Consider the following 60,948-nt stretch of genomic DNA (forward strand, 5'->3'; position numbering starts at 1 on the left):
GTTGGCCCAAGCACGGTACGGGATAACGGGCCGTGCCGGCACGGCCCACATGTTGGCGTGTCGTGCCAGGCCTGGGCAGCTACAGTACTGCCGTGTTCGGGCCGGCCCGGCTTGGCATGGCCCATTTGGCCAGGTATAGTCATGTATTGGGTCCAACGAAAAAATTAGTGGGCCTAAAATTACCCCCTCCCCTCCAAACGAAACTTAAAAGTGATTTACCCTATCTGAGGAATACATGTGTTTGTCATGTACTAGATCTAGGATACGAGAGAACTAATATTAGACATGCGTAAATATTAGAAATAGATTTGAGAGCATGTTGGAGATATGTTTTTTGGTTTATTTCCTAAAATTTAATTTTAGGGATCAATTCTAGACATGTTATAAAAATGTTGAAACAAAAAGATTCATGTCCTCTCTAAACATGCAAGTGACATGTGGGCCTCACGTGCTCTAGTCCTATATGTCAATGACGCATTCTGCATATGAAGTACAACAGATGATCTCATTTCGTAACGAAGTGATCCTAAAAATATATCACTACTAATAATAAAGTTATAAGTAAAAGTCCCCTTTTTGGATGTCTGAGATTATCTGCTGGGTGAGTGAAACATTGTGATCATATATAGAAATGCAAAGCCGTAGTTTGGCTGGAAATTAGGGCTTTCTAGAGTACTACAAAGCTAACATTTTTGGTCACATGCCTGCATTAACTCCTGGTATCACACGTAAACTGATCACCGTCCAACCCCAGGACGGTGTCCTCGAAAAGCGTACAGCTCAGCCAACCAAATGACATGAAGCCTATCCGGATCAATCGATCAATGCATGCATGTGTGCTCAACATGCATCAGTAATCCAAGAAGAGAAAAAGAAGAGGATGAATCTTGTCTCCTATTTCATCATCAATGGATTCTTTACAGTGTCGCAACGAATCTACGAGGGTTACATGTGTTGTTCATATCCTCTCTGTAAAAAAGAGAAGTTCTTTTTCTTTTCATTTTTGAGGTGTGATATGATCGAATCAGAGAAGAGCTTAGCTACTAAGTAGCAGCAAAGAATAACCAATCAAGATTTGGGCTCTGTGGTCTTCTTCCTCCTCGTGATCCGGATGTAGCAGAAGACGGCGGCGAAGATGGCCGCTGCCAGGCCGCCCAATATGACCTTGCCGCCGGCGAACTTCCGGTCGAACGGGCTGTGGTTGCGGTGGTGAGAGCCCAGCGGCGACTCCGCGAAGCCCGACTCCAGAAGTGAATACACATGTAGCAGATGGCCACCAGCAGCAGCAGCAGCTGAAGAAGACGACGACGAGGGAGCATCTGCGATGCTCGCCGGCTCGCCGCCGCCGCCGCCGCCGGGGAAGACAGGAAACGGTCGCCCCATGACGGCAGTCATGGCGAGCTGGCTCGAGACCAAGCAGAACAGCAGTAAGCGAGGCATGTTCAGGAGCTCAGAGAGAGAGCGAGGATGCGCAGGAGAAGATGGATGGATGCTAGCTGTGACTGTGAGGAGCTCCCACACGAGGAGTGAGCTGGTGATTGATGTGGAGAAGACGATGCCAGTGAGGGCTTCCTTATATAGAGCTGGCCCTGTGCTGATTCTGCAGTTCAGTTTGCTCACTAGCTCAATACTATAATCAAAGTGATATAGATTATAAAAAAAAAAAAACAAGAGTGTGTGCTGTTGAGCAAATGCTGCATGCACCCACTCTTTATGGATCTTGATTTCTTGAGAATTGTCAGTCTCAGCATGGCTGGTGGCTCCAAGAATATGATTGGGAGCTGGTGGCCTTCAGGAATCAATTGGGCCTGAACTGAAATTAAGAGAGGCACTGAGCAAGTGACATCTGGATGGATGGAACTCTAGGAGGAGAAGACTCAATTCAGCAATCAGCAGGCAGCTACAGCTGTGTCCAGGCCTACAGTGAGGGCGATAGCTAGGTAAAACCTTGGAAAGAGGAGCAGGACGCCTGGAGGTGCAGGGACCTTGTGTTCTGTTCTAACAGTTTGGTTTCAGGGCAGGTTCTTGGAAGGTGAAATGGAACTCTCAACTTGACGACCTTGAGATGGATGACATTTTTTTTTTAACAAAAAAGGACTTGTTGTAGATCAGGAAGGGAGAAATTTTCTTGGGAGAAGTGGCTTAAGTATTTCTTGATCTCCTTGAGAGGTCAGCATTTCTTGATTCAATACAAAAGTAGACTAAAAAGGAAGCAACTTAGTTTTCAGTTAAAAGAAAGTAGCTTAACCAGAGGAAACATGAATTTGTTTTTTTTTCTCTGGAATTAGTTACTGCAGACTAAATTCATTTTAGAAAATGTTCAGTACAAGGCATGCTTTGGTTCTGAAAACAACGCAGAAAAATGGAACGAAAAGTGACTGCAATGGAATTACACCCTCACAGGTCACAATTCATTCTCTGAGAAGCTGCAAAACCTGGCTTAATTCTTCTCACTTCTGAAAAAGGTGATTTATCCAGAAGAAAATATATGATTGAAACACCAGAGAACAGATTTCCAGTGAACAAAAAACTAACGAATTCCCTGTCCCCTATACTAGTTAGTCCGTGCAGTTGACCTAGGATCATGTGAGATGCTTCCTTGTTAATTGCAGCTTCGTGTCACTGCATGTGTGCAAGAATCACCAGACAGAGTTTAAACAAACGCCCATTTTTTTAATGTGTGCTTCATATAATACACCGTGTCAGTGTCATGCTGGAAGCGAACAGCGGAGGGCAGATATAGCAGGAGATGAGCTGCTCTGGGGCGCCGTTGCTGAATTCGCTGCCTCATTTGGTTTTCTGAAAGATGCCATTCTGCCTGTTCTAGGAACATAGGGATAGGAGCTGGAAGCTTCTGAGTTCTGACCTGAATTTGCTTTGTCTGGAGACTGCACATCAAAAGTAGCACGAATCACTCTGTTCTACTAATCTCCTTTTCTTATCTCGTCCTTGAGTTGTATGTCTGAAAGTGACCAGATTCAGTTTATCATTCCTATTTTCTAAGTCTTGTTATCATTTCTTGAACAAAAATGACACAGATGCCTAGAAGTACTAACTAAAAGATTTTACATTGGAAGTTCTTAAACCAAAATGACGTATGCAAAGGATTTAATAAGTAAAAGGTTTTAGATTGTCAGTTCTTCAACCAAAATGGCATGTGCCTAGAAGTACTACGTAAAGGTTTTAGATTGTCAGTTCTTCAACCAAAATGACATATGCCTAAAAGTACTAAGTAAAAGGTTTTAGATTGTCATGAACAAGACTTTTCTTTTTACAGAATTTAAGGAGATACCAAGGGACACCATAACTTTTAGCATAAAATTTGAAACTTGTAAAACCACTCATCCCAAACAAGTGTACTACATCATTTACTAAAAACCAAGTGTACTACATATGTGGAAAAGGGCACTGCACACATTTAAAAACTAACATGTAATAGATCTATTACATTTTTTCATGAATTATGACAAAAACTGAAAACTTCAAGCAGAAAACCATCTCAAGCCTAAAGTCTGAACCGTGCATGTGATGCAAACTTTGCCAATCCAGCTATTCCCTTTCTTAGATTCAAGCAAGAATCTAAGGAGTTTCCCCCCTCCAGGAACTGGAAGAAATTAAGGCCAAATCAGCAAATTCCAGAGTTAGCTGTAATCAGCCGGGTCGGCTAACACGAATGGAGGGTCAATCATACCAAGAATCATTGAAGACAAGATGAAGCTTCCCTCGATGGTGTATAATGCAAGCATGCCCATGCTCTGAACCGACCAATTCATGGCAACCAACCCCCTCGTGCACCCAGAAATGCAGAGATCTTCAGATACAATGTCCAAATTCTATTATATCACACCACCAAACGTGCCGGTTGCTATCTGAACCACTGGAACAGTGAACGTGAGTTGTCCTTCGTTTTCAGGATCAATGATACACAGGCACAGGAGTACACAGGACATGAAAGCAAGTTCAATAGTATAGCCAACTACTAGCTCCAATTCATCTATAGTCAATCTAATAGTCAATTCATACAAGAGTTACTTACAAAACATTAGTACATGGTCTCATATGTCATACACACACTGTATCTTGGAGTTCATGTGCAGTTAGCTATAAATTAGTAGCTCACCTCTCTTTTCTCTCCCCTCTTTATCTCTTTAAAATATGCTTATAGCCTGCTATTGTACCTGCTCTGGACTTTATTAGCAGTAGATAGCACAGTGATTGGGTTTTCTGTTGAGATCATTATTAGAAGCAGATCTTGTCAGGACCATTCTATCGTTTCGTATTTCGTTATCATTGCTGTTGCCTCTAGCTGATTGTTTTTTAGAGTAATATACTAACTGTTTTTCTGTTCCTGCTCCAAGAGATTCCTTGGTGATGCTGACTCAAGAGTCCAGACATTGGCAGGCATTTTATTTTCCATGAAATGTTTTACAGGGGGATGTGTTGAGCTGTTGACAATAAGCTTAGATGCACTCTGCTCGTATCAAGTACATTTGATTCAGATGGATGTACTTGTACTGTACTTTTAACATGTGGCTGCTGTGAATTCATGTGCTCAACTTGGAGTTAATATTCAGGTGAAGTTCCAACTTCCATTGTCAACTGTAAGGCCTGTGTCCAACATTACATACTCTACTTCCATCTAAAGTCCAAATCTTTGATCGACTTGGATATCCATCTCCCCATGCTGAGTGATAAATAGCTTTTAGGCTTCGTTCTTTTGAGCATATGACGATCTTCTTATTTTTATGAAAGCAGTTTAATTGTAAAGACGATGAAATTAATTACTACAAAATTAAAAGTCATACTTTAGAAATATAAGAGGATGGACTTGTATATAGATACTTTTTTGCAAAAAAAAAAGAAAAAACCACACCATTTATCAGTTCAAAAAGCATACACGCAAAATAGAAAAAATAAACTAAGAAAAATCTAAAGAAAGGACAGAAAAAAAACTAAGAAAAATCTGAAGAAAGGACACAGGGAACTCAAATATAGGCTCAAAGTTTAAGAACCTTCCGAAAGGGCAGGGGCAGGCCACCATGGGGAGTCAGAGCTGGTTAATAGCTGTTGCAATGAGCTTGGCGACGATGACTTGTGAATTGTGATAGCCCTCGATTGTGAGCTGGCTAATATCTGTTTCCTCCAATGAACCGTGCCGTTGGTGCGTGGCGATGATCCAACTCATAAAGTTATCTTCGTGTGTGAGTTTTGTTAACCATGCAGTTTTATAGTTTTATGGTCCGGTTTCACTCATAAATACAATTCAATTCTCCTTTGTTCTATAGTGAATTGCACGAGTAGCATGCAAACAAGAGTTGACAATTCTGGAGCATTGTTAACATAGCATGTAGACAGATAAGTAACGATCCGGGTAGCATGGCAAATAAGAGATCACAATTCTGGATCGCTGTTAACAGAGCATATAGAGAGTACGGCCGTACAAAAGCTGGAGATGGATCCATGTTTGATAAAGCAAATATAAGTTGTACTACAAATCATGTGTACCAATTGTCAAACTTCTTAGTATATACCAAGTTGCATCTGTTTTTAACATTAGTGGTGCTGATCTTTTGATCTCGATTTCTGAAGACGCTGCTTATCGTATCAGAGCAGGTGCAATAGCAGGCTATAAACCAACTATAAATATATTTTAAAAAGATTAGAAGGGAGAGAGAAGGTAGGTGAACTACTAATTTGTAGCCAGCTGCACACGGGCTCTAAAATAAAATGTGTATATGACATGTGGGACCATGTATCAATGTTTTGTAGGTAACTATTGTATGAACTGGCTATTAGATTGACTATAGATGAATTGGAGCTAATAGTTGGCTATACTATTTAGGCGGCTAGGCCTAGTCTTGTTGAAGCCTTTTCTTGATCCATTATTCCATTTGCATCACTTCTATCCTCTTAATCCCAAGGCATTCAACCTTCAAAGCCCACTCGGTCATAATGAGAGATTACAACTTACATGACACACAGAAGATAGCATGAATCTCATACTCATGATGAGCAGGTTGCTCAAGTGGTTAGGGAAGGAATAGCATGAATGTGGCCAATGTCCTACTCTAACAACCTAATCATACACATTTCCCTTTCAGATAAGAAACAAGGACCCAATGAAAAAGCTTTTTTATGCTACTTTTCAAAATATTCTGGATTACAGATAAACAAAGTGGCAGTTGTGAATAAAAGGCCCGTTGTCTTAAGAGACTTCCTGAACAACAAAATTTCTATAACCGTAGACAATACAGCTAACAGAACGGTCTATAAATTTCTCTAACCATAGACAATAGCAAACAGAATGATCTATTTGTCTGTGCCATACACATGTATTACCTCTCTTCAGCATGAGTGCATGACCGTCCATAACATATCTTTCACCTGACAGATTTCCACTCCAAACATCAAATTCTGGAGAGCATTCTGGATATGCAGGTAATCAAATATCTGTGGAGGAACCAGCAGATCTGAATAAATTTCAACAGATCTTAAACATCAGCGCAGGCCAAATATTTCTTCTGGGGGATCATAGATATGCCTTTCTGGGAACAACTCTTCAAAATCTTGCTTCACTCTGTTCCTTAAAAGTGGGTGTGGTAAAAGACCCTTCAATAATACCCTGAAAGGTAATTCTTCAGGAGGATCAGGTGACTTCTTCATTTCCTCATAAATGTTCATTGCATCTGATGGGGAACCATATCTCAGGAATCCTCTTATGACTTCAGCATAGGTCTGTGCATCAGGGAACAGGTTCTCATCTCTCATGTTCCCCCAGATTACCATTGCTTCATCCATCTTCTTACACTTGGCTAGAGCAACAATCAAGTCCTTGTACATGAAGACATCTGGCTTATACCAGTCCTCCTTTTGTATTATCCTAAACATCTGCAAGGCAAAGAAAGAGGCCAGTCTAACATAAGCAAACATGACAAAAAATCATTTCCAGATCTTGATCTGAATATAACAAGATGATTCAGTGCGCACATTAGTATGATCACAAATACACAATCATTTTAGGTGTTATGGTAATTTTTTTTCCTTTGAAATAGATCCATTGCTACTGAGCTTGTACTAGTTCAGCAATTTGTGCTGATATAAAGTGCACCCTTTGTATGCCATTATGTTTCCTAAAAACTTCCACTAAATACCACAGCTATTGCCGTTAAGTAGACATATTAGCAGCGCCATTGGTTGTGTCAAGAGTTCTTTTGCAACAGCAAAATACCCTGCCTATCAGTCCCCCATCTATCTATCTTGATCTCCCATTTTCTCCATAGAGAAAAGGGACACTACTAATGTAGTGAAGTTCCACATTTTAGAGCAAATCTAACGACAATTACATATTCGACAAAGAAACAAAATGCACCCCTTGCTATGATGCACAAACAGAGTAGCAGAAATCATAAATTCACCCTTCTCAGAAGGCAAACAAACATTTTAATAACTTTCACCGAACACATGATGTGCGGCATATGCCTCCACCAATTAGCCCCCAAAAAAATCACCTCATCAAACTAATGTTGGAATTTACCTCCTATGCCATCCCCAACCCATTCATCAAAAGCTCTAGGTCTCTACCAACCTCAAACAAATAGCAAACATTTCACTAAAGTTTCCATATGGCGGCAACATAATTTGAGTTTCCAGACCAAAAGTACACATCTAATTCTTTTCACGGCACATAATTCATCCACCCCAAGCAGGCAAGGGGGGCATTATCGGCTAAACGCTAAAGCCAATCGATTGCAAGCTAGCAAGGAGAGGGGAGCAGAAAATGCCTGACCTTGACTGCCAGATCGACCTCCTCCTGGCGCTCCAGCTCCCCGAGCACGGCGAGCTTGTCGGCCTTGAGCAGCCGCGCCACGTGGCGCCTCACGAACTCCGCAAGCCTCTCCTCGTCCCCCTTGAACCGCTTCAGGCCCTGGATCGCGAACAGGGCCTCCTTCCCGATCAGCTTCTTGCTCCGCCACAGCGGGCCGCGCGGCCGCCCGTCGTGGAACGCGCGCCGCCACTCGCCTCCTCCGGGGTAAGGCGGCGGCGGCGGCGGCCACACCGAGGGCCTCGTCAGGAGCCCATGGGTCGACGAGGAGCAGGACGAGGGGGGGATAGGGAGGACCCTGGAGGAGCGGAGGAGGAGGAGGTGTAGGTGGAGGCGGCGGGGCCCGAGGAGAGGCCGAGAGGCCGCGGCCATGGCGGGGGCAAAGGCAAGCAAAACCCTCCTCTGGTCGGCTCTGTTTGCGGGTTGTTTGGTTGGGTTTATTTCCGTTTCCTTGTGTTGGGAGTTTCGGTCGGTTTGGGCGACCAGGGCTTGTTCATTTCGTTGTTAGTTTTAATTCCAATAATTTTTTTGGTAAAATTACCGTATTTTGTTGTTGTCAAAATCCGCTAATATTAGGGGGTTATTGTTTGTTTTTTTAAAAAAAGTCAAACGGCATATTTATAAACGAAAAATAATGAATAATATTTTTATATACGTGTTTTTATAGTGATCTAAAAGAAAATATTAAAAATAAACTATGATTAACCCTAAATTTAAGCTTAAAGATTCAAATTTGGCTTATAAAAATAATAAGCAAAAAGATCAGGATGTTAAATTTTGCTAGAACATGGAATCATGGAAGAAACATGAGGTGGGACCGCGGGCCCATGTTTATTTTTCATATAAATATAAAGAATCACTAAATTCATAGGAATTTCAAAAGAAATAGTAGTAGATCAGCAAAACAATGGGGGACTAGAGTTGAGAAGAAACCATGGAACTGAAAGAGGCAAGTGCTTCAGAAGTGAATCCTCTACCTCTAGCCACTTCATTTATAAATATTAGCATGTGGGTCTATCTTAATATAGATTCATATGTCAGTAATCCACATGACTGGAGAATCCTAATGGAAGCACTTCTTATTGTATATATGTTAGAAATTTATCGTTTCTATGTTCCGATAAGTTATTTGGTTGTATTTCCTGGGCAATAACAAAAGGAATATTTAAAGCCTATATATACAATTTTTTCCATTCGCGCCAAGTAGAGGGATAGCATGAAATAAAACTCGGAATTCAGTTTGGTGAATATGTGCGCTTCCTTCCATGTAGAAATGGTAGGTCCACAAACTGTATACAAGAGAAATATTTAGTGTAACCTTATATCCAACACAAACTTGCAAACCAACATTCGATAAAAAGAAATAGACATGAAATTTGTCCATGTTGCATAGATAAAAAATTTATAGAAAACACTCCACATGTTCGTCATGATGATGGCCTCATTCCTCAAGTACGAAGGACTCCTATATGAGCATGGAGGGCGATGAAGATAACAATGAGGATATCCCAACAGCAACAAGGTTGCCACTGCCGACAAAACAGAGTTAGGGATGAAGCGTTGTGGTTGCATCCACCACCAAACAACCGCCACCTTAAGTATCAATGTCGTGATGTTACCTTTGTGTTGGACATGGAGGACAACGATGAAGAGGATAGCGGGAAGCACATAAGGAGACAACAATAGTACGTGATAGTGATATTTGGTGATATGGTGCCAAGCGATGGGCAGATGTGTGGCTAATGGAAGCGAGGTAAATGGATAGATTGGCATGGAACGAAGAAAAACACATTTCGGTGGCAAATTCCAAAAGATGTGAGGATTAGATGGTAAATCTCTTCTTATCTAGTGTTTAGGTTGTCTTTGAGAACAATAACTAGTTCTTGTTTTTCTTCATATAAAAGTAAGATTTGTCCTAGAGAGTCTTTGTTAAAAAAATCTCTAGAAGGTTGTTGGTGAGAAACACTTCAGGTTCAGAATTTACGTCTAGCACCCTAACCTTTTCACTTCTGCTTATGTGTATAAACTAAAATTTAAATTTTTAACCTTAAATCTAAAGTTGATTGGGATTTTTTTCACCAAAGTTTTTTTTTAGCATTGGCTTTTAAATCGCTAAGGATATGTATATAAAAGTTCAAATTAGATTTATTTGCAAATATACCATCTGATGGTCATCCCCTAGGTGTGCTGTGCAAATACCATCGCATCAAACCACCTGAATTACAATTAGTTCTCCATGTTTAGAAAATAACTTGACAATATAGAGTGATCACTGTCTCAATTTCTAGTATTGCAGGGAAGATTGCATCCACACCTATTGGCCCTACAGTTGCATGACTACCAGAAAGAAATCAGTGCGTGAGGTAAGAAAATAGTTTCAGAGATATCAGATCCTGCTGCATCATCTGCTCAGCTACACAATATGCTCCTGCTAGGTTGCTAGAGCCATGGCCTCCAACGATCCGAATAACTTCCACCGTTTATGAGTACTCGCATGATCCTGGCTGCATGCAGTTCTCTGACCCAACCACCTCTAGCCCTGCAAATATTGAGAGAGAGGGAGAGGGAGAGAGAGAGGCCCTGGGGAAGAGAATGTTCATTCCAATTAGGCCTTGTTTTAGTCCCAAAAATTTTCCAAAAACATCACATCGAATCTTTAAGCACTTAAATAGAGCATTAAATATAGATAAATATAAAAACTAATTGCACAGTTACAGGAAAAAATGTGAGACGAATTTTTTGAGCCTAATTAGTCCATGATTAGCCATAAGTACTATAGTAACCCACATATGCTAATGACGGATTAATTGGGCTCAAAAGATTCGTCTTGCGGTCTTGTTTTTTTATTCGTGTCCAAAAACCTTTTTCATATCCGGTCAAACGTTCGATGTGACCTTTTACCAAAATTTTTGACAACTAAACAAGGCCTTAGTCTTTGAAAAAAAAAAAAGAGGTTCAGAGTCTTTTTTTTAGTACTGTACTAGAATTTAAGCACATCATGTCTCAGTACGATTGATATCTTTAGTTGTTCTTGGTGATCCAAACAATCCAATGACTTAACAATATCAGTCACTGCAATTCTGCATCTTTCTTTTCTAAAAATGCTATTCAGTTCAGTTAGGAAAATACACTTCAATCCCCGGAAAGATAAGAATAATTTACAACAATGCCTTTAACCCCCTTGTCCTACGCCTAACCTAGCACTTCATCCTTTATTGTTCACTTATAAGCATATAAAATTAAAATTTAAAGCTAAATTATAAGGTTGGTTTTAGAATTTTTTTCATCTTAGTTTATTACTGGAATTTGCTTTAAGTCAGTAAGGGCAAATATATAAAATTTTTATCTATAATTTTTTTTGTTATTACTGACAAGTTGCTTCACTTGTAATAAGTATTACTTTGTTCCATTTATAATATTTTCTAGTCCTCCCTAAATTTTATGCATACAAATAAATCTAGACACATATATAAACATATTTATTTATCTATGAATGGATATGGATATGACCAAAAATTCGTATAATATGAAACATATGGAATATAAGCGAATTAATGAGGTGCTAGTGGTTTCCTTTTTCTTTCTATCGCTATCATTTTCTTTTCTGCTTTTCCATTCCCTTTTCATAACTTTCGCGAAAAGAAGAGTCTCAAGGCAGTTTGTAACATGATGGCTCGACACTTAGTTCTTCGTCTGCTACTTGTTCTGGTTGCCACACAGGCCTATACTCCTCGTTTGGTTGTCACCCCTCCCTCCCTCCACTATAGTTGGAGCCGTGGGATTGGTGAGGGCTTCATCCGCTCTCTTGCGTCCTAGTATGCTCTACTCATCAACATACCCGATCTACTTGATGGGCGGATATGCTACCTAGGACGACAACGGTCTTAGAGACGTCAGTTGGCAAGATCACATGAAGATTTGATAGAGATATATGAGCAACTAACTCTAGGACTAGTATTCTCCTTTTGTTCGTAAGACCATTGTCTAATCCATAGTAAGTTCTACCATTTCTTTAAGGCACTCTATTTTTCTCGCTTGCTACCAACGCGGACTGATGATTAGAGCTTACAAAACCGACCAAACTTGGTCCGGGTTAAGAAAATCTAGACCTTTTGACTAGATTGATAAGACAAGGTGCTCATTTTTTTTATGAAATTCAGATACATATAAATTTTAATCTTTAAAGAAAATTTGTCTAGATTTCATTAAATTTTGTTTGTTTATGAACAGTTTTTATGAAACAACTAGTAAGCAGTTTTGATTCGATATATATCAGGTATGTGAACCCCACAGGTGGTGATGTGGCCACTGTCCACCTGTCCACCTTGGAACCAGATGGCAAAGGCCAAGCAAGCTGCAATGACTAGGATTTGCAGTATCTCGATTATCGCCATGATAATTGACCATATCGCTAGGGCACAATAACGATAAACCGTGATTTGGTTTGGTAAATATTGCGGGAATTCAAACTTTTTAAATATTTTGGAGAAACCCCTCCAAAAAAGTCATGGTGATGTATCTTGATAATCATGACATATTGCTTGCTTTTACACAACAACCACGCGTCCCTATAGCAAAAAAATGTTCTTTTTTTTATATACTGGTCTCATGTTTGATCTAGCAGCAAGAATGAATCTTGCTTTTAGCGATCATGATGAGTTTTGGTACACCTCTATATGCTTTAGGTAGCATTATCGAAACAAAGACAAATTTTAAAGTTAGTGTGGTACTGAGGTCTCTGATACGAGTGATGGATTATCTTTTTTGGATCATTATTTAGGTTGTGGATAGCACTCATAGTTCCTCTATTTCTCAAGGACCCTTTTCAAAGATGGAATGGCCTAACCCAATAAAGGAAGGTTAACGTACGCGGTGCCAAATGATGTGATTATTGTCTTAGATACCGCGGTTAATGTTTCCAGAAAAACACGACGATAATCGCTACCTACCATGCAATAATCAATCTATATAGCACAGTTTAACACCAAAACCACACCACCGATTTTATTTTAAAAAATTAAAATAAAATTTATACATTTTTTGTAATTATCACGATCATCACCGATAATCCAGAAACCACCGGCGCAGAGATTCGGTGAAACCCAGGCAAGGACAGGAGGACAGGCAAGGACAGGAGGACAGGCAAGTGAGTTCGCGGAGCTCCCCGGCTTCACTCTCAGCAGCGTCAATGAGTCAAACGGCGCAACCACCGGGGGAGGCATCCACTTCCCATCAATCAGGTGCCGCCCCCAACCAACCAACTCCCCGGGAAGGAAACCAACAGAGAGCATCTCTCTCGCCTCGCCTCGCCTCCCCTTGCGTTCGAGCCCTTCCTTGCATTGCTTTCTCCATGAGATTCCCTGGACTCCTCCTCCTCCACCTCCTGGACCTCCCCCATCCTTATAAGCCACCGCAAGCGCAGCCCCGGAAGGAACAGGAAGGCGCGAGACCGTTTCTTGGGTGTGGGTAGCTGTGGCGCTGGTGGTGCGGTGAGCCTTGTCGTTCGGTGGGAGGCAAGAAGGGGCGGCGGCGGTGCAGCGATGCCGCGCCGCGCGAGGGCGACACGCGGCGGCGGCGAGGATGGGGAGGAGGTGAAGGTCGAGGAGGACTTCGTCGACTCGGTTCTGAACTTCGGCGCGGGTGGCTGGGGCGAGGAGGGCGACGACGGGGAGGAGCAGCAGGCGGCGGCGGCGGCGCCGGCGGCGGGGAAGGAGTTCAAGTCCAAGAACCTGGTGGCCGAGCGGAAGAGGAGGGGCAGGCTCAACGGCAACATCTTCGCGCTCAGGGCGGTCGTGCCCAAGATCACCAAGGCAAATGCTCACCGAGTTCTTGCATCGATCCCACAACCTCCAACAATCATACATGAAATCGCTTATAATTTTCCCAACAATCTTTTGATTCTCTGAAACAAATTCATTTCTGACAAAAATCGTGATTGCTTCGTCAGTGAGGAATTAAAAAAATGGACATCATTTTTTCCTGCTGTTCCAGATGAGCAAGGAGGCTACCTTGTCGGACGCGATCGAACACATCAAGAATCTTCAGAACGAGGTTCTCGAGCTGCAGCGCCAGCTCGCCGACTCGCCGGGTGAGGCGTGGGAGAAGCAAGGCAGCGCGTCGTGCTCTGAATCCTTCGTCCCCGCCGAGAACACCCATTACCAGGTACCAGCCACAGCCACTGCTATGGAGTATGTTCTCCATCAGAGTAGTTCAGAGAGCAGTGCCGTTTAGAAACCCACCGTGCATAAATGTAACTCAAATTTTGATAAACCAATGCCATAATCTGGAAAATATGACCAATCAAATTTAAACTATGATTTTTTTATGAGAGGGGGAGAAACACATTCTGCCCACTACTAGGCAAATCTCTGGAAAATTTAACTTTTTGACGTTCTTACGGGTGAGTGGCAATCACAACACTTGCGAGAGGGACTAAACCCTACTGGTAAAGAGTGGCAAAAGTTAAAAGCCCAGCAAATCTCCGGTAATCAAATCAAGTGATTTTGGCTCATCAGATTTGGCACCAAAGGAAGAAAAAGAGAGTGCTGCACTATTACAATTTCTTCGAATACAAAGCATATAGATGTTTTACATGTCTTGACCAAAAAACTAATGTTACATTGGTCATAATCTTCACTGTAAGAGCTTGAGCTGCCATAGTAAAATATGTCTAACAAAATCTGCCCCATTCCCAGCTACGCTGCAAAACTAACCACCTGCTAGTAGTAGTTCATCGTTTCTCAACACCATCTTGATTTTTAGTCACAAACAAGCCATCCACCCAAATGTGTGCTGTGATAAAAGGAGCCATCACAATTTACCTTAGAGCCGGTTTAGATCTATTTGAAATAACAAATGGCAAATGACAAAAGTTTTAGTGACAAAAATTTTGGCATTATATTTTTGCAACTTGGTGTTTAGAGGCATGCAAAAGTTGCCATTTTTTTGGTAAAAGTGAGAGGTGGTCCGCATCCCTATGCGCTTTTCGACGAAATTTGCTACTCTAGACTGCCAAATGCCAAATGCAAAGTTGCCCTTTTCTTACCCTAGTGTTTAGATCCATTTTGCCAAAAAGTTCTCCAAAATGACAAAAAACTTTTGCCACCGCATCCCTATGCGCTTTTTTGACGAAATTTGCTACTCTAGACTGCCAAATGACAAATGCAAAGTTGTTCTTTTCTTACCCTAGTGTTCAAATCCATTTTGCCAAAAAGTGCTCCAAAATGACAAAACTTTTACCATTTTAAAGGATCTAAACAGGGCCTTAGAATATCTTGCTCTTGGGACGCCATTTTCCCTGCACATGAAGCTGCAGGTCCTTGCTCAGCTTCTAAAATTACATGCAAAAGTACAAGGTGCTTTGAGATATATCTGACCTGCTTCTTTCACTTTCACCTGCATTAGTTTTCTCTAGACGACCACCATTGCCAAATAAAAGCACATAGTAGCAATTTCTTGTTCTCCATCATCTTCCATACATGCTCGAGTACCTTTCGGAAGATATCAAAAATACATTGAGCAAGATAGTGTGATTTAAGATTACCAATACTTGTCAAACCCATGTTTACTTTCTTTCTAGTAAAAGTTTCCAAAAGTGCTTGATTTATATCAGCGGGGAATTTGCAATTTTGAGATCATCAAGGTTTGAACATGCAGCGGAAGAAAACAAACTGTTGTATGCGTTAGTAATAAAGGACTGCAGATTTCTTCCTTCACTATCTCTCCATCATCTCCCTTCAGCTGTTTGATATAGTTTTTTCCTCTTTCTTTCTAAGGCAAAACGAAGGCTAATCTTCTCAAACGTTTGATGAATTTTTGGTATGGTAGGCTAATCTTCATATTCATTGATCAACAAGTAGACGTGCCATGCATTTTTGTGAGATTTTTCAACTCCTATCCAGAAAGAGCTTAATCTCAGAAATGCCTTAAGCTAACAAAGTTTTAAAAGGCTAAATAACTTAAATCAGTGGATACCAATTCATCACTGTTTTTTCTGCCAAAATTCTGCTCTGATATATGATTCCTCAAAGGCTCAACATGCTGTATGTGTAAACAGGGTCAGGTGGAATTGATTTCTCTGGGGCCATGCAAGTATAACTTGAAGATCTTCTGGACCAAGAGGGCAGGCCTCTTCACCAAGGTGCTGGAAGCACTCTGCAGCTACAAAGTGCAAGTGCTCAGCCTGAACACCATATCATTCTACGGCTATGCAGAGAGTTTCTTCACCATCGAGGTAAATTCAATAAGCCATATGCACAAAAGGTTCTTGCTGCGACACAAGATTGTAGATTTCACTGAACTTTTATACCCATTCTTGTTAGTTTAGTCTTATTGATAAGTTGCACATTCACTCTCTCTCTCTATATATATGCAGGTGAATGGTGAGCAGGATGTTGTGATTGTGGAGCTGAGGAACCTTCTTTCCAGCATTGTGGAGGTTCCAAGCATCTGAGACGCTCTGACTACAATAAACTCACAGAGCTCGTATTAGAGTGCACACATATGTTTCTCATATCTGGAAGAAATAATTCCAGTAGCAGGGTCTCTGTGTAGGGAGAATACAACGGTACATGTCTGACTGAATGACTGACTGATAAAACATAAGAAAGAAAAGGACTGAATGGTGTGCTGAATTTGAACAGAGCGGCACAATGAACTTGCCGTTTCTGAACCGCGTCTCTGTTCATTGCATCTTCTTGACGAAATGGATGTTTGATTCGCTGTTATTTTCAGTTAGGCTCTTGAACTTGCCCCTGGTGAAGTGTTGATTTAATACAGGTTATCGTTCTACCGGGTGGTTAATAAATTATTAATCGGATTAAAAGTTCGTTAATGCTTGGATCTGTAACATTCAGCAAAGACGACTTCATGCACTGTAAATTGCGAAGATTTTAACCGAACTCACATCCTGATCCTAGGCTGCTTTTTTCTCTATACAAAATATTAGAGATGAAAGATTATTTGATTTTTGACAGTTATTTAATGGTATAGATAATAAAATTAGTATTACAAAGTTAAAAAAATAATTTAGCAAGTTGAGTATATATAGGCCACGTTATAGAAAATAGTTAAGAAAACATGCAGAAAAAACAATAAATAATCCGGATAAATGACTGCAGTCTAGTCGAGAGCGAAAGGAGAGAAAGAATGAGCCACCTCGCATGAAACAGGAGAGGCATCGTCCAGTACATCCCGCCGCAGACGCTCCGCTGGAGGGCCGGACAGACTGCTTCCTAGGCAGGGATGAAAATGCTACGGATAGTTTTCGAGTTTGGGACTGTTTTCGAGCTTATATAGTTTCGGTTCGGATTTTTTTGATTCGGATTTAAATTCGGATTTTTTTATCGGATACGGATTCGGATATAATAGCGCTTTTATTCGTCGGGTAGCGGAAACGGTCGGAAACTATTTGAGATTTTTTTCTGGATACCCGTAACATATATACTAGCCCACAAACCAAAGTTCATTAAAGACCAATAGCCACCAGTTAACCCTAAAAGCCCAATAGCCCATTACGTGCTTGCTGTACGGTGTACCAAAATTCATTATGTGCTTGCTGTACTACGGCCGAGAGCGAGAGGGCAAGACTGAGACCGAGTCACAAGAGGCAGAGGGCGAGAGACTGAGAGCCGAGAAGAGGGCACGCCGTGCCGCCCTTGTCCTTGCCGGCGGCACGCCGCGCCGCCGCCCCTGCCCCTACTGGCTGCCACCGTCGCCTGTCCCCAGGACCCTAGGCGTCGTCGACGTCCTCGCCGCCCTTGCCGCCGCTGCCCATCGTCTACCCGCCCCTACCATCGGCGTCGACTCGCCCCTGTCGTGGTCGATCGTCGCCAGCCGTCTCCACCTCCCCTTCTCTGCCGGCGGCGGCGACTCACCCCTGCCGTCGTCGATCCTCGCCAGCCGGGTGGATCCCCTTCTCTGCCAGTGGATCCCCTCTCCTTGCGCATGTGATTGAAATGCGGTTATGTACTGAGGCAGTGACGTGGATGGTTTTTCATAATGTGCTGTATTGGAAGTGAATTGTACAATCATTTTTCTAGATAAATAATAAGATATATCTTTTCGTTGATTTTAGAAGTTTGGTTTGAGGGATTTTTATAATTTAGTAATCATTCATTACCGTATTCGCTCCATTTCGTATCGGTTCCGTATCACAATATTCGATTCTCCATCGGTGGCGGGCCACCGCGACGAAGAGGTCAGGAGAAGACAAACAAACGAGCAAGGAAAGAGACGCTTTGAGATTCGGGCGGCTAGGTGGCAGGCAGGAGCAGCGGAGCACGACTCCTCCACGTGGCCGTGTAGCGTGGGACCCACCCACCGCCACAAGGACTCGGCCACTCGTCTCTCTCCCTCTCTCTCATCTCTAATTGTTTTTGCCTCCCGTCTCTCTCAGATCTCTTCTCTCTCTTCCTCTTCCTCTTCTCCTCGCTTCCCCGTCGCCGCGAACCTCCCGATCCCTCCTCCGCTCGCCCATCGCGCCAGGTGAGCCACCGCCCCCCGCGATCCCCTGCTGCCCCTCCCCTCCTACTCGCCCGAATCGCTCCCTGTCGCTCCCGTGCGCGCCCGATCCCTGCGGTTTTATTTTTTTTCTTTCTCGCGTGGGGGATTCTGCGGGCTTCGATCGGATCCGCGGGCTGAGGGCACCCGGCGGCGGTTTGATCTGATCCGTGAGTGAAATTTGTCTGCTCTTGCAGGTGGGCTCGCGGCGATGGATCACGCGGAGCTGACCACCGAGCAGGTGAGTGCTTCGGATTTTGCCTGCCCTCGCGGATTTAGCTTTGCGCTGCTGATAACCTGTTTTACTGTTGAATTGTCGATGCTTGTAAGCTTACATGCGTTAGCGTTTATGATTTGGTACCTGCGTGCATTATAGTAGATTATAGGTATCATTGCGCCATATAAGGGACTCCCTTTGCGATCAATCAGTGCAAACCAGTGTGGTATTCGAGTGGAAGTAGATGTGGCTGTGCTTGGAAGTGAGCATATTTTTCATATATGTGTCTTGTAACTGAGCAGAGCTCATGCCAGGAAATTTCGACGGAAGTAAATTATGGTGTAGTGGTATTTTGAAGATGATGAGCTTTTTCCCCTGTCACTTCCATGCCTGGTATTGTGTTGCACTTTAGACTGGCATTTGAGTCATGCTTTTGTCCAAATAGGCGAATACAACTGTAAGCACTGTGATTTGATCACGTGTAGTTATGTCCAACCTAAACTCTTGTGATCTTTTTGTTTAGCTAAAGATAAAAGGGTAGACTGTTTCATTTTGGTCGGCGTATTCCAGGATGGAATCAGCGATCATCCTGTTAAGGATGGTTAACTAGACTACCAAGCTTGTATAGTATAGTATTGGGTCAATTATATCATCATATCTGACACTGTCCTTCATTAGAGATTGGACAGAGTTTTGTTCTGCTTCCACAGAGATATGCATTTGGTCCATGGATGCCTCCAAATCTTATTAATGTGCCACACTAACATGCAAAGTTTGCTTTTATTGGATGGAATAGCAGACATCAAATCGGGATTACTTTCCATACTGTAATATTGTTCTTTTACCTGTTGGACAAAATCCTCCTTTTTCCTCGTGCCACAAATAAATCCTGGCTCTAGGCTAGGCAACAGTGAACCTGTTGATACGTGTCATATCATATATATTTACACATAATATGTTTTATGGATTTTAGTGTTAGCCTGTTAGGCACTGAACTATAGATGCTATCTTATTTGTGTCATTCAAATTCATGTGAAAAGTATAAACTTTTAACATTGCCTTGCCCCAAAACCTGTCTTGTTCCTTGTGAGATAGGCCTGCTTCCATGAAAACTTCTCGAGCACAGAAGACTTTTTATCTGCATTACATTTTATGGTGGAATACTTGATTTATACTGATATGGATTCTGGGTTTGCATTTCAAGGTTCTCAAGAGGGATATTCCATGGGAGTCATACATGGCAAATAAGCTGATTTCTGGGACATGTCTTCAGCTTTTGCGACGTTATGATCACAAACCAGAAAGCCAACGAGGTCCTTTGCTTGATGAGGTTAGTGCCATTGTCATGATGTCATCATTAATTATTTCTCTGGGTAAATGATTTTAAGCACCATTATGCGATTTTTTCTTAAGAAATTTCAATATTTAGTTCTTACTGTGATCTGAAATGTTTTAACTGGTCGAGTTTAGATCTTAATGTCACAACTGGTCTCTTTTTCCTACTCTTGTATATGTCTTTACGGACACTGGTTTTCTTTGTTTCTCATTGTGTAAATTAAATAGGTTTGAAATCATGTGACATGGTGGGTCCATGTTACGTCATAAAATTCTTTTAACTAGTTTCCATGGCCATCTGCACCATGTATTAAAGAAGGTGTGCAGGGATCCAAAGATGGGATGCACCAGAAATGTCCATTCATGGCTGTCCATAGTTCTCCAGTTGTTCTGTTTTGTGCACTTCTGTTTGGCTAATTTGGTGATTTGCATTGGCAACTGTTCCTTTGACATAATGTCTGCTGGAAATTCTTTTAGGATGGGCCATCCTATGTTCGTGTGTTTCTGAATATCTTGCGGAACATCTCCAAGGAAGAGACTGTTGAATATGTACTTGCCCTGATTGATGAGATGCTTGCAGGTGGGAAGCTAGTTATTGGCAACATGGCTAAACAAAGCTCTTATGATGAGTTACATCTGTTAAATAATTATCTTTGTTTTCAGCAAATCCTAAACGAGCAGCACTGTTCTATGATAAATCTCTCTCTGGTGAAGACATCTACGATCCTTTCCTAAGTTAAGTATTCTTTCTATAATTTATGTTCGTCTATTATTAGTTGCCATAATTCAATCTTATCTGTAATCTAATGCGTTATAAAGATAAAAATAAACCAACATAGGACGTGGCAGATTTCTTGTACATTTTGAAAAGGCATTATCATGAGAAGAAGACATTGAACAATTATTGAATTGGTCTAGCCTACAGTAGGATAGGATCATTGTATGGTGGCTATAAAAACAAAGAGATGAAAAGTTGATTATATAATTGTTGTTGTTATCAACATTTGGCATAGTTCCAGATAGTTACTTGGATGCGTTCTCCCCATTGTGCTGTTATCCTAGATGGGTATGATTTGAGAATGCCAGATATTTCCTCCTAACCTCAGTTATCTCACATTTATACGCAAACTTATGCCATCCAAGATCTTAGCATTCAATCCTTGGCAACTAAACCATGATATCAACTAAGCACATGATTTTTCACCATCTTAATTGGGATGGCTCATCCAGTTTAACTGCTCACAATCTTTGCATTTTTGTCCTTATATAATTTGATCTCTGGCTGTTATACGTGGCTAACAAAATTATCATTTTTCAGATTGCTCTTGAAAGGTAACTGGTTCGTGCAAGAAAAAAGTTGTAAAATATTGACCCAAATAATAAGGTATGTTATGTCCATATCCTCTTGTTTGTGGTCTTGTTCTGGATAATCTAATTTTGCTGTGATTATAGTGCACGCCCCAAGATTCAGAATGGCATAATTCCAAATGGAGAGGCTTCAAATTCAAAGAGCAAGCTAACATCTACTCAAGATGTGTTAAGAGGTTTGGTTGATTGGCTCTGTTCTCAGGTCAGAACCTGCGAAATGGCCTAATGTATTCTACCCTTTCATATGCTATTCTATGTAACTAGTGTTCAAGAGTTCTGAACTTTGAGATTGCTTTGTTTTGCAGCTGAGGAATCCTACCCACCCAAACTGTTCTGTTCCAACTGCTATGCATTGCCTTGCCACTTTGCTGAGAGAGCAATATGTTAGAGCTTTATTTGTTCAGGCAGACGGTGTAAAACTGCTCATTCCTTTAATTTCTCCAGCTTCCACGCAACAGTCAATCCAGGTAAATGTTGAGTCCTGTAACAGTATGTAATGGAATCAGGCGAAATATTATGCCAGTAACAAACGCTGGCCTCTTCTGTGCCCAATCGCTCATGTTCTTTTCCTTGATAGGATGCATACAACACTTAGCCTTCCTTTTCAACACTGATGAAGTGATGAACCGCTTTAAGAAAAAAGATATTAACCATTTTTCAGATGTCTCATTTAACAAGATAGTACACCAGAGAAAACAAACATCACAGTTCTCTTATATTTACTTTGTGAACTAATTTTCTCAACCTCCTGCTTACCCTTGTGTCATTTGCAGCTTCTCTACGAAACTTCCCTCTGCATCTGGCTTTTATCCTTTTATGATGCAGCAGTTGATTATTTATCTACTACAAGGGTCATGCCAAGACTTGTAGAGGTTGTGAAAGGTTCTACAAAAGAGAAGGTGAGGTTTGAAGTATTGTCGTTTTATCATGTTGTCACAACTTCTCTGTATCAGAAATACCAATTAAATTATGCTTTTCCGAAAATAATTGTAGGTTGTCAGAGTTGTTATCATGTCTATCCGTAACTTACTAGCAAAGGGTGCATTTGCTGCCCAAATGATTGATCTCGGATTGCCGCACATAGTACAAAATTTGAAAGCTCAAGCATGGACTGATGAGGTGAGGAGCTTGCCAAGCCTTCTGAATTTTCATTTTTGCATTGACAGAACATAATTCATGAGATCTTTATATCTGAAGCTTAGTTTGAAGCAAATCTTTTTTGAAATGCAAGCATATCCTTAAAAAGTCTCCTATCTGAAATAAATACCCTTTAGAAGTCCAGAATAATAAATGTTGTTTTTATAACTTTACTTCAAACTGTAAGCTGCAGCGCTTCTATATTTGTGGCATCTTGCAATATTACCAAGTACATGAATTTGCAGTACCTTTATCCGATAAATTTGGGGGTTACTTCCTTAGCATATTAGCACTTTGTATGAGTATGACTGAAGAAATTATGTTTAGTTTTTTTGAAACATATTTTAACATGCTTTATGTGTGTGTCTATATATATATATATATATATATATATATATATATATATATATATATATATATATACTTTTAGAATATTTTTAAAATCACACAAGTGCAAATCCAAAATGGCTGTATCTACATTCGAATTGTCAAGTCAATCTACTCGCATTTTGATCTTGTATTGTTTTCTCTTTTGAACTGACAACCTTCTTTTTACCACCTATGCACTCAGGATTTATTAGATGCACTGAATCAGCTAGAAATTGGACTCAAAGACAACCTGAAGAAGTTGAGTTCATTTGAGAAGTACAAGCAACAAGTTCTTCTTGGCCATCTTGACTGGTCTCCAATGCACAAAGACCCAAGTTTCTGGCGCGAAAACATTAATAATTTTGAAGAAAATGATTTTCAGGTACGCTTTGTCCTTTATTGGACGGGAAATATTCAAATGGTTATCTTATGGAACTTCAGTAAGAATATTGGAGATTCTTTATGCTTGCACTTGTTTCGGGCATTCCTGGAGCTGATGCACATACAATTCAAAATGAATGCTCAAATGCTAAGATCCCTCTTTAGCATATATTCATACCTTCAGCTTATATTTCAAATAATGTGGTTAATTAATCTTATGATCTTTGCTTTCTTTTGTATTAGTTGACCACATGATTATACAGGATAGTTTAGCCTAAACTTAGACACTAATATTTATTAGATTTATTTGTATTCCAGTATACTACCACACATCAAATGGTTATGTTTGCTCATCATGACTCGTAGTTAGCACTGATCAAAACGTTTCCTAATTTTGTTCAAATAAACAAAAATAGGTTAATTCTCCATATTTCTTTATGAATGATTAACCATCTGCCGCTCATGTCTTGAGATGATGAGTAGCAATGTGACATGTTTGGAGTAAGTGATATTTCAATGGCATACGTGGAATCAAACATTATTATTATGAAGTAACACCTTCAACTTCAATGTTGCAGATTCTACGTGTGCTTATGACAATCATCGACACATCAAGCGACACAACTGCTCTTGCTGTCGCCTGCTATGACCTCTCACAGTTCCTCCAGTACCATCCTTCTGGACGCATAGTGGTGGCAGACCTGAAGGCGAAGGATCGTGTCATGAAGCTCATGAACCATGAAAATGGCGAAGTGAGGAAGAATGCCCTACTTTGTGTGCAGAGGCTTTTCCTTGGTGCGAAGTACGCGAGCTTCCTGCAGACTTGAGACCGAGACAGGAACTCATATGAAGTTTTGTATTTATGCTTTAGAGCCAGAGAAACCCCAGACAATTTGTCATAAGTGGTGAAACGAGAAAGGCAGACCTCGAAAATTCATGTCTAGTATATCCTGTTATTTGATTTACTGAACCGATGTATAATAAATAATCAGCCATTCCTTGCTCGATGTAATAAAGTGTCACAGAGCTTGATTTTTCCTTTCCTCTGAAGATGTTTTTGTCCGAGGAAGCACGCACGTGTCATGTATAATATTTCCAATTTTTGTGATCTGGTTGTTTCAGCCTTGTTACCTTGCGACTCACTCATTTTTTGTAGATTTACTCTTGTGACTTTGCCTTTATATCATGAATTTATGTCTTTATATCATGAAATGAACGAATTAGTAATCATGGAACCTTGGAAAGAGACATTGTAGATTTCCAACAAAAGTTTGTCGACACAAACTTGTTGCAGCTCAAAACTTCGTGAGAACCTAAACTAAATATCATAATATCCTTAAAAAGAAGTTGACCTACAAAAAAAAAGAGTAAATAACTTTAAAATATAATTATTGTATCAAAGCTATTACTTCGCTACAATTTTGTATTAATATTTAGCAAACAAGTTTATCCTAAACTGTAACTCTATTGCTCAGTGGGTGTATTATACGTCCGACTTACATCAGCATACGTATTACATGTGTTTGAAAACGGACAAATAAAGTTGCAAATTCCTGATAAAATCTTAATCAAATATCAGTATCTGAAATGTCTAGCAACACATTAGCATACGTAAATATTTAGTCAAGACAGAGAGCTTTCAGCTTGGAATAAGTTCAGATATCATCCCCTTAATTTTACGTCGAGTCTATGAAATATCTCTAAACCCCAATACCAGAAATCTTAACCCCTCAAGTGTTCAAAACCATGTCTATTAAGTCCAAAGATGGTATGCATAATTTTACGTCGAGTCTATGAAATATCTCTAAACCCCAATACCAGAAATCTTAACCCCTCAAGTGTTCAAAACCATGTCTATTAGGTCCAAAGATGGTATGCATAGATGGTTTCGTTGATATGGCATACTGGAGAGCTTTCAGCTTAGAATAAGTTCAGATATCATCTCTTAACTTTACGTTGAGTCTATAAAACATCTCTAAACCCTAATACCTGAAATCTTAGCCTCTCAAGTGTTTAAAACCATGCCTATTAGGTCCAAAGACGGTATGCATGGATGGTTTCGCTGATATGGCATCCTGGTTAGCAAGGAGAAAATTTTTAAAAAATGTGGGACCCACGTGTAAGTCACATGTTAGCTGCAAGCTTTTCTCTCCCTTATTCTTCTCTCTTCTTCTTCCTCTCTCTCCTCTTCCGTGCCGGCGTGGGCGGCTGCTACAGTCGACGGGCTGCGGACGGGTGGCGCGCGGCCGACGAGCTAGGGCGTGCAGGGTGGAAGGAGTCAGTGCGAAAGACGACGATGGGGGTGCATACGGCGACGGGCATGAGCGCCTTGAGCATCTGGATGAAGGAGAAGGAGAGGTAGATGTAGGCGGAGTTGGAGAACCAGAGCGAGAGCGCGTACAGCACGGCGGAGGCGGCGTAAAGGCTGGGCGTCATGGGCGGCAACGCCGGTACGACGACGACACGAAGGACACGGACGAGCACGACGACGAGGAAGGCGCAGAAGGCCATGTCGATCATGGTGATGGGAATCCACTACGAAGATAGTTGTTTGTTTCGTAATTTATAGTTCAAAGAAACATTCAGAAAAGCTGCCGCTTCGTGGCACCAAAATCTCTTTGCTTGTTTGCTGTTGTGTGTCTTGCCGTATTAGCTACAGCCCACGCAAACCATCCAGCTACAATCAAATTTGCTAACAGTCGATGCCGAGCGCCACGAGGAGCATACCGACGGGAAGCGCGGGATGTCGCCAAGCTCGACGAGGCCACCAGCGATCTTCGCGAGGAGCTCCGACGGCAGGTCGAACCAGCTTGTGGCGGCCATGGTTGCCGCTCACCCGCGCCGGCCGCCGCTCGCCCGCGCTGCACCTTGCTCGCCCGCGCCGACCACAGCGCGTCGTCGCCGCCCGCGTCGGTCCGCCTGCCACCGCCTCCACCCCTGCCGGCAGCGCTCTGGAGAGGAAGAAGAGAGAGAGGAGAGAAGGGAGAAGAGACGGTAAAAAATTAAAAAAGGACACGTGAGACTCACCGAACGTCACATCAAAAACCGGTGTTAATACTGTCGAGGGATCTTTTTTGAACGGATTTATGAGTTTAGAGTACATATTTCTTAAGGCTAAAGGACGAAAAATAAACTCGTCTTTAAGTTAGGGATCTATAGTGGACCTTTTCCTTTCAGCTTCGCTGGTCTATGAGCCCATAAAAATGCCCAATAATATTCGGCCCATCTTAAAGTTTCACTCTAGACTTCTCGAATGGTCTCGAGCACTCGCCTGCGCTAAACCCTCCCCCGTCGGTCGCCGCAAAGCGAAGGGGAAGCCCTCCGCTCCGCTCCGTAGCGCCGCCGCTCTCTTCCCCACGCACCATCGCTCGCCGGCCCGCTCACCGGTCACCAGTAGCAGCATGGCGGCGGCCGCTGCCCGCTCCGGGTTCCGGCGGATGTTCTCCGTCTCGGGCTTCACGCCGCCGCCTCCCCCCGCCGCCCGCCCCGCGGCGGAACCGTGCAACAACCTCTTCGTCTCAGGTTGCCGGATCTTATGCCCCCGTTTCACCGTCTTGTCTCTCTCTCTTTTGGGCCGCGGAGCCCTCTCGTTTGCGCTCCTTGCCCCGCGCCCTGCCTTAGTGGACTGTTTCATTTGAAGAATTGAAGTATCTGTCTGTGCTAGAAGTATATTGCTGAACTTCTGCTGATTTTTGGAGCAATTTTGTGTTACACTGCGTTGTAAGAATTTCAGAATTAGGGCAAAGTAGACTTTCTAACATTCCAACTTTCAATTTCATATTCTTTTGCGAGATAACTTGCACATTGCCATGGGAGCATCACAATAGAGCATGCATGAAGGATATATTAAATATGTAATCCAGCAATAAAGCCACAGATGAATCTATGTCATAACCAAATTAATCACCATTGCACCACCGAAGCCAAGTCTATGGAAAGCCACCCTTTTTTTTTTCAGTTCGGTGCAAGTGCAACTTTGCAACCGATCATGAGTGGTTAGAAAAGATCATCAGACTATTGCAAAGGACATAATGATCATAAAATGATTGATTACAAAATTAATAGATAGGATAAACAAAGTGATGCTGTTGAGAATATTGATCTAAATATCAACTTTGGATTTATTATCAACTTTTGGATTTATTACAAAATTAATAGAGAGTCCTTATAGCATGTATATATGCAACAGAATACTTGTGAGTGGTGATCCTCTAATTTTCATATTTTAGCTGCTTAATTAAATAGCGAATATAATGTTTGCTTCAGAATAAAAATGAAACCGTTACTATTTTGTAGACCAGCTAATTTATAGGATGATCAATTTGACTCGACGGTCTGGTGCATTATTTTTTACCTAGTTATATGTCAGAAGAAATTAATAAATTAGTCAATAACTAGTTAATTTCTTCTGGGGCCATGTTTTTAATAGGCAAGGTTTCAGAAATAAGCAAGTGTTGATATTTGTACTTGGTGAATACTTGAAATAAATTTATCGGTCGAGCCTATATGAGAGGCGTTTTCCACTTTTCCTTGTAATTGTTTAATTGTTGGCATCTTCCTTGGGTTCATCTTTGGATGTTAATAATCCATCTGGTTTTTTATGGCATAATTCATATTCTTTTGAGGTGAACTCAGTGAGATCTAAATGTGCCCAATAATTGTTTGATGTTTTCTTTGAAATGTTCTTCTCTTTAAAGTTCAGATAAGATCAGCACAAAATTTATAGCCATATACCACAGCACAGTTTTGCATGGTTTTGACTTTTGAAACAGTGAGATGCAAAGTGCAGTTTATTGTTTCGTTTGCATGAGGCTTCTTTTGGGCCAAATTTTGAACATAGCTGTATACTGTGGTAGTAACTCTTAACATGGTACTTATGCAGGGTTGAATAAACGCACGACATCTGAGGGACTTAGGGAAGCCTTCTCAAAATTTGGTCAGGTTATTGAAGGTATTTCCCTTGGTTTTAACCTCTGTAGTTCTTCCCTCTTTGTAATGTTCCTGATTCCATTCAATCAATTGAAAGTTTAAAACACATCGCTATATGGTGCAGCTAGAGTAATCACTGATAGAATATCTGGATACTCCAGAGGATTTGGGTTTGTCAAATATGCAACTGTTATAGAAGCCGGTGAGGGCATAAAAGGCATGGATGGAAAGGTGAGTAATTCTATTAACCACCTAGGATGTTCACAGTAAAAGGCTGTGTTACAGAGGATTGGTAGGGTACACAATTGGTCTTCTCATGGAGATGGAGGCATCAAGAGATGTGCCAATGTTCTTATTCTGCATTGTTGCTTTTGATAGTTTTGAGCTGCTCCTGACAATAGTGTATACTGTGTAGTTCCTTGATGGTTGGGTGATATTTGCCGAGTACGCCAAGCAGAGAGAAACTCAGCAGCCTGCGCAGCCATCATCTGGTTACCAATACTCGAACTAATTATAGTTGCCTCTACTAGCATGATTATTTTCTATTGTTTCTAGAGGGAGATATTTTAGTGTGCACGGCATGAACTTCCCTTCTGGCTATAAATTTACTGTGCCGTTTTTGTTGGCTACTGCCTATTAGATGACTCTACTCTGTCCACTTATGTAACTACATCTGTCACTACTGTGTTGTTGGCTACTGCCTATTATTAAGCGACTACTCTGTTCGCTTATGTAACTTATCGCCAGTGGCTTATGTAACTTATCTGTCACGCCGTTTTTGGTCAGTAGCCAACAGAGTAGTCGCTTAATAATATTTAGAATTAGATCCTACTAGCTACTCCCTGAAAAACAAAACAAAGAAATCGTCTTTGGTCAGTGAACCAACTTTTGCCGAGCCCCGGTTCCTTGAATGAAGCTTGACCTTCCTAGTCAGAGGCTTATTCCTTTTTGCACCCTGCCCGCTAGCTTCAAAGCGGATTGCTACCTAGCCAAGGCAGCTTGCTCCTAGTGACGGTCGTTACCTTTTCAATAGCTCCCATCTTCCCAAACAGGTAGCTTTCCTAGTCCTTAGGATATTCCTTTCTCTGGAGAATCACGTTCATGATGAAAAATATTATTATAACTATTTCTGCTCCCACCCAATAGAAAATATGAACACTATTAAATCTCATGTGAATGATATAACTATATGTATAGAGTTTGTACTTTCTGTTAGAAGAGAGAAGAAATATGTATAGAGGTGTTTCTGCACCTTAAATATGAAGGGAATAGCTACACCACCTGATAGTAGGATAGAGGCTTCATATATATATATATATATATATAAACTTTGTACACATAAATTTTATGCATGTAGACTTCATACACGTAAATTTTATACATACAAGCTATATATATAATATACACACATGTATTTATATACATAAAATTTATACATGTAAACTTTATACCCATAAACTTTATACACATAAACTTTGTACATGCAAACTTTATATATGTAAACTTTATACACATAAACTTTGTACATGCAAACTTTATATATACACACATACATACATATAAAAATTACATATACATAAAAAGTTAAAAAATTTATACATGTAAAATTTATATGTATAAAGGTAAAAAAAACTTTACACATATAAATTTTTTAAAAAAACGTTGTTTTAGGTGGGGTGTCAGCCCACCGACTTGCTGGGCCTGGAATTGGGCCGTCCAGGGCGCTCGCTCCTCCTTGCTGGGCCTGCAACGAGGGGAGGAGGAGGAGTAATTAGACCTTTCAGAAAATGTGCCCATCCCAAAACCAGAAGCCCAGAACTGCGTTCACCGGATCAGCAAGCAGGCTAGGCCAAACAGGCCGAAAATGGCCCAAAACATGCGGAACCCGAGCCGCCTCGCTGCCGTGAACGAACCGCTAAAAATTTCCGACGACTCTCACCACAAAACGCGAAAAATTTCCACGCGATTTCCACTTCCACCCCCGCGCGCGCGCGCACCGCGCTCCACTCCCCCAAATCCAAACGCCCCGATCCGCGCCTCCACCGCTGCTCCATCCAACGGCCAACGCTGCCCCCCCGCACCACCCACGCGGACCGCTCCCCAATCCGACGGCTCCCCTCTCCCCTCCCGACTCTACATATACCCCTCATCCCCCAACCACCAACTCGAAGCCATTCCATCCAAGTCGCCACCACCAAAATCAAATCCGCCAGTTCCCTTGCCGTCGTCGCGGTCGCCGTCGTCGGGAGAGCAGCGTCGTCGCTCGAGGATGTCTGGGCGCGGGAAGGGAGGGAAGGGGCTGGGCAAGGGCGGCGCGAAGCGGCACAGGAAGGTGCTGCGCGACAACATCCAGGGGATCACCAAGCCGGCGATCCGGAGGCTGGCGAGGAGGGGCGGGGTGAAGCGCATCTCGGGGCTCATCTACGAGGAGACCCGCGGCGTGCTCAAGATCTTCCTCGAGAACGTCATCCGCGACGCCGTCACCTACACCGAGCACGCTCGCCGCAAGACCGTCACCGCCATGGACGTCGTCTACGCGCTCAAGCGCCAGGGCCGCACCCTCTACGGCTTCGGCGGCTAGACCTCCATAACCACAAGGATTTCTCTGTCTCCGTGTCGCGTCGCGTTGCCTTGTGTAGGCTGTAGATGTGTTGCTGTGCTCGTCAAAGATTTGCTTGTGCCCTTGATGGCGATCTGGTTTGTGATGTAGTGCTTGTCCTGGATTCGGCAACAAAGAACTGCTAGCAAATGTGTTTGAATTCACCTTCTCGCTGTTTCTCATGGTGGTCATTGTGAAACCAAGAAGAGGAAAAAAAAAAGGAGCAACTAACTTCCATGGTTCCAAGATGTTATTTTGATTCATACAATCTCTGTTCTAAAATAAGATTATTTTAAGTTATTTTAGTTTGTTCTAAAAGTTCATTTTAGAGTAATAGTTGCATTTGGATTTTGTGAAAACAAAAAATTAATACATTAAAAATAGATGAAGTAGGCAATAGTTGTATTGTGATTTGATAAAGTGGGATATATTTTGGTAGATGGAGCAGGGAATAGTTGTATTGAGAGTTCTTGAGCTTAAGGATGAACTAGAAATTGCATGATGCTAGTGAAAAACTTGAGATTTTGGAAGAAAGGAATTTGAGTTACCATTGTGATTCTAAAGAAGCTGCAGTCTTCACAACTGAAGATTGATATTATAGTTTTGTCAGGAGAGCACTTTAGGCTGTTGGGAGAAAACAAGAAACTAGAGGCTGAAATTGTCAATCTGAATTAAGAAATTGCTTCAGATAGACAACAATTTGAAGAGAGACTGTCTCATAGTGATGCTTAAATTGACAACTGCTGATGCTTTTGAGAAGTTTCTGCAAGAGAAAACATCCAACAGTTAGGTGACAACCGAGTTTCAGGAAACAATTGAAAGCACCAGGATCAAACTTGAAAATTTTGTGAGGAGACATTACTCATCGAGAACAAGTTTAAGCAGCTGGAGGAAGTAAACTCTAAAGATGAATGTACAATCAAGAACTCTCTCATGCTACAGAGAGGCTTTCAGAAGACAGTTCAAACACGAAGTTGAGATTCTTGCATTGAATCAGGTCACTGAAAAATCTGAAGTCCAAATTGGAGAGCATTGTTCAAGAGAAATAGTTGCTTAAATCATGGTTTACTGAACTAGAGCAAGTTGTGGAGTGAGGCAGGAGAATTTCCCCTGAATAGCTAGATGCCATGAGAAAAAAGAAAACCAATAGCAAGCATTTAGCAAATTAGATTTGTTTTTTCTTCTAATACACCATGATAGTACAAGCTTGGGAAGTCCTACGACTACTACCATGTACCATTAATGTGCTTTTCTTCTTTGATTCTTTCCTTCCCGAGACAATGAATGTTGCTGAGATGGTCGGGGCGGAGCGCTTGTCTCGCATGCCCCGCCGCATTTGGGGATTTGGCACAAATGTCTCACGAATTGTGATACCAAATCTTCAGCATTATCAATTTTGCCACAGGTGGGTGATCTCATCCTCCTACGTTCACGGGTACTCTCTGAATGTTTATACTTTGGTATTGATTAAACGATATCTTACCATATTGTCTAAACTAGATAAATACATATTTTTTTATAAATGTGTTTTCCATCCTTTTTACAGTTAATATTCACCTTAATTTGATTTCACATATGGCTATCTATATAGAATAGTTGTTTCTTAGTATTATAAAGATTAAGCGGCAATTTGTAAAATTTAGAATGGATAGGGCCATATGCGTGATGATATAAATTCATCACCATCACTACATTCTTATAGGGGAGTATATGTGATATTTATATTCTTATAGGGGAGTTGAATATTCCCTTTAGAAAAAAAAATGGGTAGTACATATCACGTAGCTTATATTTTTATTTATTTTATGACATTTATAATAATTTATATCCATAGTAAAGCATGTGCATTTAACTACTTCCTCCGTTTCATAACGTAAGATGTTTAACTTTTTCTTACAATGTTTAACTATTTGTCTTATTCAAAAAATATAAAAATATCATTTATTTTGCTTGTGACTTACTTTATTATCAAAAGAACTTTAAGCATGCCTTATCATTTTTTATGTTTGTACTAAATTTTTTAATAAGACGAATGGTTAAACGTTACAGAAAAAAACATTTTACATTATAAAACGAAGACAGTAGTATACACACAAAAGAACGGAATGAATCGAAATCTTCATGTTGTCTAAAAGGAACTTACCTACTTAGCTATATACTGAATTACATTTGTTAATCCACATATAAGAGATGTCCCCCAATGTTAATTAAGTTAATCAATGGATCAATTTTACTGTATTTGAGTAGGTACCGAGAGATACCAAAATTTTAGCGGAAACCTTAGACCTAAGGTATCAAAAGATATCAAATTTTATACTAAAATTTTAATACTTTCTTAAGTACCGTAAAATTACGTTAATCAATTATATATGTTGCATTCTACCCCCAGATGGGGAATCGTCGACATGCCACGAACGGTGGCATCCGCAGCCCCCCCCCCCCCCCCCCCCCCCCCCCCCCCCCCCCCCCCCCCCGCAAGCAGATAATCAGATGATTACGGACGGCGCCGTCGACTCGCTTCAGGAGGTAGTAGTGATGATGAACTTCGCAGGAGAAAGCGACGATGTGGACGTGGTGAGGCTGCTGCTCAGGTGCAAGCCGATCCCCAGAAGGGTGGTCTTCCGTCTCTCGTATCGAATCAAGAAGAACGGCGGCATGCGTGAGGAGATACGCGAGAAGACCGCTGGTCTCTTCCACCCCGACACTAAAGTAGAATTCTATTAGGGGAGCCACGAGCTAAGTAAGTTAGAGATTCGGTTTAATAAAAAAAAAATCTCAAGTTACAGTATCTCACGGTATCACGATATCAAATCGTTTCTGATCGTTGATCTAACCATATCCATCCTGCTAAGTTAATCTAATGGTGAGAAATGATTTAATACCGTGAGGAACTAGTACCTGAGCAAATCTTCTAGATTTATTAATATTTATATATTTTTAGATATTATAAGAAAGTCTTATAATATATTTGCTAGTAGCTAGCTATCGGCACCATGGATGTATTCTTGCAGTTTTATCTTAAATTAAGCTGCTTGCGATTATGCTTTTATCTTCATGTACTCTACTAGCTGGGTACAATGCAGATCTTGAACACAACATATGTGCTTTTTTACTTCAAGCGCAAAGGTGGTGTTTACTGTTCAGTACATGCATGATCTCAGGTTGTATGAGATTATTGTTCCATTCGAACTGCCCTTTAATTACATGCTCATCTCATTATAATCGATCATTTTTTTATAGTATTTATATCTATACTATTATAAAAAGTGGTAACGATTATACCAGAATTTTTCGTCCGTCATCCACCTGGGCCTATCAGTCACGCGTGGGCCGCCGCACGTGGGCCGAGCGCTTTCTCCCGGCCTTGTTTGCCTACGATATTGGTACGTCGTCTACTTGGACCAACCAGACGTGCGTGGGCTGCCGCGCGTGGGCCGATCGGGACATTTTCTCTCGGCGCCGTGGACGGAAACGGGGACGAGCGATGCGACTGCGTGTGTAGCCCATTGGCTGAGGAGGCTGGTAGATCGATCTCTATTTCTCTTTTTCTCTTTTTTATTGCTTAAATAGATGGCAGTAATGAAAATTCAACGTTCCAAATTTATTTGATCACTGTCAATTCATCCAGACTCTGATTAATATAAACTTAAAGTCTATTTTATACTACTCGACAAACCCTACGCGTCCACGGTCTCCGATCGTCGATTTTTTTATTGCTTAAATAGATGATATATATATATATATATATATATATATATATATATATATATATATATATATATATATATATATATATATCCAACTATCCAAATTTATTCGATCACTATCAATTCATCCAGACTGTGATTAATACAAACTTAAAGTCTATTTTGCACTACTCGATGAACCCAACGCGTGCACGCTCTCCGATCATCGATTCGAGGAATGGTATAAAAGTTGAGTTTTTTTACACATCCTCTTAATTGTTGTCGAAAAAACCATATTTGAACACAAAGGTATTACAACTTACCTACAATATCTTGAGGAAACTGCGATGCCGGTCTTGTCTTTCTTAACTTCGGTTCGTGACAGGTAAGTTATCGTCTTCTCTTGTGTTTCTGCTTTTTATGATGTATTTTATCTACTTTAGAATTTGGTACTAAATAGTTGAATTCTTCATAAAATAGAATAATAGTGTTATTTCCGTCCAGTTTCCTCCCTATATTTGAAACCGTACGTTTTCCATGTTAAAAAATTCAAGTTTAAATATAAAATCAAAAAAGAGGAATTACATGTTAGTTATAATCTTTAAACAAGCATAGGTCAATCGAACATCTTTATAACTAATTTTGTTTAAGCTCATTGCAGGGCATTTTGCTAGTGTGTGTGTCTATATATATATATATATATATATATATATATATATATATATATATCCCCAATTCCCCATAAGGATTATTGTGATACATTACTCCTAAGAATAAGAAAACATGTTGAATTATTGTGACAAGCTCAATTTATGTTGTCCCCTGTGTAGTTAAATTGCAATGATAGATAGATATCTTCACCATCTAACTTTTGGTTATTTACCGTACGTTAAGATAACTCAAATATGTAACTTACAGCATGTTAAAGAGAGCCCAGCGAAGACTCTTAGGCTATATACAAATTTTATTTAGAGCATATATTTTTATAACTATTTAGATTGTGTCGCTAATAGAAGTCAGGACCCCTTTATTGAATAGGAAAATCACATGAATTTAACAGAAATATAAATGTAGAACAACAGAAACACATGAAAAATAAATGAATAATTATTTGAATAGAACCATAGGAAAAACACACATATCAGATAAAAGAGATATGATTAAAATAATTTTTCTAAGAGGTTGAAGCTCTTACTAACCTTGGTCTAAAATCTACCAACGTCGTGCTATTCCTTAGGAATTTCATAAGATTTTTTAAAAAACTCCGTTTTTCTTCAAATGGCTACAGAGAAAAATAAAAAGTTTCTATAAGATTTGAATTATAAAACATTTCTGCACAAATCCTTTGATTCAAATGGGCAGCGAGACAAACACACGGCTGCTTTTTATCTTTGACCCATCATAAGTTTGATTCACGGAAGAATTTCTGTAATCATACTTTGGTCACGTTCAACTTTTTCTTATCCAACGCGAAAAACTTAGTAATATATATATGATTAATTAATAAGTAATTTTATCATCGTTAAATAGATACCAAGAGGTACCACTGTTTATACCTCTTGATACCTTAGGTATTAGAATGTACTAAATTTTACATAGAAAAAAGTGGTATCTCATGATAGCTCCTCAAGGATAGGAAAAAACTCTTAATTAATTATTAATTATAAAAAATAAAATAGATTAATATGATTTTTAAAGTAACTTTCCTAAAGAAAATTTTCGCAAAAAATATACCGTTTAACCGTTCGGGAAGTGTGCGCGTGAAAAACAATGGATAAAGAACGCCGGTCTATGTACAAGAGCTAATTTTGCAACGATCGACTCATTGGGATTATTTTTTAAATTATTAGTTTCTTTGTTGGTTTAGTGGTGGAACAAATTCCTCCGAAATCCGAATCATAACCCCTAAAGAACTTGTACGTCTCCGTTTACGACTCTCGTAGCATCATCTAATTCGCTGCTGGGCCGAATAATTAATAGATCCCGCTAACGCTAAACACCAAAGCCTATTAGATGGAGCTAAATTTTTAGCCCCATGTCATATCGGATGTTTGACACTAATTTGAAGTATTAAATATAGAATAATAAAAAACTAATTTTATAAATAAGAGCTAATCCGCGAGATGAATTTTTTGAGCCTTATTAATCCATAATTAGCAAATGTTTACTGTAACATCACATAGGCTAATCATGAATTAATTAGGCTCATTAAATTCGTCTCACAAATTAGTCCAAGATTATGTATGAGTTTTATTTATAGACTATATTTACTATTTATAATGGTAAGTGTCCAAACATTCGATTTAACTGGGTGTTGTGCTAAACTTTAGCCCTGTAAACAAACAGCGCTAAATATCCGAAAAGAAAGCAAAGAGGAAATCTAACTCGTGACGTGTCACGTGTGCACGCAGACGCAGCAGCATATGCGTAATTCTAGCAATGGCGGCGGCGCCGGCGACGGCGGCGACGATGACGTCGACCGCATCAGCGACCTCCCGGAAGAGCTCATCCAAAGCATCCTCATCCGGCTCCCGTCCACCGCCGCCGCCGCGCGCACCAGCGTCCTCTCCCGGCGGTGGCGCGACGTCTGGACCCGCCTCCCTTCCCTCTCCTTCACGTGGGAGTGTCAGCACGGCAGGCCGGACGCCATCGAGGCCGCGCTCGCCGCCTACTCCGCGCCGACGGTGAACCGCCTCGCCATCTCCCTTGGTTGCCCATATCCGCCCCGCTCCGCCGTCGCGGGGTGGCTGGAGTTCGCGGCGTGGCGCGTCGCCGGCAGCCTTACCCTCAACTTCCCGAGGTACTACTGTTCGGTCGATCTGCCCGTCTGCGAGAGGGCGACGAGCATCAGCATCCACGGCCAGAACAGCCTCCGCCTCCCGCCGGTCGGCTCGTTCGCGGCGCTGACCGCCCTGACCATCACCGGCGCCTTCCTGGAAGGCGGCGGCTTCGAGGACGTGCTCTCGTCGTCGCGGTGCCCGCGTCTCCAGCGGCTCAAGGTGCGCGGCGTCATGCTCCGCACCGCCGCCGACGACGATGTCTCCATACGCTCCGGCTCGCTGGAGCGGCTGGACTTCTTCGTCCACGGCGTCGCCCGGCTGGAGGTCGCCGCCCCGAGGCTCCGGTGCTTCCGGGCAGCACTCGAGGCCCGCGGCGACGGCGTCCCAGAAGCCAGCATCGCCGCCCCGATGCTCGAGGCCGTCGATTGGCACGGGGCCTTCGACGCGCAACGCCACCTCTTCCTCGAGGCTGGCCGCCGCCTGCAGAGGCTTGCGGTATTCGACGTGCCTACGGCGGCGCTGATGCGGCGCTTCCACATCGTCGACGAGCTCGTGCTTAGCTTTGGAATTGCACCGGTGAGCTCCTTGATTACTTCAGTTTTATTATCATAAAGATTTTTTCCGCGCTACTTACATTTTTAGATATATGCACAAAAGCTTTAAATGACACGGATATGTAGATATACGTCTTAAAATTCAATAGTGTCATATATAAGATAAGATTCACGTTTGCCTCTGACACCATGAAGAAGTCTATAGATGTTAGATTGGTTCTTTTCATCATGTTTGCAGATCGATTTGTCTCAGATTGTATTTAATTTAACATTATAATGTATTACAAATACAGCACAAGCTAATTAACAAAGTTACATTCTGAAACCTGTATCGATGTCTGAATGAACGCACTTTCAGAAATTCAAGGAGTATGCATATGTATTAATTCACTCCCCTTGGCGCCCAACTTCTAAGGGGCGATTGTGTGGGGTTTTAATTAAAAAACCAAACGACATATTTAAAATGAAAAATAATTTATGTATAAAAAGTATATATGTATTCTTAATGATCTAAGACTTTAGTTATAAAATAAATTTTGGTGAAAAAACTTCAAATTAAACTCTAAATTTAAGGTTAAAATTTAAATTTTAGTTTATAAGAATAAGGAAAAGAGAAAACATAGGAGTGTAAAACTTCAGTCATCAACTTTAATCTATATTAACATAAATTGAGTATGTTGTACTTTATACCATTTTTCATTAACTAAGTTTTATCTTGCACCACCCTTAAATATTTTTTCACTTTGGACCGAATTATTTTATGATTTTTGGGATTTGAATCACCCAAGATAACTTTTTAGTACATATCGATGAACTCAAATGCATCAACCCTAGTATACCAGTGAACTTTCCATTTATATACATCCATATATTTTTTGTGGAGAGGCTACACATGGCTAGAAAATAGAGATGTGTGGTCCAAATCATGAAATAGGAAACTTAGCTCTGGTCCAAAGTAAAAAGATAAGTTTAAGGGCGATGCAAATTAAAACTAGGTAATAAAAGGCAGCACAAATGCAATGTATTCATATAAGTTTATACAATCTGGTGGTAGTATATTTAGCCAAATCTATGTATACCCTTTTCTTGTATTTAAACTAAATATTGAATATTTCAGAAGTTATTTAATCAAGTATTGTCCTGAAGTCCAACATTTATATCAGACAGAGTATTTCACTCCATTTTCTTAATTACAGCTGAAATATCTTATTATATCTACTCAAATCATGCACGTCTTAATCATAAATACCTGTGTGTTTGTTGGCAGGGAACCCAAGGGTACCGGATGTTTTTGGATGCTACGATCTTCTTTGCAAGGTGTGAGGTTTTGGATCTGCACATGACGACGAGACGGCACTCCTTTACATCAGCAGCGTTTCATCTCCTCAACAGATCAGCTGGTGTAAGAAAGCTTATGATCCATCTGCCTCGGATGGTACGTTTAATTACTCCCTCTTTTTTAATACATAACGACGCTTATTTTCAACAGACAATTTGTCTTAATTAAAAATAAAAGTATACTTCATTTTAGTGTGACTTTGTTTAAATAAACTTATATTGTTTTTTTCATATATTTACCGCATCTGTTTCACAATGTAAGACCACTACCTAAATTTATATAGATGCTAATAAGTCTAGACATATATATAAATAATATAAGCAATTTTGTCATCTTTGAGAAAACATCAAAGCATCGGGAGCTATCATATTTTTTAGTATAAAATTTGGTACCTTAAGGTACCAAAATTTTAATTGTAAATTTTGGTACCTAGAGGTATTTTTCTAACTACATAAATCTAGATATAGCTAAAACATCTTATAGTATAAGACAGATGAAGCACAATTTTTTTGATAGACAGGTACTCAAACATCATAATAAAAAGAATGGTGTTACCTATTAAAAAACGGAGTGGGTACTTTTTTAATGAAGAAGAATACACCCAAATTTTTTGTCAAGACCACACTATATGCTCTTGGAAATTGACCTCAGATAATTCTACAGTTATGCGTGCATGTTAGGTTGATTGAAAAACATTTGCTTGTTTCTTGGTTAATTGTTTAGCAACTCACGGTTCGTACCCATCAGACCATGATAAATATCAAGTTTATGGTTTACATTTGAACATGTCCTTCACCTACATATACAAGTTGTTATCTCCTTATTTTAGTTTCAGAAAGCTAGAGGTGACAAAGCAAAATTAACTTGAAACGGTATAGCTTATGTCTCTGAACATGTACTTTACACTGGTTTCAGTTTAAGGGGAACAAAAGCTGCATTGAGGGCTGTCCCTGCTCTTTGCCGGATAGCTGCAAAACTGACAAAATTCAGCTGGATTCACTGAAAGAGGTAGAAATATTGGGGTTCCGTGGAGACGTTCATCATCTGAAATTCATCAACCTGCTGCTCAAGTGCCATGTGCCAATCCTGAAGAAGCTTTACATAAAAGTATCAAAGGATGTAAAGTCCCTCAACAAGAGGACAAGCCATAAAATACGCAGAATTATTGATGATCACCCGGATATTGATGTCGAATTCAACTTGCCTTTGGAAGAAAGTGTAGAAGGGTATAAATAGAGAAATTGATTGGTTCTAGATAGCGGTAACAGAAACGTTGAGCTGGTAATATCTTTTAGGCTCCGCCTAGACTGTATGGAGAAACTTTCCTGTTGCTGCGGGAAGCTAATTTGTTGCGAAATGTTATTTCAAGTATGCTTTTACAATATTACTGTGAAATTCTTTATTTTTAAAGGACGCCTGGCTATATTTTCTCATACTTCAGACGTTAACATTAACCAGATACCTCAGCAGTATCGACAGATCTGATGAGGTCGCACAGGTTAGCATATAGGATCTTGAGGTTGTGCATGGTTAACGTTTCTATGTCGTTTTGCTTATAGACCTCCCGTTGTTTTTTCTTTAATTTGAGACCCTATATAGCTAGGCGTTAACCAAATACGATACCTCACCGGTAACCTCGAGACGTATATGCTAACCAGTGCTATCTCATTAGATATATCGTTTCCAGTGAGGTATCATATTTGGTATCTCATAAGAATAATTCGGTTTAAAACAGGATACCATATAATAGCAGGCCATATACAAATATTATTATATCTGGTACCAATAGTTATTAGATGATACAAACGAGATGTAAATCTGATAATGATAAGTATCGAGTGTCATTCGTACGTAGCATTCTATTTTGAAATAAGTAACATACAATATTAGACCCTTTAATTAATTTATGTACACGAAATGCCAATCCTAGAAGCTCATCGTTTCTGTTATACTCCCTCTACTTTTTCTATTTGATGTCTCCGGCTTACATAAAAAATCAACAGTGTGAAATACAAAATTAAAGAGAGTACCAAGTATAGGCACAACAACATATTAATTAATAAAAATAATTTATGGATAAAATTTTTACGTACATGTTTATACCGTTCCAGAAACAAATATTGTAAATTAAACTATGTTGAAAAAACATCAAAATTTCTTCCAAAATTAAATATTAATTTGGGTTATAAGTATAAGCAAAAACAAATGCTATAAGCAAATTAACTCCAACAGTGATATCCTGTATACACTTGTCTAATGCTGCACTAGCTTATTTTCAGGATAGCTTATGCTAGGAAACATGCCCCTGTCCGGGCAGATGTAGCGGAATTTTTCCAAATTTAAAACTATTTCGGGATGAAATATTCCAGAGTTTTCAAAATTGAGGATGTACCCCTAAAGTGCATTCTTATATATGCAGTTTAGCACCTGCTTGTTTGGAGCCTTGGAGCATCATATCGTACATCATTCAGTGTTTCCTTTCTTTTTATACATCGACGTGCAAATCTTCTACGTGTTGACCCCCAAAAAAGAAAAAAATCGATCATACAGGATGGTGCTTATGCCGCAACGTGATTTAGAGGGTGTTTGGGACAAGGGACTAAACTTTAGTCCCTTGTCCGATCGAATGTTTGGACAATTATTATAAACAGTAAACGTAGACTAGTAATAAAACTCATCCATAATCTTAGACTAATTTGCGAGACGAATCTATTGAGCCTAATTAATCAATGATTAGCCTATGTGATGCTACAGTAAACATGTTCTAATTATAGATTAATTATGCTTAAAAAATTTGTCACGCAAATCAGCTCTCATTTCTTAATTAGTTTTATAATCAATCTATGTTTAATATTTATAATAAGTGTCCAAACATCCGATGTGACATAGGGCTAAAAAATTTAGCCCCATCTTAACACCCCTCGTACATCTTTGCTCGATCTACAAATTTCAGTGCAGCCGAGCTGGCTGGTGTCGATCGTCACCGGCCTTCGACGATGGTGACGGTGACGTCGTTGACGGTGCAGGTGGAGGACCACTCGCCGTCGGTGGAGGTGGAGCCGCGGCGGTCACCGCAGAAGCCCGGGTGCCTCGGCTGCGGGACCACGGCGCTCAGGTTGCCCAGCATCATGAACGCCGCCGCCATGTGCGGCCGCTCCTCCGGCCGCTCCTGCACGCATAGGAGCCCCACCTGCACACACCGCAGCACCTCCGACCCGCTGTACGAGCCGCCGCCCCCGCCGCCGGCCACCGCCTCGTCCAGCAGCGCCAGCGCGCTGCCCTCCCTCCACAGCCTCCACGCCTGCGTGCGTGGTGATCAGTTCTTGAGCAAAGCTAAGCTAGCTAGCTGCTAGCTTCACTGAAATGCATGCATGCTGAGTTCTTGATCGCTTACGTGGCTGAGGAGGCTCGCCTGCTCGCCGCCGCTGTACATCCCCCGGTTCTTCCTGCCGCTGACGATCTCCAGCACCAGCACCCCGAAGCTGAACACGTCGGACTTCACCGAGAACACGCCGTCCATCGCGTACTCCGGCGACATGTACCCGCTGCGACAAAGCAAGCGTCAGCGTCCGTCAATCGCCATGGATTGTGTCACCATTGAAGAACATCAAAGACCTGCAGGGTCGTGGTGCTCACTATGTCCCGACGACTTTTCTTGTGTGCGAGTCCGTGTCGTCGCCGAAGATCCTCGCGACGCCGAAGTCGGAGATCTTAGGGTTCATGTCTCGGTCGAGCAGGATGTTTCCAGCCTTGAGATCCCTGTGGATGATCTTGAACCGGGAGTCCTGGTGCAGGTACAGGAGGCCCCGTGCGATGCCGAGTATGATGTCGAATCGCTTCGACCAATTCAGCTGAGCTGATTGGGCCTTGTCTGCTCAAACAATCCATGGACCAACTTCCCTTGTAAATTACTCAATAAAACCTTGAGCTCAATCAATTTCAAAAGGAACAATTTCGTTTTTAACCCTATTTTGATCTCTAATACTGATTTTACCTCTATTTTTTAGGGCTTTCTTTTTTACCCCTGCTTTTTTAAACTCGATTCACAGTTTATCCCTCTTTTGGATGGATGATACTAACAGTTATTAAAGTACCATTTTACCATTTGTCAGGAATTTTATTTTTATCCCTATATTTTTATCATTTGCGGTTTGTCATCCGTTTAAATCACAACAGTATATATACATTAATAAAAGAACTCTTAAAAATGCAAGGATAAAAATGAAATTCCCGACAAAGAGTAAAATGGTACTTTAACGATTGATTTAACACCATCAGTATCCTCCATCCAAAGAGAGAAAATAAGGGTGAAAATAAAAATCCTAAAAAAGAGGAGTAAAATTAGTATTAGAGACTGAAATAGGAGAAAAACAAAATTGCCTTATTTCAAAACGAAATAAATGGTACTACATAGTTTTGTGTTGAAAATATTGTAAACTTATCAGATTGCGACTGAACTTTGTCCTAAAAAATTGAATATTTATGACCAGAAAGAGTAATTCAAAGCAGTTATAATCGTGCCAAAAATGGGCAGTCAATTATCTTAGTGTCGTACCGAAGATGAAGTTGTCGAGGCTCTTGTTTTCCATGTACTCGTAGACAAGCATCCTCTCCTCGCCGTCGATGCAGCAGCCGAGAAGTCTGACAAGATTCACATGCTGGAGTCTGGCAATGAGCATGACCTCGTTCTTGAACTCGTCCAGCCCCTGCGTCGAGAATTTCGACAGTCTCTTCACTGCCACCGTCTGCCCTCCATCTAGTTCTCCCTGATGAATCCCACAGCGTGCAAAAATTTGTTCTCAGATTCCCAATCAAAACCACTAATATGTGACATCAGAAATGGGCATTGTTTGCCTTTGATTTGTTTACCTTGTAGACAGCGCCGAAACCACCTTCGCCGAGCTTAGCCGAGCTTGCGAAATTGTCAGTGGAGAAGGCTATTGTGTTGATGTCAAAGAGAGTGACATTTAGGTCATTGCTGTGGCTGGTTTCTTCCTCCATTTTCCTGTCTTGGACTGGGTTCAAATGGTTGCTGGACTCAAATGAGGTGAGCCTCTGAGTACTCTGAAATCTCCCTGGGTTGCAGGTGTACAGTATTCAGGTTAGCACATGGATTAACTGAATAATGTTCATTTCTCCTGTCAGAAGAAGACAAAAGAAGAAAGACTTTGGAGTTGGTATAACCTCTTCTTTTGAAGAACTTGCCCCAGATGAAGAATGCAGCCAACGCCAGAAGAAGAACACCAGATAGGCTTAGGACAACAGCAAGTACTACTGTGTTTTTCCTGCTGGAATCATCCCCATTGGTTGCTGTCAGAGTAATCTTGGAAGCGTCAGCAAGTCAAATTAGTTGTGCTACAAACTTTATCTTTTTTCAAAAAAAAATCTGCTTAAATTCTAGATGAAGTTTGCACTACAGAAACAACTAGAAGATTGACTGAAGATTTTGCTTTGAACCCAAGTAGCCCATTGATTTAGTAGTTCCCTTTCTTTAATAATTATCAATGAATTATGAGTGCTGACAATGCTTTCAAGTACACCACTGAAAGGTTCGTTCAGCCAAACTTGATTTCCAACACCAAAAATAATGGAAAGGATGATCTATGTAAAATTAAGAAGAACATCCAAAATGAATGTGACAACTAGCAATCTTAGGTGCTTATCCACGAAAGCAACAACTGCTAAACAAAAGGTCTACATGTCCTTGATTTAGGTAGAGGACAGTCGCTTCAGGTTAATGAACCATTTCTTATGAGCAAATTGCAGCCACACAGTATCAGATAGAACAACATAATTGAATTTTCTTTTTTTCTCTACAGAAAGACTAAAAGTGACAATTCAACTATTTCATTCCGTCTTGAGACGAATCCAAGCAGTTGATTCAGTCTCTACTAGGACAAACTGGTTGTATTATACTGAAGACTGCAGAATCTTTCCAATATTATTGTACAGCTAATAAATCCATGCAAATTAAATCATGTAGACATGAGAAAATATATCTGATATTCTGTTAAAAAACAAACAACTCTCATGTCCAAGCTTTACTTCTGACGACAACTGAATATATCTATCAACACCCTTAAAACTTCCCTTTTTTTTTAAAAAAAAAAAGAAGAAAGGATAAAAACATGGTCAGAACTACTCCACCCGTTTGAAAATATAAAAGTTCTTGCATGTTTTCCAAAATACATTTGAATACCACTTTGTCTAACTTTCAAAAATAAAAGAACTTTCAAAAAAATATACCACTTTGTCTATATATATTTCGAAAAGCACGTGAAAATGCTTAGATTTTGGAACGGATTTCATGATATCAGACAGATTGAGCATTGATGAGAGGAAGAATCATACGCAAATCGGACGCCGCGAGACGGATGAACAGATCCTCCCCGCCATAGGAGAATCTCCTGATGTCTATAAGCGGCGAGCTCCAGATGATGCAGCCGCTGCCGCCTCCCCTGACGTCGGAAGCAGAGTACGCCACGCACGAGCAGTTCGCCTGGCACCTCTGCCTGCACTGGCCGACGGTGATGGCCGCGTCCACCGTCGCGTTGGTGGTGTCCGGCAGCTTGACGCCGCCCAGCAGCAGGAACCCGTCGCCGGTGCAGTTCAGCCGCGTCGCGCGCGCGCACCCGGCGGAGTTGTCCCTGAGCGCCCAGTTCCTCGGCGACGCCGGCACGAACCCGGCCGGGCAGCCGCACATCGACGGGGCGGCGACGTCGCAGACGCCGTAGGCGCCGCAGTGCGCGTACTGGTCGCACTGGTCGCGCGGCAGCGACCAGTAGAGGCTCCACCCGGCCTGCGGCACCCACACGTACCGCTGCGCGCTCGACTGGTTCAGCACCAACCTCGAGAGGACGCCGCCGTTGTCGCCGCCGTCCGCGCCGACGAAGGTGTAGTAGACGTCGGTCCGGTTGGCGACGAACTCGAAGCGGAAGCTGGTGTTGTTGGGCTCCATCTCCGGCTCGCCGCTGAACTGCAGCCCGTTCCACGGCCCGTTCCGGTACTCCGGCGCCGTGCCGTTGCGCCGGATGAACCCCTCCGGCGCGCCGCGGGTGTCGATCTTGAACGTGTAGTCGCCCGGCGACGGGTCGCCGGCGCTCCTCCACGTCGTCAGGTACCGGTCGAGCCCGGTGGTCAGGTCCCACCCAAACTTCATGCCGGGGAGCAGAGTGTCGGACGGGTAGTCGAAGCTCTGCCACAGAACCTCACCGGCGGCGCCGCCGCCGACGAGCACGAAGTTGCCGCTGTCCATGAGCTTCGCCACCGGATTATTACCCCCACTTACATTCGACGGCGCCGACGACCACACCACCCGCCCAGCCCCATCACCGAGCACCAGACCACCACCACCGCCGCCAGCACCATTGACAGCCAAGCTCCCAGCCGTGCCACTCACCGGAGCCTCCCGGTTAGCGACCCACACCACGGTCATCGGATCAATATCCTTGTACCATATCCCCAAGAACCTCTCCGTCGAGCCTGGCGGGGTGAAGAACCCGAGCACGAAGACCCCACCGGCCGAAACAAGAGTCTGGCCATCGGAGAGGGAGGAGTTGGCAAGAATGGTGTCACTCGCGGAGGCGGCAGGGGAGAAGAAAAGGAAGAGCAGGAGAAGAGGGAGAAGGAGAGCTAATGGCCACCGCATCGCAGCAGCCATGGTCGTCGTCACGACCGTGTGCATGGTGTGGCGCCGGAAAACACCACGAGCTACACTACCCAGCTCCTACCAAGACGGGCTAGAAAATGTTTAAACAGCACCTTGTTTTAGCTGAATACTTGTGCAAATTGAACACTCACCTGCTCATCCAAATTCCAATGGAATGTTCTTGCATTCGCCTCTGTCGCATCCAAGAACTGACCACTGAGCAGGATGGTTCCAAAACCAGGTGGACCGGAAGATGGCCGACCTGGAGCCAGCGATCGGCCATTGGATGAAGGGCTTTTTTATCGTCTCCTTGATAAATACTTTGAGATTCTAAAAATTTTAGCGTAAAATTACATCGTATTCTAAGATACTAAATTTTTACGTAAAAAATATGGTACCTTAAAATATTTTTTAAGGACGATAGAAAAGCTTTTCGATTAAAAGACGTAGATTTTACTAAAAGGATGTGTTTTCAATTTAAATTTAGAATTATTTTGGTCGGTTGCTGATTACTTACCGATTATCTGTCAAAAATTGAAATGGCAACTTTTGAGGTTTTATCATGCAAAATCGGTTAACCTGCCAGTTCCTTGTAATACTACCAAACCGGTATTCTGAACTTGGTATCGTACCATCGCATATTCACACTGGTGTTTGCATTGCTGTCTTTTCGGAAAGGGAAAATACTTTTGCATTCGGCTCTACAATCCATGTACGATCAAGCATCCCACCCTGCACTGCCGCACTAACATGGACGGAGGACTCATGGCACGGACGGGGCGAGTACCGTTATCATACAACGGTGGTACGACTCCAGTCGTACGTACAACATCACTGTTCGGAAAGGGGATGGCGTATTTTTTATGTCCAGTGTTAGACAGTACTTACTTTACTCTAGTTCGACAATCTCTATCACTTTGAACAACGATACAGTCTTAAAATCTATTTTTAATTATAGTTTTATATTAGGATGTTCAAAAGTTCAATGTTTTTTTACTTTTATTAATGGACATTTTAAGACCATATTTTTTACGTGTCTTTCAAACTAAATATTTTAAAAGTTATCAATAATCAAAGTTTTAAAAGTTTAACCTTAATCCTATAGAAGTTATGGAATTGAAAGGAGGAGTGCATGTACATGTTCAACAATGCTTTCTTCTTAGAGCATCTCCAATAGGTGTCTAAAAATATGGTCCTAAAAATCATGGATTAGGGGCTAGCCAATAAATTTTGGGCTTAAAAAACATCCCCATCTCCAAGAGGTGCCTAAAAATATAGTTCCAAAAACTTTAAATATGCCAATTCATCATTGTGGCCCTATGCAACAACCATTCTAGCATATGCACGAGTCAAACATAATAAGACTGACAACTCATTCAGAATTCAAAAATATATATTAGATCAAAAGATAATTTTAGGGGGCCGGCGGTGGTTGTAGGGGGAGGAGGAGGCGCCGGCGACCGGCTGGTGGATGGGGCGGCACCGGCGACCAGCTGTGGGAGAGAGGGGAGGGACGACGATGGTGGATGGATGGAGAGATGGCGACGATGGATCTGTTCTCTCGCGCGTGGACGGAATGAAAAAATGGCGGTAGCGAAAAATTGCGCAAAAACGTGAGATTGGGAGTCACATGACAAGACCAAAATTTAGGTAAAAATACACTGATATTTGGGGTGCTAAAATTTTAGGACAGCTGTTGAAGTTTATTTTTATCCTTTAATATTAAAATTTAATTTTTAAAAATCATATTGGCCTCTTGTCGGAGATACTATTGTGGCGTTAGATTACGCCAATAATGATGTGACTCAAGGAGAGGCAGCGTCTTTCTTTGTAGACGCAACGGCGACTTATGACACAAAAAAGGTGTTCATTTTTCTAATGCTGGAAGAGGCCTTACGGCATCAGACGAAGATTTTTGAGCTAGGTAAACTAAACCGGTGTGGCGGTGTGTGACTTTGCATATGAGTCTACTCTGGTAGCGGTAGGCGAGGATTTTTTTAGAAATAATATTATTTTAATAGAAAATCATAAAAGTAGAGCACATCCTAGAAAAATCGTAAGTTTAGCGCCCTGTCGAATGATGGGTGTTTGATTGGGACCTATCAAACTTCTGTTGTTTCAAGGGTCCCCTATCGAACACCCACCCCTATCGAACACCCACCGTTCGATAGGACCCACCACCTCCTGGCGCTACATGGCCTGTCGAACTGTTGTCGGACGATAGGGCCCTTGTCGAACATTGGTTGTTTGACAGGCCTCTCTCGTGACCCTGTCGATGAGGGCTCCTATTCGACAAACTCCCGTTGAGGGCCTGTCGAATTGCCCCTGTTCGACAGGCCCTGTAGAACTCGTAACCCTCAGATCTCCTCCCGTCGACTGCTGACCGATAGGAGGTTTGTCAAATTATGGCAGTTCGACAGGGCTCTAATTTTACGATTTTCCGCGGATGCCCTCTAATTTTATGATTTTCTATTAAAATAATATTATTTCTCAGAAAAAATCGGTAGGTGAGACTTCCAAATCGTTCAGTAACCCATGTGCTATACCTAGAACAGGTTTCTCTGCCTAATTCTTACCAGTCGTCAAAGCAGACAGTAAGATTCGATAGAATAGTGTTGATCATTTCAAATGGTACAGATTTTGCCATTTTTTATATTTATGTCATCAACTTTTTAGTATATGTTTTACCATTCATTTTGTTTAACTTTTTAAGAAATATAAAAAATAGGAGTGAAACGTGCTTTAATTTATTTAATGATAAAAATATAAAATAGTCATAACAAAATAAGCGATACGAATATTATTTTTTAATAAAATAAATGATTAAATGTATATATAAAAGTAGTTTTATATCAAATGCCCATCACAAAAATAAAAAGGCTCAAACAACATCTTAGCACACAACGCATAATTTTTAGAGCACATGTTGTGCCTATTGTTGATGCATGGTTCTTACCCACTGGCTGTAACAGCTCAACATTTAAACATAAATGACATCATTTATTAGCAACTATTATATTTAAAACTAATACAAACATGCTATGTAAACTCAACACGCAATCATGATATATATGTCATAACCTATTAGTAAGTATTATATTTAAAGTTCATGTAATCAAGCTACCAAATTATTGTTCTAAAAATTATATGTAGCAATGTCCAATCATCGTCCTCTTTCCTATTTTTATAGTATTTCAATGTATATTCAATCCTTATTTCAACTTATTTAACCTGCATTCATCCATGTTCCTTGCAATAAATATATTTAATATTAATTTAACATATTTAACATGCGCTCATCCGTATATACTACAGCAAATCGCGGGCTATTATCTGATTTTAAAAGATGATCTGGGGTACCTTGGTATAAAGGCCGTTGTGCCGGCTCCTCCTACGTAGTACTAGTAAGAAAACTTTGGGCTCTTATACTTTGGTATAAGAGCGTGACGCGGCCGATAACGTCACCTGCTCGGCCCGATCAGTGGCCCAGGTAGGCATGCAGACAAATTCCGCGGAAGAGTCGAAGTAAACTGGTGGGACCAACTTAGAGTCAAGTCAACGTTGACTGATCTGACTCAGTCTCTGACTGTAATAAATTCAAAGTGACTGTTCTCTCCGCGGATTAATTCAACGCCAGAAAGTTCCATGCGTCCATGGCGGTGGCCATCCACACATTTTGATCGGATCCACTGCGATGAAAAACTTTTTGACTTTGCATCATGTAGGATTTCATCAATGTTCCATGGTATTCACTTCTTTAAAAATATAAATGTTGTTGTTTAAGTATAGTTTAAGGTAAAAAAATTGTATCTCAATAAATATAGAATGAAGGAGCTAGCAAGATGGTAGGGGCAAGATGACCGAAAAATAAATATTAAATAATTGATGAATTAAGTAGTATTTTAAAGTAATAAAAATATTTATTATGGAATAAAATTTAAATTATATAAATAGGGTTCGCCTAGTGATCAAATGTTTAAAAATTTTAATTCTATCAATCAAATCCGGTTATTGCTATTGAATGATAATTTGAAGGTGTGCATGCAACTAAAAAAAGCTCATGCACGCCCTTCTCCTAGCTCCTATGCATTGCGCGCGTGTTTGATAGAAAAACAAAAAGTCAAACAATAGCAAAAGTGATATAAATATGTCTGCTCTCTCTTTTTTATATTATAAGGTCCTTTGGACCTATATATATTCATATAGTGCTAATAAATATATAACATATGTAAAACATATATATTAATTTACGAATAAATTCATACGATACCATAAATTCCTATAATATAAAATGATCGAACTATTTTGGAACCGAGCGAACAATTTGGACATTTGCAACGACTAGCCCACTACTCGAGAGTACGCGTTTTTGGCATCTCTATCGCATTTTGTTTCGAGTCCGAGTTCAAGATCGCACTTACTACGTTTTACGTAACGGTGGATGGTCCGCACACAGCTTTGAAGGATTAGTGGCAGCAAATGAATCTGACTGCTCAGAGATGGCGATGTCCACTCATGCAAACTCCCCTATAAAACGCCGAGCAAGCGAGACGCCTAACAGCAGCAAGAACCAAACTGCACCCACGTTACGTGCAAGGTGTACGAATGGCGGCCGCCACCCTCGCCTTCATCGTGACGCGGTCCGCGCCGGAGCTGGTCGCGCCGTCGAGGGCGACGCCGCGGGAGCTCCGGCCGCTGTCCGACATCGACAGCCAGGACGGCCTCCGGTTCTACCGGTCGGGCCTCCACTTCTTCCGCGGTGGCGGTGCCGGTGCCGGGGCAGCCGACCCCGCCGAGGTCGTGAGGAGAGGCCTCGCCGACGCGCTCGTGCACTACTACCCCGTCGCCGGCCGGATCCGTGAGGTGCAGCCGGAGAGGAAGCTGGTGGTCGAGTGCACCGGCGACGGCGTGGTGTTCGTCGAGGCCGACGCCGACGTCTCCCTCTCCGACTTCGGCGACGTGCTGTGCCCGCCGTTCCCGTGCTACCAGGAGCTCCTGTGCGAGCCCGACGGCAACTGCGCCACCGTCGTCGGCCGCCCGCTGCTCTTCGTTCAGGTGAGTGTATGCGTGCATGCGTCGTGCAGGCGATACTGCACGTCACAGCTACACCATATTACTATGTCAGCTCGTAACATGTTGCTGTGTGTGCACAGTGTTCACTCATGTTTGTGAAATGTTTGCAACAATGATAGGTGACACGACTCAGGTGCGGTGGGTTCGTGTTCGGCCTGCAGATGTGCCACAACATAGCCGACGCGGCCGGTGCGGTGCAACTCCTGCGAGCGATTGGCGAGATGTCGAGGGGCATGCCCGCGCCGACCGTGGCGCCGGTGTGGGCGAGGGAGCTGCTCATGGCGCGGTCGCCACCGGTGGTCACGCACCGGCACCCTGAGTACGACGAGACGGCGGCCGGCGGGAACCACGACAAGCTTGTCAACAATGAGCCGCTCGTGCAGCGCGCGTTCTTCTTCGGGGCGAAGGAGATGTCTGCACTGCGAGAGCTCGTCGCCGCCCCAGCCGGCGCCGTCGCCGGCGCCGGCGTGCGGATCTCCCGCTTCGACATGCTCGCCGCTTTCCTCTGGCAGCGCCGGGCGGCCGCGCTGGAGTACGCCGACGACGACGAGGTGCGCGTCATGTTCGTGGTGAACGCGCGCGGCCGCAGCCCGCCGCTGCCGGCGGGGTTCTACGGCAACGCGTTCGCCTTCGCGGTGGCAGCGTGCACGGCCGGGCGGCTCCGCGAGAGCCCGCTCGGAGAAGTGGTCGCCATGGTCGCCGACGCGAAGGCCAGGGCGGCGTCGGACGGCTACGTGCAGTCGGTGGCCGACCTGATGGCGCAGCGCGGGCGGCCGCGGTTCGGGCGCGCGGCGAGGACGTACCTCGTGTCTGACGTGACGAGGGCTGGGTTCGAGGGCGTCGACTTCGGGTGGGGGGAGGGATTGTACGGCGGGCCAGCGGCGGTGACGCTGGCGACGTTTCACTTGACGGCGAAGAATGCGAGCGGCGAGGATGTGATCGCCGTGCCGATGTGCTTGCCGGCGGCGGCCATGGAAAGGCTCGAATTGGACGTGCATATGTCGTTGAATCATTGAACGATATATACATGCCTGCATGCTATTACTACAAGCTAGTACGAGTTTTATTTTTCGTTCATGTTTATACTTGTATATAAGCTAAAATTTAAATCACGGTTGATTTTAAGGTTTATCATCGTAGTTTATTTTTAAATTTTTATTTCTAGGTAAAATTTACATATTTAAAAGTTTTACTTATAATTATTATGAATCGTTAATAAATTATTTCGTTTATTCTTCGTGTAACCCAAAAGATAAACAATGCCTATACGTTGATTGGTTGATTGATAGTTTATACATGGTACGTTCATGTTGTTCATGTACACGCATATTAATGCATGTATACCTCTATCATAGTAGGGACTGTCTTTGTAAAGTTTACATGAAGCATCCATACTCATTTCAATGACTTCAAGATGTCCTAAGATCTTTGAGATTCATGATGCTACAGTAAATTAACTTATCCTGTGTCCCATCTTGAAACTTGATCACCTTGTCCTCCCGACGCATCGCTCATTTGCTCAACGTCGCTGCTGCCTCCCCCTCGCCCCTTCGGGCCTTGCCAGCGGTGAGGTCGTGCGAGCTCTCTTCCTCCGCCTCTCCACCTATCCTCCTCCCCAATTTTAGAGGTGGCTAGTGCATCCGCATAGTCGTCTTTCCTATCTTTAGTAGCTCTTTCGAAACCCCACTACTACTATAAAATACATAATAGGTAGTGGTTATATAGGTGTCAGCTCCTTAAAAACCAGCAGCTATTTGTTTTTTGCCTCTTGAGAATCAAATAATGGAGAACTGAAAACCATTAGATAGTTATATATACTGGTTCTAGAGAAAAACTAATACCTATAATACTGGTGTCTGTTTTTTAACACCAACATCTGTAATATATAGGTGATGTTTTTTTTTAACAAAACAATACCATAGGAAACTGAGGTTAAGCTTAGCTAGGGATCCGTAGGTGAGACTTTGATATCTCTTCATCCTTATCTCCTTCTGTCGTCTCATTTTGTCAATCGTTTTACCCACTCACCTTTCTCGCTCTCTCCTAGGGTTGTCAAAAAAGGCCGAGACTCGCGAGCTACTCGAACTCGACTCATTATAGGCTCAGTTCGAACTTGGCTTGAACCAAAAATGAATCGAGCTCAAGCTTAATCTAAGGCTCGTTCAGTCGAGCTCAAATAGATCAACTAGTGCTCAGGCAATGCAATGACACGGAATACTTATTCTTTTCTCTAGCATGTTAACTCTTTCTCTAGCATATCAACTCTTGTCCCTTTTTTCTCCATTCCTTCGATACCACACCCTACCTCTCAAAATATAAGCCATTCCTACCCATTTGAGCTGAGCCGAAGCTTCCTAGCATGCTTGAGGGTTAGGCCATGTTTGGCTCAAGCTCGAATTTGGACATCTGAGCTAGCTTGAGCTGAGCTCATTGTCAACACTACTCTCTCCCTTGCTCATGGCACTCAGTGCACGGAGGTGGTAGGGCATCGAAGTGGTTGTGGGTGATGGCATCGAAACCGTTACTACTTAACATGGGGGTGTTCCCAAGGTAGAGAAGGAGAAGTCAACACAATCATCTCCCTCCAATGACCTGCTCATCTCCACCTCCTCCGTGCTCGCCATCTTCCTCATGTTCCTCACCTGTGTCGAGCTCGGCAACACCGCCGCAAGCGTTTGGGGTCTACCACCTCTTCTGGTACAACCTCGCTACCGCCATGCTCGGCTCCCACGCCACCGTCAGTGTCTACCACCTCATCTAGTACGACCTTGTCCCAAGGCCTTCTTGTTCTTCTCCTCCTTTGATTTATTTCTTAGTTACTTTCCAGAGAGAGAGAGAGTTTGGTGGGTAGAGAAAGCAGCGAGATGAGGTGGTAATTGTTGTGTCCGATTAATAGCAGTGAGGATGAGAACCTCTAGGTTCATATAGTGTGTCATCGTCAGGGACAGCACCATCGGCAAGACCTGCATGCTCATCTCCTACACATCCAACACCTTGCCCACGGTGTGTATTGTCTTCCTCCCCTATTGTTTTCTGCTTCGCTTCTTCTCCTTCATTTGTACAATGCAAAGTTATTTGTATTAGACTTTTATATTTCAAAATCATGGTAAATAACATCGGGTTGGCTCGATTTTCGAGCTAGCTCTATCCTTTTTTAATCACAATAATCCCTATTGATATCGAGTACAAAACCGGCACCAATGCAGATGTATTATTGGTGTTGTTTATTTTATAATGATGGAAAACAACAATATAGGTCATTTTCAATCGGCACCTATTAGGGTCTGTGTGGTAGTGCCCCATCTCCAAAGCCGATTTCCGGTTCTCTTTCATCCCCGTGGCTCTAGTATCGTTGTTTATACATGTCCACCTTCTACCGCAAGTCCTCCAACACCCATAAACATCACTCTAGACTCGAGGGAAATCCTCCTCTTCCCATCCCCAACCGCAACCTGTTGCCTGCACCAGATAAAGAGGATGAGCTCATGGAAGCTGGAGGAGAACAAGTCTAGGCAAGGATCTTGGTGCAAATTCCTAATAACATACTGAAGCATTTGGGCGGTAATTTAACATCTTCTCTTACAGCTGGGCCGGGAATTGTTGACCCAATTTCATTCAGCGAGGACATCACCACGAGTAGGTTCACGAAAGCCCAACGTATATTGGATCTCTACCATTGGTTGCGCTAAAACGTGGCCTGGTAGATGTGCAAAACACATGGGCTTTTTGGCGGGCACCACGAGACGCGTGCTAGGCCCGATTGATTAATAGGGCCTGTCCATTCACACCGTGGCCCACAAATTTTGGCCTGTTACAAAATATGGCCTAGGGAAGTAACGCGTGCTGCTGGGCCCGAATCTTAATCAGGCCATTCCTCCACAAAGCAGCCCACTGATTTGCAGATATCCCACACTGCCACACATGACACATTTGCAGCTAGTAATGATCCACTTACTAAACAAACCTTGAGCCAATCGATGAAACTGGCGGTAGCAAAAAATTGCGCCATGTACAGAGAAAGCAATCGAAGAAAATCCGATCTCCACCACCCCAGCTGTTAAATCAATCCACCCAAACACATGAACACGCACGCACGCACGCATGCATCTCCCTCGACCTCGATCGTGTCGTGTCGTGTGTATATGTACAGTTTTGTACAGCCGAAAGGGCTTCGGTCGTCGATCCGGCGTACGCACTACCTGCCCTGGAGCATGGTGACGGTGAGGTCGTTGGAGGAGTGGGAGCCATCCTCCTTGTCCCGGCAGCAGTACATGTCCCTCCCCGACGACGACGACGTGCACTGCAGCGTGAACGTCGGCGGCCGCGGCATGGGCAGCACGGAGGCGTCGCTGCCGAGCGTGAGCACCACGTAGGGGACGTCCGGCCGGTCGTGCGCGTGGTCCTGCACGCACAGCAGCGCCATGTGGATGCACCGGAGCGCCTCCTTCGCCGGGCACGCCCCCCGGATCGCCGGGTCGATCAGCTGCTCCCCTCTGTCCCCGTTCCACAGCTGCCACGCCTGCAAACACGCCACCAGCAGCTTGAGCTCGTCGGCGTTAATCTGCGCAGCGCAGAGGGTGGATGGAATGGTGTGTGCGCGATAGCTTACGTAGCCGACGATGTTGAGGGAGCCCTCCATGTGGTGGAAGCTGCTGTTCTTCTGCCCGGTGATGATCTCCAGGATGAGGATGCCGAAGCTGTACACGTCCGACCTCACCGAGAACAGCCCCTCCATGGCGTACTCCGGCGACATGTAACCCCTGTCCACGGATCGCGATGGTCGGAAGAAAATGTCAGCGATGTCGGTCCGCTTCGACGACCGTGCATCGGGTTGGCGCTGGTTTCAGGAGCTTACAGCGTGCCGACGACGCGGTTGGTGTTGACCTGGTTCTGGTCGCCGCCGAAGATCCTGGCCATGCCGAAGTCGGAGATCTTGGGGTTCATGTCGTGGTCCAGGAGGATGTTGCTGGCCTTGAGGTCGCGGTGCACCACGCGGAGCCTCGAGTCGCGGTGGAGGTAGAGGAGCCCCCGCGCCACCCCTTCGATGATCTGGAACCTCGTCCTCCAGTCTAGGAGCCCTCTCCTCTCCGGATCTGACATTGCAGCAGCCACCATCACACTCTCATCAGCTCACTGTCTCGCGAGAAAACGAAACAGAAAAATGGAACCGATCGATGGATTCCGATGACGGCGACGGCGATGATGCGCGTACCGAAGAGGAAGGCGTCGAGGCTCTTGTTGGGCATGTACTCGTACACCAGGATCTTCTCCTCGCCCTGGATGCAGCAACCCAGCAGCCTCACCAGGTTGCGGTGCTGCAGCTTCGCGATCAGGATCACCTCGTTCTTGAACTCCTCCAGCCCCTGCCCGGAGCTCCGGGACAGCCTCTTCACCGCGATCTCTTCTCCCCCAGGAAGCCTTCCCTGAAACCAACCAACCAGCCAATGCATACATCTTACTACACTGATCACTGATGCATTTAGGCATGAATTAGTGCGTGCTGGTAATCGATCGAGCACCTTGTAGACATGGCCGAAGCCTCCCTCTCCGAGCTTGTTCGAGCTGCTGAAGTTGTCGGTGGCCGTCGCTAGGGCCTCGAACGCGAACAGCGGCAGCTCGCAGTTCTTGCCATCGTCGGGTTTCTCGTGTTCGGATTGGGCTGGCCCTGAGAAATCCTTGTTCGCATCCCTGCCAGGACGCAGCAATGGCAAGTCTATCTTTTTCCTGCCAATGCAGAGCTTCTCTGCAACGATAATATGAACCGGCTTGTCAATGTTGGCCCTCGTATTTGTTTCAAAATTTTTGATCTCAAATTCTACTGAATGCAAGATCGATGCTGCTTCAGACATGAGCTGCTCCCTCACCTTTGATTCGTCTCCTGCATTTCCACATCAGAAGGACGCATGCCACTAATGCAATCGCCACAACGACGACGACTACGACGATAACTGTTGTCCATCGCCCACTTTTGGAGCTTGTAACTGAGGTCAAACATAACAGAGAAATTTGTCAGAAATATGCGGCTGTCAGGTAAATGACTTCAGGATGATATTAGAACGGTTAAGAAAACAGGGTGAAGAGAATCGGTCAGTTTCAAAGCTCTGCTTTCCGAAGACTGTGCGTGCGTTTCAGACAAAATTTCTCGTGCATTCACATACATGAGGTCATATGATAAACTAATGATCAGTTGATCACCATGTGTGGTCAGACAGATTGACCTGCATGGTCAAAACATGATTTGTCCCACATGTTCCCTGTGTGCTAATCGCAATAAACAATTTCTGAAACCGCTACCTCATGTATCTTTATCCATAAAGCCAACTGAAGAATATAAAAAGGTTAGGTTTTCATCGGATAGCCGCAAGAAGGTATTCTTTTCCCAATATGAAATAATCTAGTTGATGTAGAGCCATTAAGATCTGTCACTGTCTGAACAATCTTTAATCCAAATCAAAAAAAAAAGGCACACACCGTACTTTTCCAGAAGCTGTCAGCGTCCGGAACAAACGGCCTGCACTGCATAAATCCCAGAAGTCACCATCAGAAAATTTTTACCCAGACCTCCGAATCAACGTGCCTTTCGTATCCCATACTGCACTGGGTAACAATGACAGGCGATGCATTACTGAATTTTTCTTTTTCAGATAATGCATTACAGATGGGTGACATTAGCATCTGAAATGCTTATCATGATCACCCACAGATTCAGCGTGTGCAGATATTTGGGGGCGAATAAAGGGATATATGCTAATTGTGAAATGGTTGCTAGTTGTTTCAGACTTTAATTTCACCCCACCATTCACTGTCGTTGTTCACCGATCCAAATTGGCAACCATCTTTTACTAGTCTACCCCGGTGAATTAAATTCCGTGGACTGCATAGAAAAGAGCTTATCTACCTAATCAGGATCCAACAACCTCACACGCATCTGTACCGGATTGATGCTACCTTTTCTAATGCCATATCAGTTCGACCACATGCCAAAAGATTCCACTGTTTTTGTTCATTTCTGAATTTTCTACACGGCAGGTAAAAAAAAAAACGAAATGTGCAGCGGTGCCTTCTTTCTTTCTTAAACCCATCGAATAGTTGGCATCTAGTATATCTATCAGTTGTTAAAATCATTTGGATTTCCTAACGAGATTTATGTGTTCCAATTTTAAAGCATGCACATGTGAGTGCCAAGTGTGTTATGTGTCTGCATGAACTCATGAAAAATTTTAAAAAACTAAACTTTGCAAACCACAAATTAATATGAAATACCAGAAAAATTTTCGAAATTAAACTCTGACCTAACAGAGAAGACGGGACCTTGACGTAGAGTTCGTAGAGCACCCCGCTGCTGCTGGGGAAATGGTAGACGTCCACCAGCTCCTGCCCCCAGGTGAGGCAGCTGTTGATGCTGTAGCTGTACGCGCCGCACGAGCAGTTGTCCAGGCACAGCTTCTTGCACGCGTTGGCGTCGCCGGCCACCGACCCCCACACGGCGAAGTCCGGCAGCTTCACGCCCTGCACGACGGCGAACCCGTCGCCGCCGGTCACGTTCCCGCCGCCGCTGCACGTCAGCGGGGCGCTCCTCACGCACCCCTGCGTCCAGTTCCCGCTGTTGTACTCAGCCTCCGATTTAGGCGTGAAACCTGATAAAATCGATGTGTCGATGACACGTGGATTATGATGTTAGTATATCAATTTATGATTACTAGCATTCAACGGAGAGTTTATACTTGTTTGTAGTGATTTTGATTGACATTATGATCAAAATTAAGTTATGTAAGTTAGGATTATGGGTCAATGGAATGAGCGAGAAAAGTCAAAACCAGCGGGTTTGATTCGTGAGGAGTTGTGTTACCTTTCAAGCAGGTGCAGATGGGCTGGCCGTCGTCGGCGGCGGCGCACTCGGCGTTGGCGCCGCACTTGTTGTACATGTGGCAGGGGATGGTCGGCTGCGACCAGACGACCTCCCAGTCGCCGGAGTCGAGGAGCATGTAGCACGTCTCGACGCCGTCTGGCCGGAGCACGAAGCGGTAGAGAGACGAGTTGAACGGGACGAACGTCAAGAACATGTCGCCGCCGAGCAGCGGGTCGCCGATGAATTTGAACCCGTAGACGTAGAGCGACCTCCACGGTATGCCGACGAAGTTGGTGTTCGTCCACTGCCCCGACCTCCAGTAGGTGGAGTTCTTGCCGTCCTGGCTGCGCCAGATGTAGAGCTGCGCCGACGAGTCAAGCCCGAGCGTGAAGTCGCCGGTGGCCGGGTCGCCGTCGCTCCTCCACGACGTGTACAGCGTGCGGCTGATGGAGGACCCGTTGCTCTGGCGGAGCGCGATCTCCATGCCTGGGACGAAGGTGTCCGTCGGGTGGTCGAAGCTCCGCCACACCTGCTCCTTGCCGGCGCCGTCGCTGCCGGCGATCACGAGGTCCCCGTCGTCGCCGATGGTCAGCGTGTGGTTGGCCAGGCCCCCGCTACTGTTCGTCCGCCACGCGACGCGGTCACCCTCCATCACCCGCAGCTCGCCGGAGGCCGTCAGGGTGGCGGAGTACGCCGAGGCTGCGCTCACGGGCGCGTCGCGGTTGGCCACCCACATCACGGTCTGCTCCCTCGCCTGCGCGTACATCACCCCGAGGTACACCCTCCCGTGGTCGCCGCCGGCCGGCTTGAAGAACCCCACCTTGAACGCGCCGCTCGCCGACAGCAGCGTCTCGTTCCCGCGCAGCGACTGCCCCTGCGACAGCGAGGCCGCCGCGTCGACGCCGTCCCCACCCCCACTCCCACCCCCACCCAGAAACAAAACCAACGCGAGCGCAGCAATGGCGGCAGCGCGAGCCATCCGATCGACCGACCTCGCCTTAGCGAAACACGACCACGACGGTGACGAGGAAGAGAAGAGAGAGGCCTGAAGCTAAAGAGCTCGAGGCTTCTTGGCGCGAGAAATATATCGGATCCCGTGTGTGCGCGGGCGCGCGCGCTGAGACGCGTGGTGCGGCGCGTGATGGTTTTGAATGAACCTGAGATTAACGAGAAGATTAGTAGCGCTAAGCTGATGCCGAATTCGCCGAGTAGGCGCGGCGCGACGCGACCAAGCTGAAAAGAGGTGTGGAAGAAAACTGGGGAATTTGGAAAGGAAAGGGAAGGGGCTGCGAAGCTTGGAGTGTTCTTCACATTGTTAAAGGCGCAAACAAAAACGACGGCAGGAGAGAAACTAGCAGTTGA

General features: G+C 43.1%; 10 protein-coding genes across 11 annotated transcripts; 6 read left to right on the forward strand and 4 right to left on the reverse strand.

Moving 5' to 3' along the window:
• Positions 1-643: 643 nt before the first annotated feature.
• LOC102718938 lies at positions 644-1,622 on the reverse strand. Its single transcript, XM_006657749.2, has one exon. It carries the CDS (start codon positions 1,438-1,440, stop codon positions 1,069-1,071), a length of 372 nt encoding a protein of 123 aa, XP_006657812.1. The 5' UTR covers positions 1,441-1,622; the 3' UTR covers positions 644-1,068.
• A 4,335-nt stretch (positions 1,623-5,957) lies between these two features.
• Positions 5,958-8,262, reverse strand: LOC102711637 (protein THYLAKOID ASSEMBLY 8-like, chloroplastic). Its single transcript, XM_040526025.1, has 2 exons — positions 7,787-8,262; positions 5,958-6,888 (listed from the first exon to the last, which is right to left on the reverse strand). The coding sequence occupies exons 1-2, from the start codon at positions 8,192-8,194 to the stop codon at positions 6,499-6,501; spliced, it is 798 nt and encodes a 265-aa protein (XP_040381959.1). The 5' UTR covers positions 8,195-8,262; the 3' UTR covers positions 5,958-6,498.
• A 4,812-nt stretch (positions 8,263-13,074) lies between these two features.
• LOC102719218 (transcription factor UDT1) lies at positions 13,075-16,646 on the forward strand. Its single transcript, XM_006657750.3, has 4 exons — positions 13,075-13,632; positions 13,814-13,984; positions 15,879-16,055; positions 16,197-16,646. Exons 1-4 carry the CDS (start codon positions 13,363-13,365, stop codon positions 16,272-16,274), a joined length of 696 nt encoding a protein of 231 aa, XP_006657813.1. The 5' UTR covers positions 13,075-13,362; the 3' UTR covers positions 16,275-16,646.
• A 1,591-nt stretch (positions 16,647-18,237) lies between these two features.
• Positions 18,238-24,237, forward strand: LOC102719502 (probable V-type proton ATPase subunit H). Its single transcript, XM_006657751.3, has 12 exons — positions 18,238-18,307; positions 18,520-18,563; positions 19,744-19,869; positions 20,352-20,454; positions 20,538-20,610; positions 21,193-21,258; positions 21,327-21,444; positions 21,548-21,709; positions 22,016-22,141; positions 22,236-22,361; positions 22,951-23,130; positions 23,708-24,237. Exons 2-12 carry the CDS (start codon positions 18,534-18,536, stop codon positions 23,954-23,956), a joined length of 1,359 nt encoding a protein of 452 aa, XP_006657814.1. The 5' UTR covers positions 18,238-18,307; positions 18,520-18,533; the 3' UTR covers positions 23,957-24,237.
• A 2,157-nt stretch (positions 24,238-26,394) lies between these two features.
• On the forward strand, positions 26,395-28,789 carry LOC102719782 (organelle RRM domain-containing protein 2, mitochondrial-like). Its single transcript, XM_006657752.3, has 4 exons — positions 26,395-26,651; positions 28,012-28,080; positions 28,183-28,289; positions 28,474-28,789. The coding sequence occupies exons 1-4, from the start codon at positions 26,531-26,533 to the stop codon at positions 28,567-28,569; spliced, it is 393 nt and encodes a 130-aa protein (XP_006657815.1). The 5' UTR covers positions 26,395-26,530; the 3' UTR covers positions 28,570-28,789.
• A 1,452-nt stretch (positions 28,790-30,241) lies between these two features.
• Positions 30,242-30,898, forward strand: LOC121054932 (histone H4). Its single transcript, XM_040525978.1, has one exon. The coding sequence runs from the start codon at positions 30,328-30,330 to the stop codon at positions 30,637-30,639; it is 312 nt and encodes a 103-aa protein (XP_040381912.1). The 5' UTR covers positions 30,242-30,327; the 3' UTR covers positions 30,640-30,898.
• Positions 30,899-36,766: 5,868 nt separating this feature from the next.
• On the forward strand, positions 36,767-40,252 carry LOC102712189 (putative F-box/LRR-repeat protein At3g28410). The gene is made up of 3 exons (XM_040526320.1): positions 36,767-37,699; positions 38,945-39,112; positions 39,932-40,252. Exons 1-3 carry the CDS (start codon positions 36,767-36,769, stop codon positions 40,250-40,252), a joined length of 1,422 nt encoding a protein of 473 aa, XP_040382254.1.
• A 1,596-nt stretch (positions 40,253-41,848) lies between these two features.
• Positions 41,849-46,865, reverse strand: LOC102712462 (receptor-like serine/threonine-protein kinase SD1-8). 2 transcript variants are annotated; one of them, XM_015839304.2, is made up of 8 exons: positions 46,817-46,865; positions 45,368-46,742; positions 44,201-44,326; positions 43,886-44,091; positions 43,572-43,782; positions 42,653-42,887; positions 42,411-42,561; positions 41,849-42,317 (listed from the first exon to the last, which is right to left on the reverse strand). In XM_015839304.2, exons 2-8 carry the CDS (start codon positions 46,698-46,700, stop codon positions 41,997-41,999), a joined length of 2,583 nt encoding a protein of 860 aa, XP_015694790.2. In that variant the 5' UTR covers positions 46,701-46,742; positions 46,817-46,865; the 3' UTR covers positions 41,849-41,996. The 2 variants fall into 2 exon arrangements, with proteins under 2 accessions (XP_015694790.2, XP_015694791.1); XM_015839305.2 differs by lacking the exon at positions 41,849-42,317 and having other exon boundaries at positions 42,473-42,561; positions 42,632-42,887; positions 45,368-46,825.
• Positions 46,866-51,269: 4,404 nt separating this feature from the next.
• LOC102720062 (benzyl alcohol O-benzoyltransferase-like) lies at positions 51,270-52,792 on the forward strand. Its single transcript, XM_006657753.3, has 2 exons — positions 51,270-51,719; positions 51,857-52,792. Exons 1-2 carry the CDS (start codon positions 51,270-51,272, stop codon positions 52,751-52,753), a joined length of 1,347 nt encoding a protein of 448 aa, XP_006657816.2. The 3' UTR covers positions 52,754-52,792.
• A 2,751-nt stretch (positions 52,793-55,543) lies between these two features.
• LOC102720342 (G-type lectin S-receptor-like serine/threonine-protein kinase B120) lies at positions 55,544-60,731 on the reverse strand. The gene is made up of 8 exons (XM_006657754.3): positions 59,587-60,731; positions 59,030-59,374; positions 57,602-57,718; positions 57,257-57,480; positions 56,950-57,160; positions 56,593-56,830; positions 56,347-56,497; positions 55,544-56,256 (listed from the first exon to the last, which is right to left on the reverse strand). The coding sequence occupies exons 1-8, from the start codon at positions 60,563-60,565 to the stop codon at positions 55,933-55,935; spliced, it is 2,589 nt and encodes an 862-aa protein (XP_006657817.2). The 5' UTR covers positions 60,566-60,731; the 3' UTR covers positions 55,544-55,932.
• Between the last annotated feature and the right edge of the window lie 217 nt (positions 60,732-60,948).

The sequence above is a fragment of the Oryza brachyantha genome, chromosome 7 (genome assembly GCF_000231095.2).
Source record: "Oryza brachyantha chromosome 7, ObraRS2, whole genome shotgun sequence".
NCBI classification, from domain to species: Eukaryota; Viridiplantae; Streptophyta; class Magnoliopsida; order Poales; family Poaceae; genus Oryza; species Oryza brachyantha.

Coding starts and splice junctions, on each gene's coding strand:
- LOC102718938 (XM_006657749.2), bottom strand. CDS start 1,440: ATGCCTCGCTTACTGCTGTTCTGCTTGGTCTCGAGCCAGCTCGCCATG.
- LOC102711637 (XM_040526025.1), bottom strand. CDS start 8,194: ATGGCCGCGGCCTCTCGGCCTCTCCTCGGGCCCCGCCGCCTCCACCTA. Junction 6,889..7,786: donor AGGTCGATCTGGCAGTCAAG/GTCAGGCATTTT, acceptor TTTGCCTTGCAG/ATGTTTAGGATAATACAAAA.
- LOC102719218 (XM_006657750.3), top strand. CDS start 13,363: ATGCCGCGCCGCGCGAGGGCGACACGCGGCGGCGGCGAGGATGGGGAG. Junction 13,985..15,878: donor CCGAGAACACCCATTACCAG/GTACCAGCCACA, acceptor ATGTGTAAACAG/GGTCAGGTGGAATTGATTTC. Junction 16,056..16,196: donor AGAGTTTCTTCACCATCGAG/GTAAATTCAATA, acceptor ATATATATGCAG/GTGAATGGTGAGCAGGATGT.
- LOC102719502 (XM_006657751.3), top strand. CDS start 18,534: ATGGATCACGCGGAGCTGACCACCGAGCAG. Junction 19,870..20,351: donor GAGGTCCTTTGCTTGATGAG/GTTAGTGCCATT, acceptor AAATTCTTTTAG/GATGGGCCATCCTATGTTCG. Junction 21,445..21,547: donor TTGATTGGCTCTGTTCTCAG/GTCAGAACCTGC, acceptor TTTGTTTTGCAG/CTGAGGAATCCTACCCACCC.
- LOC102719782 (XM_006657752.3), top strand. CDS start 26,531: ATGGCGGCGGCCGCTGCCCGCTCCGGGTTCCGGCGGATGTTCTCCGTC. Junction 26,652..28,011: donor CAACAACCTCTTCGTCTCAG/GTTGCCGGATCT, acceptor GTACTTATGCAG/GGTTGAATAAACGCACGACA. Junction 28,081..28,182: donor ATTTGGTCAGGTTATTGAAG/GTATTTCCCTTG, acceptor TATATGGTGCAG/CTAGAGTAATCACTGATAGA.
- LOC121054932 (XM_040525978.1), top strand. CDS start 30,328: ATGTCTGGGCGCGGGAAGGGAGGGAAGGGGCTGGGCAAGGGCGGCGCG.
- LOC102712189 (XM_040526320.1), top strand. CDS start 36,767: ATGCGTAATTCTAGCAATGGCGGCGGCGCCGGCGACGGCGGCGACGAT. Junction 37,700..38,944: donor TTAGCTTTGGAATTGCACCG/GTGAGCTCCTTG, acceptor GTTTGTTGGCAG/GGAACCCAAGGGTACCGGAT. Junction 39,113..39,931: donor TGATCCATCTGCCTCGGATG/GTACGTTTAATT, acceptor CACTGGTTTCAG/TTTAAGGGGAACAAAAGCTG.
- LOC102712462 (XM_015839304.2), bottom strand. CDS start 46,700: ATGCACACGGTCGTGACGACGACCATGGCTGCTGCGATGCGGTGGCCA. Junction 42,888..43,571: donor CCTCGACAACTTCATCTTCG/GTACGACACTAA, acceptor TTGTTTGAGCAG/ACAAGGCCCAATCAGCTCAG. Junction 42,562..42,652: donor AGAAAAGTCGTCGGGACATA/GTGAGCACCACG, acceptor GCTTTGTCGCAG/CGGGTACATGTCGCCGGAGT.
- LOC102720062 (XM_006657753.3), top strand. CDS start 51,270: ATGGCGGCCGCCACCCTCGCCTTCATCGTGACGCGGTCCGCGCCGGAG. Junction 51,720..51,856: donor GCCCGCTGCTCTTCGTTCAG/GTGAGTGTATGC, acceptor CAACAATGATAG/GTGACACGACTCAGGTGCGG.
- LOC102720342 (XM_006657754.3), bottom strand. CDS start 60,565: ATGGCTCGCGCTGCCGCCATTGCTGCGCTCGCGTTGGTTTTGTTTCTG. Junction 57,719..59,029: donor GGTCCCGTCTTCTCTGTTAG/GTCAGAGTTTAA, acceptor GTTTGACCTCAG/TTACAAGCTCCAAAAGTGGG. Junction 56,257..56,346: donor CCCTCAACATCGTCGGCTAC/GTAAGCTATCGC, acceptor GCGTGTTTGCAG/GCGTGGCAGCTGTGGAACGG.